The 72,089-nt window shown below is 36.7% G+C and overlaps 2 protein-coding genes and 1 pseudogene across 3 annotated transcripts; 2 read left to right on the plus strand and 1 right to left on the minus strand.

Moving 5' to 3' along the window:
* Positions 1-6,684: 6,684 nt before the first annotated feature.
* Positions 6,685-7,328, minus strand: LOC114096307 (high mobility group protein B3 pseudogene; annotated as a pseudogene).
* Positions 7,329-11,570: 4,242 nt separating this feature from the next.
* Positions 11,571-16,226, plus strand: Dspp (dentin sialophosphoprotein). Its single transcript, XM_027939735.2, has 4 exons — positions 11,571-11,624; positions 12,875-12,961; positions 13,111-14,076; positions 14,493-16,226. The coding sequence occupies exons 1-4, from the start codon at positions 11,574-11,576 to the stop codon at positions 16,224-16,226; spliced, it is 2,838 nt and encodes a 945-aa protein (XP_027795536.2). The 5' UTR covers positions 11,571-11,573.
* Positions 16,227-52,045: 35,819 nt separating this feature from the next.
* Positions 52,046-59,007, plus strand: Dmp1 (dentin matrix acidic phosphoprotein 1). Of its 2 annotated transcripts, XM_027939866.2 has the most exons (5): positions 52,046-52,103; positions 52,684-52,727; positions 55,429-55,461; positions 55,636-55,683; positions 57,652-59,007. In XM_027939866.2, the coding sequence occupies exons 1-5, from the start codon at positions 52,046-52,048 to the stop codon at positions 59,005-59,007; spliced, it is 1,539 nt and encodes a 512-aa protein (XP_027795667.2). The 2 variants fall into 2 exon arrangements, with proteins under 2 accessions (XP_027795667.2, XP_027795669.2); XM_027939868.2 differs by lacking the exon at positions 55,636-55,683.
* The last annotated feature ends 13,082 nt before the right edge of the window (positions 59,008-72,089 follow it).

Raw genomic sequence — 72,089 nt, forward strand, 5'->3', positions numbered from 1 at the left:
GGAATAAGAGCTATTAAACTTCTGTTTTTTACTGAAGATTAGTAATTTACTTATCATATTGATATCACTTTGCTGGTACTCATAAGAAAATTTATGACAAATGAAAGACTTGGACTTGTTGAATATATTCGTCTGGGTTCTCAAGAGAAACAGAACCAATAGGGTGTGTGTGTGTTTGCATGTGCATATGTACAGAGAGGTTTTTTTAACGGATTGCCTCACAAGTCCAAAACCCGTGGGTGAATGGGTAGGCTGGTAAGCAGGAAAGAGCTGATGCTCTGGTTCAAGTTCAAGGCTTTCTGTTGGAGAAATTCCCATGACCTGGAGAGCTCAGTCTTTTGTTTTATTCAGGCCTTTTGGCAGGTTGGGTTAGGCCAACACAGGTTATGGAGAGCAGTCTGCTTTATTCAAAAGCCACCCATTTAAATGGTAATCTTATTCCCCAAATTAATGTCATATCTATTTTATAAACTGCACTGGCATTAATACAAAATGGGGCAATTGAATTGAAGTTTTTTTTTCCTTAAATTTCTACCAATCAAAAATGACTGGCAAGGATGTTGTAAATCTGCCTATGCAGAGAAAGGCTACTCAAATTTCTTCTGCTGGTTGGTAAACAAGTATTATGCTAACTTCAAATAATTTGAGTTGGACCTTCTCTCTGTGGCTATGCTGTTATTGCTATTCTTGCCTTAGTTTTGACATTTGGCTCAGCTACTGTTTACCCAAATTTAAGAAAACAAGAAGGCAGAGAGTTTAAAGTTATGGCAATAGAATATTCGTTGTGTTCAAGTGAACAAATTTTCTTTAAAAATAGAGTAACACTCCTAATTAAGGGTTTTTATACAACTAATGCAGTTACTAAATTGATGTAGATTTCTGAATCCCTATCTAAGTCTTCAGTAATTGTTTGGTTTCCACAATAAATTGGGGTTTATGTTTCTCTTCAGAAATCCTTTATTAAAGCCTTAGGTTTTACTTACCAACTTATTAGGATTAGAAATGAGCCTGGCAAAAACAGGCTAATTCCTTTTTTTTAATAACAGTTTTATTGAGATATAATCTAACACAACAAATTGCATACATTTAAAGTGTGTAGTTTGCTATGTTTGACATATGTGTATAGCCATAAAACCATCAACACAATCAGGACTCTGAAAAATAGCCATCCAACTTTTCTTATGGCTCCTTATAATTCCTTTCTACTACCCATCCCCTTTGACCCCAGGCAACCACTGATCTATTTTATGTTAATATAGATTAATTAGTGTAATAGGTAGAATTTTAAGAAGACCTCCAGTAACTCTCACCTTTATACAGTCCCTTCTGTTTTCAACATGAGTGGCACCTGTAAACAGGAAGAAATATTTCCTTGAGTTTTGTTCCATTATATAACAAAGGGGATTTGATAGATGTAAGTAAGTTACTGATTACTTACTTTAAAGGATTAACTGGGTGAGCTTAATTTAACCAAATGAACTGTTTTTTTTTCTTTTAAAAAATTACCTTCACTATTCTAATTCCTTAGCTATTCTGTATGAATTTTGGAACCAATTTCTAAATTTCTTCATGGATTTTTAACTGGCACTGTATAAACCTATAGATAAATTATGGTAGACTTGACATCTTAACAATATTGAGTTTTCAACCCATTATCATGGTATATATATCTCCATTTATTTGGGAAGTATTTAATTTCCTCAGCAACATTCGTAGTTTTTTTTTCAATGTTTAGTTCTTGAAATTTGTCACTACATATTTAACTTGTTGCAATTACACATATATTTCTTTTGCATATTTATATATTTTTAAATCAGAAATGGTTGTTGGATTTTTTTCAAATGCTTTATCTGTGCTTGTAGAGGTCATTTGGTTTTCTGTTTTAGTTTGTTAATATGATGAATTATGTTGATTGATTTTTAAATGTTAAACTCATCTTTCACACAGAATAAATCACTAGTTCATCATGAATTACCTTTTTTTATGTGTTATTTTATGTGATTCACTAAAATTTTACTTTAAATTTTTGCATTGCTATTTATGATAGCTATTGATATAGCAGTATTCTCTTGTAATTGGATTTGGTTGGAAGTCTTTTGATTGCTTCTTCTATTTCATCTATTGATATTGGTCTGTTTAAGTTGTGAGTATCCTCCTGACTCAGTCTGGGCAAATCATATGACTTAAGGAATTTATCGATGTCTTCACTATCTTCTATTTTATTGGAATATAGGTTTTCAAAATAATTTCTAATTGTCTTCTGTATTTCTGTAGCGTCTGTTGTGATATTGCCTTTTTCATCCCGTATGTTAGTAATTTGAGTTCTCTCTCTTCTTCTCTTCATTAGCATGGCTAAGGGTTTGTCGATCTTATTTATTTTTTCAAAGAACCAACTTTTAGTTTTGTTAATTTTTTCTTTTTCTTTTTTTTTTAATTTTTTATTGTGGGTTGTTCAAAACATTACAAATTTCTTGACATATCATATTCCACACTTTGATTCAAGTGGGTTATGAACTCCCACCTTCACCCCATACACAGATTGCAGAATCACATCAGTTACACATCCATTGATTTACATATTGCCATACTAGTGTCTGTTGTGCTCCGCTGCCTTTCCCATCCTCCCCCCTCCCCCCTCCCCACCTCTCCCCTCCCCTCCCCTCCTGTCTCTCTACCCCCTCCACTGTATAACCCAGAGGGTCTCCTTCCATTACCATGCAATTTCCCTTCTCTCTCCCTTTCCCTCCCACCTCTCATCCCTGTTAAATGTTAATCTTCTTCTCCTGCTCTTCGTCCCTACTCTGATCTTAGTTACTCTCCTTATATCAAAGAAGACATTTGGCATTTGTTTTTTAGGGATTGGCTAGCTTCACTTAGCATAATCTGCTCTAATGCCATCCATTTCCCTGTAAATTCTATGATTTTGTCATTTTTTAATGCAGAGTAATACTCCATTGTGTATAAATGCCACATTTTTTTTTATCCATTCGTCTATTGAAGGGCATCTAGGTAGGTTCCACAGTCTTGCTATTGTGAACTGTGCTGCTATGAACATCGATGTAGCAGTGTCCCTGTAGCATGCTCTTTTTAGGTCTTTAGGGAATAGACCAAGAAGGGGAATAGCTGGGTCAAATGGTGGCTCCATTCCCAGCTTTCCAAGAAATCTCCATACTGCTTTCCAAATTGGCTGCACCAATCTGCAGTCCCACCAGCAATGTACAAGTGTACCCTTTTCCCCACATCCTCACCAGCACTTGTTGTTTGACTTCATAATGGCTGCCAATCTTACTGGAGTGAGATGGTATCTTAGGGTGGTTTTGATTTGCATTTCTCTGACAGCTAGAGATGGTGAGCATTTTTTCATGTACTTGTTGACTGACTGTATGTCCTCCTCTGAGAAGTGTCTGTTCAGGTCCTTGGCCCATTTGTTGATTGGGTTGTTTGTTATCTTATTGTCTAATTTTTTGAGTTCTTTGTATACTCTGGATATTAGGGCTCTATCTGAAGTGTGAGGAGTAAAGATTTGTTCCCAGGGTGTAGGCTCCCTATTTACCTCTCTTATTGTTTCTTTTGATGAGAAAAAACTTTTTAGTTTGAGTAAGTCCCATTTGTTGATTCTAGTTATTAACTTTTGTGCTATGGGTGTCCTATTGAGGAATTTGGAGCCCGACTCCACCGAATGTAGATCGTAGCCAACTTTTTCTTCTATCAGACGGCACGTCTCTGATTTGATATCAAGCTCCTTGATCCATTTTGAATTCACTTTTGTGCATGGCGAGAGAAAGGGATTCAGTTTCATTTTGTTGCATATGGATTTCCAGTTTTCCCAGCACCATTTGTTGAAGATGCTATCCTTCCTCCATTGCATGCTTTTAGCCCCTTTATCAAATATAAGATAGTTGTAGTTTTGTGGATTGGTTTCTGTGTCCTCTAGTCTGTACCATTGGTCCACCCGCCTGTTTTGGTACCAGTACCATGCTGTTTTTGTTACTATTGCTCTGTAGTATAGTTTGAAGTCTGGTATCGCTATACCGCCTGATTCACACTTCCTGCTTAGCATTGTTTTTGCTATTCTGGGTCTTTTATTTTTCCATATGAATTTCATGATTGCTTTCTCTATTTCTACAAGAAATGCCGTTGGGATTTTGATTGGCATTGCATTAAACCTATAGAGAACTTTTGGTAATATCGCCATTTTGATGATGTTAGTTCTGCCTATCTATGAACAGGGTATATTTTTCTTTTGTTTCAATTTTGTTGATTTCCGCTCTGATTTTAATTATTTCTTGCCTTCTGCTACATTTGCTGTTGTTTTGATCTTCCTTTTCTAGGGCTTTGAGATGAAGTGTGAGCTCATTTATTTGTTGGTTTTTCCTTTTTTTGAGGAATGACCTCCAGGCGATGAATTTCCCTCTTAAAACCGCTTTCATTGTGTCCCATAGATTCCAATATGTTGTGTCTGTATTTTCATTTATCTCTAAGAATTTTTTGATTTCCTCCTTTATGTCTTCTGTAACCCATTGATCATTCAGTAACATATTTATTATTTGGTGCATAAATATTGATAATTGTTATGTCTTGTTGGTGAATGGTTCCTTTTAACAGTATATAATGTCCTTCCTTATCCCTTTTGATTAACTTATCAGAGTAATGTTGTCATCATAGAAAGATGGTGAAGTATTTTCTCCCTTTCCATTTTATGAAAGAGTTTGTGTAGGACATAATATCGTCCTGAAATGTGTCATGGATTTGCCAGAGAAACCATTTGAACTGAAAGTTTTCTTGGTGGGAAGGTTTCTAATTATGCATTTAATTTCTTTAATAGGTATGGACAATGCAGACTATCTATTTTTCTTGAGGGAGTTTTGGTGTTTTGAGGTATCTATCCATCTCATTTTAGTTGTTAATTTATTAGCGTAAAGTTGCTCACAGTATTCCCTTATGGTAGTTTATAGACTCTTGATAGAATGTCCACAGAATCTGATGTGTTGTCATCACTCTCATTCCTGATATTGCTAATTTGTGTCTTCCTTTTATTTCCCTGATTAATCTGGATAGTCTTCTCAATTTTATTGAACTTTTAAAGAATCAGCTTTTGGCTTCATGGATTTCTCTTCTGTTGCTATATTTTCTACTTAATTAATTTCAGTTCTAAGCTTTTTAACTTCCTTTCTTCTACTTTCTTTTAAGTTTTTCTTTTTTTTTCTAGTTTCCTAGGGTGGAAGCTGAAGCCCCTTTCTTTTCACATATAGTTATTTACTGCTCTAAGTATTGCTTTAGTGACATCACACAAATTTTGAGATGCTATTTTAAATCCATGCAGTGTATTTTGAATTTCCCTTTAGGATTCTCTACTTACTGCTATTTAGAAGTATGCTATTTATCTTCCAAATACTTGGGGCTTTCTAGAATTCTTTTTGTTACTGATTTCTAACTGAATTAGATTCTGGTTGGTCAATATACTTTGTATTACTTAATTCCTTTTATATTTATTGAGATTTATTTTAAAGCCTAGAATATGGCATATTTTGATAAATATCCCATCAATATTCTTGCAAAGAATGTTAATTTTGCCATTGTTGGTATTCTGTACATGTTAATTATATCAAGTTGGTTAATACTTCTGTTTAAATCTTGTATGTTACACTGATTTTCTGTTTATCAGTTTTTAAGACAGAGCTATTGAAATCTCTGATTATAACTTTTGTTAATTTAAATCAAGGAAAAGAAAGGCTGGTTCAGTTCACCAATCTCTACCAATATTTGCATGTGGGTGACAGTGTTGCTTTCATGAGTAATTCGAGTCTTCTTAAAATTTGGTTCCCTTTCAACCTTTCTTCACCCATATATATATATATATATATATATATATATATATATATATATAATTTTTAATGTAATACTATTTATTTAACTTTAAAAACATTTCAGCATTCTAAACATACAAAAAATAACTTTGCAAACTGTATTTAAGTACAGAAGGTTCTTGAACTTTCACTGATGCAGTGGCTCTTTGCTTTGCTGACAATGAAGAGTTCTACAGTTTGTTTGAAAACAAAATTTAAAATTGTACTAAAAAAAATTCAAATACTTCTCATACCAGCTGATTCCCTTTTCCCCACAACAAAGAAAGGCAGCAGAATGCTGTATCACTATATACCAAAATAATACAACCTGAAGCTAAATGGATGCCTACCACAGTGTCAACAGGTCCAGCCTCACAGTGCACGCCCTAAGCTATAGCCCCTTCAAAAGGCATCTTCCCCCACAGTCTCAATACCAAGCAAGGAGCATCAAGAGTTTGTCTTGGTTGGTTTGTTCTTTTTTACAGACTATAGATATGTACAGTTGAAAACTGAGGATTTCTATCCAATAACCATATAGTTAATAGCACCTTACAAATTAAAAAAGAAATGCCAGAACATCTTCAAATGCCTTGTCACACCAACAGCAAAGAGCACAGAGTGAGGAGAACGTGAGAGTGCTTTTTGATCTTAAAAATGTTTGCAAATATGTACAACTTTGATATAGTGTCAGGGTGCTCTGGACACCCAGGCCAATTCATGTAAACCACTGACAATTTCTAGAGCACTTAGAGAGATTACAATAGGATCATGACCAAATTCTATAACTGAAACTAACACAGACACATCTCAAACAAGATGTGTCAATCGTGGTATTGTCCTACTCTAAGGTATTCACCAGAAGATGGAGATAAACACTTTTTAATTCATCCTCCTTCTCCTCCTCTTCTTCCACTTCCTCTTCTTCTTCTTCCTCTTCTACCTTTTTCTGGGCAACTTTTGCTGGACACTTTGTGCCATCAAACTTTCTTTTGGACTTACAGTTAGCAACATCCTTCTCATATTTTTCTCCTTCAGCTTTGAGCCTTAGGGAAGTATGGCTGCTTTTTGCTGTCACTTAAGTTATTCCACAACTTATCCAGCTTTTTTTTTGCCACATCTCCAACAGAGGAGATACCAGGATTTGTGGACTTGATCACTGGGCAGAATTCTAAACAGAACAGGAAGAATCCAGACAGTGGTCTTTTGGGAGCTTTAGGGTCCTCTTTTTTCTTGCCTCCTTTAGCTGGTCCATAATCCTTCATTTCTCAATCATAGCATACTTTATCTACCTTTGCCATTTCATCAAATTTAGATTTCTCTTTCCCAGACATTGTCTTCCATTTCTCAGAGCACTTCTTGGAAAATCTTGCAAAACTGAAAGGACTTCTGGATTTTTCTTCTTATGTTCTTCTCTGCCAGTCTGCACAAAGAAGCAGACATCTTGGCCTTTTGTTTCTTGGGGTCACCTTCAGCCATCCTGACTGTATTATTCAGGAGTCTGGGCAGTGTAGGGCATGATACGCGGCTCAGGTCTCCCCAGCCTTGTGCTAGCTGCCTCCACCTAAATTTATTTATAATATTACATATGTATGTGTGGATTTATTCCCATGTAAAATTCCATGTAAAATTCTGGAGATAACACTATTGGGTAGTGGTATAGTATTGGTGGTCAAGCTTCAATTCCATAACAATGCATTCCTGAAAATACTGAACAAATACACAGAGAGACATAGATGGTTAAATTTTGAAATCATAAACTGGAGACATGATTTAGGAATCACCTGCATTATAATGTACACCCAGGATCCAAGAGAATGGTAAGTTCAGGTACCAACATTTTTTGATAAAATACATTCTTGTTTTCTGCTTTGTACTGCACAGCTGACAGATAACTAAGAAATGACTGAAAGGTGAATCTGTTGTTTGTATGCACATTTGTACTTCAAGATCTAAATAAAATACAAAATATGGCTGGGGATGTGGCTTAGTGGTTGAGTGCCCCTGAGTTCAATCTTCAGTACACCCCCCAAAAATACATCTAAGTTTTAATCTTTAGAATATCTATTTTAAAAATTTAGTTTGAATACTAAATTGATAGACTTTAAACTTCATGCGTCTGTTTAAATCAGATCAGAGAGGTTTCATGAGTGTTACTGTTTATAGATTGTTAAAGATCCCTTGGGCAAAGTCAAGGCTGTTGCATGTGGACAGTTTTTTGAATTATAGCGCAGAAGTTTTAATGCATACCTCAGGAATGATAGGGGTCTTAAATAGGCAGTCATATTTACTAAAGAAACCTGGAGTTTTCTTAGATTGCCAACCTTAGCAAGACAAGAAATGTCAGGGTGACAGAGTTTAAGTGGCTCTTTTCAGATATATCACGCTGATTCTCTATATTTAAGAAGCGAAACAGCCTTCCAGGAGCTATTTAATTAAGTGAAAGTAAGTCTAGTCCCCATTGGAAGTGAATGGTTCAGTGAACAAATACATATCAGCCATGAGGAAGTAGGGAGTTATTATGTGCTTCATAGACACAGTGACACTTTATAACCCCATATCAGGGATCCTAAACAGTGATTGGTTGAGAAAATTATCAAACTGAGTTTAAATTTCGGCAGGTACAAAATTGTCATGCAAAACTCCAGGACAGCGTGCCACTCTCAGTCTTCAAAGAGAACGATAAGAAAACCTGGATTTTCAAAGTCCCTTTGAAGGCTCATAAGGTAAGACAGAACGCCCTCTTTACTCAGAACCAACTACATAAGTAAAAAGTTCTTTTTTTTTTCTAGAAAGAACTATGAATTTCAGTGAAGACAACTAGATTGTAAGAAGTGAAAATCCTTTTTTGATTAGATTTTCCTTCCATTTTTTACATGTCATATTGAGTATATATTAAAAGACAATAGAAAATTTTGTGGTAAGGGATGTTAATTCCATCCAATAAGATATCACATCACTGAAAAATAGGACTTTTTTCTGTACAGTCAGTATGTTGTTAAAATATAAGTTGCTTATCAGAAAAAGTGAACATCAGGTGCAATACATGTTTAAAGCCCAAAATACTAAAACAAAGTGATTAGAATGTTTTGTGCATATTTCACTAAGTTTCCATTACTGTTATTTTTATCCAAAAAAAGAATCAATTTCAAGAATCTAAGTCTAGTCAGTCATTTTTCATTCTCCGTAATGCAATGTAAGATGTAATGGGATTTCATGAAAAAAGGAACGTCGCAATCTCTGCTTCTTTTAAAACACTAACAATAGTAACATTAATACACTGACTTTTACAAAGAAATAAACATGTACTGGGGAATTTGATTTAATACATTATGCTACATGTATTTCAGTCTGGCTGAGCCACACATGAAGGGCTCATCCAGAGCTCAGTATCTGTCCTGTATTGGGTCTTCAGAAGTTTGTTGTCCGACTACATAAGTAAACCCCAGTTTACCTTTAATATCTTGCCCCTGTAAAATTGAATTTTGGCCTGGGAAATTATTATTATTATTTTTTAAAAATTTGATGTTTGAAAAGCAAGATTGAAGCACTTTGACTTAGGATATCTAGAGATTTGACTTCTGTCACACACATTTTCTATTTCAAGAATTTCTACAGGTTGAGAAAAAAAAAGATGTTACTGAAAAATTGGCAAAAACTGAGGTGGAAATTTGATAATTATTGGGTCATTTGATTGGTTTTAATAAAATATCAGATAACTCAAGTTTTAGAAATCTTCACTAGGCTTTAATACATTATTTTCTTATTTACTTGACCAAATTAATTGGCTAATTGCTAAATCTCATTTCACATGTAACAATAAACTCAATAATTTGAAGGGAGGCTTCATAGTGCTGAAACCTCAGCTTCAGGCAGATGATACTTAGGATATTTTTATAGCAGACTTTGAAGTCATTTACCTGCTTTGGCAAATAGTGACAAGCATCACTGTGTTATCCTCTGGAGCAGAGCTCAAAGAGAGTTTACGTGGTAGAATTGCTGGATTGCAGTTTAGAAAGGAGGTACGTACAACACCCGCCTTTGTCACAAGTACCTTTCCGGGACACAGTGGCTCCTCCAAGTCCTGGTGTAGACTGGTCTTCTGCAGAGTCTGTGTAATAATTAGGTTTGGGATGCAAAGGACAGCATAACCCTTGCCAACTAAACAGCTAGCTTCCAATATTTCCACCCTACAACCCTGTATTTCACTTGTCCTGGGGTCACGTCAGCCTCAGTCCATAGCATTTCTGAAGGAGGTTTAGCTATTCTTGACTCTTTGATGAACAGCTGTAAGATTGAAGCATGTGTTCTGTCAGTAGGTCTAAAACTTTGTCTTTTCTCCTGTGAGGAAATTACAATAATTCTTCTTAACATATTTGTTGAAGTTTAATTATATTTCCACTACTACCACTAAATTACATTATTTGTTTTTATAACATATAACATTACAATCTTTAAAGCCAGTGAGAGTTCATGAAACAGAAGGAAAAATAAATCCTTTCCTTTTAATAAACATAGTATCATGATATCAAGAAATCCAACTTTTCATAAATAGAAACTTACATTTTTGATTCACATGGATTATACAATGTCTGTTTCAATGTATAAAAATTTGTGTTAGTCCATTTCTGAATTTGAATTCTGACTTCTTTTAGAAGTCCCATGTAATAATTCCTATCTTTTATTAGGAGGTTGCAAAATGCCTGGAACAGTGCTAAGTATTGTTAACACTAAGTATTTATTCATTAGCAACACTGATAAGATGCCTTCCAGTGTACTTTGCATCGGAAGACAACCATCACCAAGACACTCCTTGACCTTAGGAGCTTATAGTAGCATAGAGGAAAATAGAAATAACCTGGCAATTTTAGAATTGTGCAGTGTGTTGTGGGTGAGGTATACAGAAACCACTGGGTATAAAAAGTAACACAATTTCTCTTTGAAATGGAGTCAGAGAAGTCTTCTCAGAGACAATCCTTTGCTAACCCGGTTATACTCCTGAGGTGTAGTATTATCACTATCCCAGACAGAGGAACTGAAGACTTAATAAAGCTTCTTAACTGCCTCAAGCTCACACAGCCACTAGTAGAGGTAAAATTTGAACTAGGTCTCAGAATTCAAACTCCATGTTCTTTTCATTAACTGAGCTCCCTCAAGTCAATCATTTCTTTCTCCTGTCGTCTGGTATAACACAATTCTAGAGATTTAGGGTGGGGATTACAAATGCTTCCTTTTTAAAGCACAATCTTAGCAGAGTTAGTTAACACTTGATTAAATCTATTCAGAACAGAGAGTAAGAGAGAGACAGAGAGAGAGAGAGGGAGGGAGGGAGGGAGAGAGAGAGAGAATGAGAGAGAGAGAGAGAGAGAGAGAGAGAGAGAATGAGAGAGAGTGCATGCTCGCTACCATTAAGAACAGTGGAAGGGCAAAATTATGGCTATGCCCTCTCTCTATCCACGGATGTTGTCCTTTATTGGCACAGGCAGAAAAAGCCTCAGAAGCTACATCAGTGCTGAGCTTGATGACACCTGACATAGCTCCATAAACATACCAAGTATATCTGCAATATCATAAATCTCATGTTGGATATGTACTCCTTTCCCAGGGAAAAGGGCAAATGTTGCAGATCAAAATAATATATTACTGTAGCTATTATCTTTTGCCTTATAAGTGATTTTGTGCTGTTCTTTTTTTTTTTTTAACAGCCATTGATTATTATTCCTAAGGACAATGAAGATAATTATATTTATTTGCATTTGGGCAGCAGCATGGGCCATTCCAGTAAGTTTTTCTTCCTTGGAAAACTTCCTTGCTTTGCTAAATCTTTTAGTCCAACAAAACACACCTAAAGTTTTGCAGATAAATGGAGTTCAAACATTGAGATTTGCATTACACATGGAGTTTTACTCAGCTATAAAGAACAACAAAATCATGCATTTGCTGGTAAATGGATGGAAATGGAGATCATGAAAGTGAACTAAGTTAGACTCAGAAAGTCAGGGCTGTATGTTTTCTCTCACATACAAAAGCTACAGCAAAATAAGGGTGGGAATATGGGGGAAGGAAGGATCCCATGAAAATAGAAGGGAGATCAGTGGAGTGGAGGAAGATGATTGAGGGGAAGGGATGGGAGATGGAAAAGAGAACTGAGGAATGAAATTGACCAAAATATGCTATGTAGATGCAAGAATATATACCACAGTGAATTCCGTCTTTATGTATATTCACAAAGCACCAATTAAAACAAATAAAAGGAAGGAAAACCAATAGAATAGGGAAATGGGAATAGGGTAAAAGAGAAAGAGAGGGAAAATGGAATTACTGGGAATTGAAATGAAACAAATTCTATCCCATAAATGTATGAATATGTAAAAATGAACCCTACTACTATGTACAACTAAAATACCCTAATAAAAATTAAGAACTGTTTTTCTTAGGGTACATTTTATGTTATATATAAAATAAAGCATTTATTAATTTTTTTAAAAAAAGACTTTATATGATAACCCATTTGTAATTGTATTAACCAGATTTCAGGCTTAACATTTTCATATGCTCTCATGAGACCAAGCATTTTTTGGTATTTCTGTAGTTGAGAATTCCCCCAAGTGTTTTAAGTATATTCTTGAAGAGCCCAGAAGTATCAGTTACTTGATTTTGGTGCAGCACTGACTCTGACCACACCCATTATTCTCTTAGGAGATTTGCCCAGGATTATACTTGGGGTGGGTTCTGTGCTACTGCAAGAGGCTTGTTCAGAAACAAAAGGGTCTACCTCCTTGTTTTTCTACAGTCAAGATAAGTAGTCTGGCTAATAATTCAACAAAATTGGTAATACCATAATGAAAAATATCTACATGCCAAATTAAAAATTGTACGTAAGCCCAGCAACAAGCTACTTCTTTTTCTTAGATCACTTATTTACCTTTGTATTATATTTTCACTCTTTTCACTGAGGGAAAAATGTTCGTGTGTGAGGTGCTATACATAAAATAAGATTCTTTAAATATCCCATGTTTTCACTTTGGCAGCTTCCTCAAACCAAACCATTGGAGAGACACACTGTTGAAAAATCTGTGAATTTACATCTTCTAGCAAAACAAAAAGTGCCAGTACAGGTATGGGATATGAAATGTGTTTCCCATTATTTCTATTTCTAAGATATTTTTGAATTTCATTAACTTCCTACAATTTTTCACCCTTCTTTTCAGCTGCTTTGCTTCAAGATGAGACCTATAATTTATTTTGAATTTTTTCTCATTTTCAGAATGAGTTAAGTGCCAATGACACCACTAAAGAAAGTGGTGAATCCCTTCATGCAAATGAGTTAGGAAGGCAACAGTACACCAAGGATGGTTATGAAGGAAAAGGGAATGGTTCTGAGTGGAAAGAAGTAGGAGGGAAGAGTTCTACACAGTCTGTTTTAGCCAGCCAAGAGGGGAATATTGAGGAAGAAAATGGAGTCACAGGAAAACCAGAAACATATGGTCATGATGCGATTCATGGAGAAGAAGATAACAGTACAGCAAATGGCATCAGGGGACAAGTAGGCATCACCGACAATGCTGAAGCAGGAAATGAGAGTGATATTAATGGCAGTGCTAATCAGAATACAACAAATGAGGATGATGGAGACACAAGCCAAAATGAGGGTGTTACTGTTTTCCAAGAAAATGGACCTCAAGTAGTTGGAAGCAATAATAATACAGACCATGACAATAAAATAAATGGGAATGAGGGTGATACAAGTGCAGTAACACCCCAAAGAGAAGGTGAGGGAAATGGGGATAAGGAGGTTGAGGTAACACCAGGCAATGAAGAAGATGCTGGCTTGGATAATTCTGATGGGAGTCCTAGTGGAGATGGTACAGATGAGGATGATGACATGGGTTCTGGTGACAATGATGGTGGAGAACCAGGGAATGGAAACAAGGGCAGTGATAACAGCAAGGACCATACGGGTCAGTCTCATGGCAAAGGAGATGACAGTAGCATAGGTCAGAATTCAACTAGTGGTGAAGATGATGACTCTGAAGACAAAGAGGATTCCCACAATGGAACTGGTGGAGACAACACCTCCAATAGTGAAGAAGACTCTGATGGTATTCCAGAAGGCAATGGTAGCCAAGGAATAGAGGACACCCAGAAACCCAGCCACAGAGAAAGCAAAGGTGTGGAAAATGGAATTACCAGACAACCAGAACAAAGTGCTATTGGGAAGAGCCAACTTAAGGTTAGTTTTTAATCCAATTTCTTTTGATGTAAGTTTCATTTTTCCCTGGCACCTTCTGAGGGTAGCACAAAAATCATAAGTATCCAGGTAATTTTCACCTACATTATTTGACTAAGAAGAAAGCTGGAGTTCTTATCGGACTATGATATAGAAAATTTTAAGAGTCAGACTTTCTAGAAAGTTCCTTTTAGGTAAGAATAAAAGAGTATAAATGTGGATGGGTTGCTAAGCAATCTGAACACAAGAGTACTTTCAAGTACAAAATAAAGTATGTTTTCACAAATAACTGTTTGGGAATAACTGAAAGTTGGAATCCTATTCCTGTGGTCACTTTTCTCATACAGTCCTCCTCCGACCAATGCAACTTTGCAGTAAATATTCACTAATCAATCATTCTTTTCTTCATTGTTCCACAGGGAATAGAAACCAACAGAACTAATATTACCAAAGAAGCTGGGAAAATCAATGAAAGTAAAGATAGTAAAGGACAACATGGAATGAATGTGAGCTCAGGAAATGCCAAAACACAAGGAGAGGTTGACAACATACAAGGACCTGGCCAGAAATCAGAACCTGGAAATAAAGCCAGGCACAGTAAAACAGGTAGTGGTAGCAATAGTGATGGATATGACAGTTATGATTTTGATGATAAATCCATGCAAGGAGACGACCCCAACAGCAGTGATGAGTCTAATGGAAGCGAGGATGCTAATTCAGATGGCAACAATGACAGAAGTAATGGAGGAGATGCTTCTTATAACTCTGATGAATCAAGTGATAATGCCAATGGCAGTGACTCAAATGGAGAAGACAATGATGAGGGCAGTGATGGTGCATCAGATACTGATGATAGTGACAGTCACGGTGATGATAGTAACAATGAGAGTGAAGACAATGATGAATCAGAAAGCAGTGAAGATAAATCAGAAAGCAGTGAAGATAAATCAGAAAGCAAGGACAGTGGTGACAGCAAATCAGAGAGCAGTGACAACAGTGATAGCAGTGACAGCAGTGATAGTAGTGATAGCAGTGACAGCAGTGACAGTAGTGACAACAGTGACAGTAGTGATAGCAGTGACAGCAGTGATAGCAGTGACAGTAGTGATAGCAGTGATAGTAGTGACAGTAGTGACAGCAGTGATAGTAGTGACAGCAGTGACAGCAGTGACAGCAGTGACAGCAGTGATAGTAGTGACAGCAGTGACAATAGCGACAGCAGTGATAGCAGTGATAGTAGTGATAGCAGTGATGATAGCAGCGATAGTAGTGACAGCAGTGACAGCAGTGACAGTAGCGATAGCAGTGATAGTAGTGATAGCAGTGACAGCAGTGATAGCAGTGATAGTAGTGACAGCAGCGATAGCAGTGATAGTAGTGACAGCAGTGATAGCAGTGACAGCAGTGATAGTAGTGATAGCAGTGACAGCAGCGATAGCAGTGAGAGTAGTGACAGCAGCAATAGCAGTGACAGTAGTGACAGCAGTGATAGTGACAGCAGCAATAGCAGTGACAGCAGTGACAGCAGCGATAGCAGCGACAGCAGTGATAGTAGTGACAGTGACAGCAAATCAGACAGCAGTGACAGCAGTGATAGTGACAGCAAATCAGATAGTAGTGACAGCAGTGATAGCAAATCAAACAGTCATAGTAGTGACAGTAGTGACAGTAGTAACAGCAGTGATAGCAGTGATAGCAGTGACAGTAGTGATAGCAGTGACAGCAGTGATAGTAGTGACAGTAGTGACAGTAGCGACAGCAGCGACAGCAGTGACAGTAGTGACAGCAGCGACAGCAGCGACAGCAGTGACAGCAGCGATAGCAGTGATGGCAGTGATAGTAGCGACGGCAGTGACAGCAGCAATAGCAGCGATAGCAGTGACAGCAGCGAGAGCAGTGATAGCAGTGACAGCAATGACAGTAGTGATAGCAGTGATAGCAGTGACAGCAGTGACAGTAGTGATAGCAGTGACAGCAGTGACAGTAGTGACAGCAGTGATAGTGACAGCAGTGACAGTGGGGATAGCAAATCTGACAGCAGTGATGAGAGTGACAGCCAGAGCAAGTCTGGTAATGGCAATAATGGAAGTGACAGTGACAGTGACAGTGACAGTGAAGGCAGTGATAGTAACCACTCAACCAGTGATGATTAGAACAAAGAAAATCCAATGAGTTTTTCTTTGTGTGTGAAAATTTGATAAGTAATCAATAGGAAATATATTCCCAATAAAATAAAATAGATAAATAAACAATGCATGTAAACATCCATAGAAACAACTAGGGGAATCAAGTCAAATTGTTGGATTTGGAATTCAGTCCCAATTCCCTTAGAGAGAGAATCTGAATGTATGACCTTGGGTACATGCATGTTAAAAGATATTCATGTTCTGAAAATATTTTGTTAAAAGTGTAAATGTAAACATTCAGGAATAATTAAAATGTTCTTTAATATTTTGCACAGACACCTCAAGCAATCACTTAGACATGATATCTTCAATTATAATGCCAGCTGCTTTAGAGGATGTAGTAAGTAAACTCTTCTTACACATAATCTGTGGCACTACCTTAATCCTGTAGCAGTCATGGAGAGTCTGCTTACTGTGGAGTAAAAAAAATGCTGTTCTGTGACATCCTATGCAAATACTGATTGATTTGCTTGTTCTATGGAAGATATACATTTGCAACCTGAAGAAAATATCATAGCAACTCTTTAATCTTTCCAGGATTTGGGAACAAACTTTCAATTGTCTTCACATCAGTCTCACCAAGTGAAACCTGGCTCACATTTCCCTTTTAAATGTCAACATTCCAAAACTTCCAGACTAGACCCTGAGACTGCCTTTCCACTGTGAATCTCTTTAATAAAGTTGCTGGTGGGCAATATTTTGGAAAACTTCTCTTTCTTATTTGAGAGAGTCTCATATGCAGTTAAGACCTGAGCTTAGGTCATTCAGCTTTTCCAAGTATAAGGATAATTAGTTTTGAGATGAAGCCCAAACCCTAGAAAACAAGGATCATAAAGATGAATGAAAATAGAGAGTAATCTTTAACAGGGTAGAGATGTAATTATCATCCATACTTAGAGTACTTTTGAAAATGAAAAGGGTGCTTTGAATAATTACATGGGGACAGGAAGTGTAAATGCGGATTGTCCTAGGGAAACTAAAGAACACTATGACTTGAGGGTATTTTTCGAGAATTGGTAATGATGCTTTGTAATTTATCTTTTTTCTCCACTTAGGCCATTATTTTAGATTTGTTCTAATTTAAAGGTAAAACTATATTGTGAAGTTATGGTTGCAATTTCTCTAACAGTAATTTTTAAACCCGTCTTTAGTTGACAATTTATGTTCTAATGTTAGGCACATTTTACACAAACAGTTTCAGAGTGTTTCTTTTTCCTGCCTCATTCCTCCTTTATGCAAGAGTTTTTAAGAGTTAAAAATTGTAAGGAATATTGCTAAAAGCTTAAAAAATGCTGCTATTTGTAAACTACTTTGTGACTCTTAATATTGTAAAATGTCAGATTTCTGTTATATCACAGCCATGTAATGACTCCAAACCTTTTACCTTAAAATATGCTCTAGGTTTTTCATTCTGTTAAACTATAGAATTTTTTGTTTGCTTGTTTTGTTTTTATTTGTAAAGTTCTGCTTCTAGTACCTGTCACACTTATTTCAAATGGTTGTCATGAGCCCTAAATCAACAATGGATGTGGAACTCTTTGTAAACTGTACAAGATATGTAAATGAAAGAGATAATTTCAGTGTTATAATAAACATCTATTTATTCAATTGCTCATAAGGAAAACTCTTTTCACCCTAATGAATTTGCAAATATTTGGCGTCCACATCACAAAATCTGTTTTATAATATCACACTTTTTAAATAGTTATCTACTTTTGGTTGGAAAAGTAACACATGTATATATACAAAATAACAATTTTTAATACTATGTAAAATATAAAAATTTGATCTTGATCATTTTAGACTTCTAGTCCTCTATTTCTCTTCCCTAGTGTCAATTTCTGTTACTAATATATTGTAGAACTTTCCACAAATATTGCATTCACATAAAAGCACATATATTTCCCTTTTAAAAACATATGGAAGTCTACTACATACAAAGTCCTCATCTCACTCTTTTTAGCTGAGCAACCTACCCTGAATATTGGTTCAAAGTACACAGGTCAACCTCATTTTTCTTCACAGCTATGTTTTATTTCATTTTATGAAATGTCCTAAGATATTTAATTTGTGTTTACTGTTCCATCATTTCCTAAGCCACTTCTGGCCCCAAGAGAGTCTGTGGATATCACCTGAGATAAGAGTCTGAGAACAAATTTCTAACCAGTTCCTGTAAAGAATTCACCTTTAGAAGTATTTCCAAGGAGTAGATGTTCAGGATTTAGGGCTGATGTCAGAAATCATGAAGGAGCACTATGATCCTGATTCTCTCATATAATTACATCTGCAATTGACTTCTGGACCTTTGAGACCGGGGAGGAGCAAACACTTTCCATAGGAATGTCTCAAAAGTAGATTCTCTAAGCCTAAGAGGTCTGCTATTAGGAAAAATTATTCTTGAGTTATTTTCTGGAATAAAGACTAATAGGCCTTCTCCTAATATCACTCATGACAGCAGAATTTTTTAAACTGCTGGTTGCCAATCCGTTAGTAGCTCATTATACCAACTTAGTGAGTTATGACATTTTAAAAAAGGAAAAAACAAAAGAAAATCAGTGCATCATAGGTAGTATGCTATGAAATTTGATGATTTCTATCTCTTTATACATATACAAATATGTCAGAGTATGCAGATACTGGGACATGATGTAAAATGTCTTCCTTGCTTTTGGTTGTAGTTAAATGAGTTTGAAAGCCATTGGTTTAGGAAAGCATTATTGCTAGCAGTCATTTCATGTTTACTTTCCCCATTCATGTTTGTCCTTAAAAATCTATAAGTTTCTTTTTACCTTTGAAGAGATTTAGGAAGGAAGGAAGGAAGGAAATAAGTAAGGAAAGAAAAAAGGGAGAGAAGGATAAAGGAAGGGAGGAAGTGTTTTATATGCGTAGAGGGCAGGGAAGAATGGTGGTGGGATGGGATCCTGGATTTAATTTGGGCGGTAGTAAAACAGCCAAAGTCACATTGCACTCTTGAGCAAAAGGCCCTTGTGATTGTCCTGGTGGACTGTTGGGAATTCAAGCTTGTTTTCTGACTCCATGTATGACTAAAGGTGCCAGATCTTACAACTGGCTCTCAGAGGTTGTCCCTGGGAAGTTCTTTTGCACCTGATCAGACCACAAATCAAGAAACATAATAAGAGGGTTTTGTTCTTGTTGTTGCTGTTGTTATTTTAAAATTTATTTCTGATATAGAAAGATAACCTTTAGGAAGACATACCTCACCATATTAATACATTTTGAATTATTAACTAGAGTGGCATTTCCCAGAAGTCAAACTTGCTTTATGATTTGTAATGGAAGTTTTGAAAAGCTGTAGACAAAAATAACCAAGAACAATTTTCCTGTCCCTAAAAGGAGCAGGAACAGAATAGTATTTTATTCAGTCATGGATGAAAATATCATTGTGTTCTCACAGTGATACATTCACGGCTGCTTGGAAGCAAATCCTCTAGAGAATGAAGCAAGTCAACCACACAATGTTCTCAACCTCTATTCTAAACAGGGATCTTGGATTCAAATGCTAAAAAGAGGGTGGGGGATGTGATGAGGGAAATCAATTCCTATGGGACAATCATGTAATTCAGAAAAAATGGTATAAGTCTAAAGATCACTGATACCTTAGACTCGATGTTTTCCTTTAGTTTGCACAGACTCAGCTCCAGCAAGAAACAGGATTGACATCTTTGGCATGGGACACCTCTCTTGTTTCCAAGGGAATTTGGGGCTTTGCTATTGGATCTTCCCCTCTTTCCTTCATTTTCTCCCTAGTCTTTTTCCTTTTAAAGAGTTGAATAAATCTCTCTAGCAGACCAGAATTCCCAGCATCTCTCTATGTATGAACCCAGACACACTCTCCTCTGGGAAAAATATGCTTGGGCTTATATTCCTAGTCCTTCTGCATGCTCTTGGATTTTAGTCTCCACCAACTAGTTCTCAGCTCCCACCTTAATGGTACTTTCCTCACTGAATCATTTTTTTTTGACCTCCCAGCTCTATCTCCACATCTTAAGAACACTCTCAATTAAAAGCAAGAGATACTTAGGCTGTGCCAGACTCACATTCAAGGTGCACCAAAGCAAAAAATCTCCTGGGTTTATCCTAACATCCTGATTATGACAAGTGAGTTCTTATCTTGTCCCCAGGTGAAAATTCCCTTTGAGTGAATTTCTGAGCTTCTGCCCTACTTCATCATTCTGTTCTAGCAAGTATCTTAGAATTTTCCTAACCCAGCACACCTGGGAATGCCAGGAGCAAATCTAGTGTCTGACACAAGTGGGCTTATTACCTAATGCAATGAAGGAGATTGTTCAACAGAGTGGGTCATCTCAGCAAAAGAAAAGACAAAGGATTGGAGGAGAGGGTAGAAATTAGATGATAATTAAACAAAACAGTATTCAAGAGGGTCAAAGCAAAGCAGGGATGCAGGTAAAGACAGCAACATTGGATATGGACTGTAAGTTGACCCAGGCTCCCATTTCTTTGGAAAGTGCAAAGTTAGGATGAATGTGGACTGTTGAGTCCAGTTACCACTTACCTGAACTTCTTCACCTGGATTTTGAATTGAGGCTGTTTTTCTGTGTCAAAGTGACTTAGAGCCTCCAGGCAAGAGTGGAGGGCTTTATTCTTGCTGACATAATCTTCAACAGCAAAATCCCCAATAATATTTGATTTTAGAGAATGAAGTGTCTCAGTGATTAATAAAACAAGAATTACTCAAAGATGGGACTTATTATGACAATTCCAGCTTCAGCATCCTTGAGAGATATGTTGTTTCCTATGAAAATGGCATCTGGCTCAATCTATGACTATTTTTCCAGTCTGATGAACGGTGGGCAGATTCTTACTCACTTGGTCTCAGCTGGTTCTACGGAGGTATGTATCTGCTAAAACCAAGACTGCTTATCTTGCTAGTCTTTTTCCCAGATTCAAGCAGAACTCCCAGATGCCTGCCTGTTCTTTTAATATCACCCCTTCTAGATCACTACCTGTAGGACTTTGCATCACTCCCATTATTTCTGTTTCTCTTTTGCTGAATACTGTCTGTGCCCTAATCACATATTGCCACTTTGTCTACATCCTGTGTTTTGCGCACAGATTGCCCTGGTTAAAATTTGCAGCATGGAATAAGTTCTCTACTTTCCTCCCTCACCTGCTTCCTGTAGACAGGGAGATCATATTTTATGCCCCTTCTCTCTATCCTGTACATTCACCATAATTGGTCAAGTTCTGAGATTTAATAATTCTCATCCTTATACCAAACTCCAGTCCTTTACTACAACTCAGGTACTTGTGTACCAACTTGGTAGGTATTTTCTCAGGAGTGTCTATGATTCTGGTTTTTGGAGTTCAATTCTTAATTTTGACCTACTTCACTTTACCTTTTTGATTTATCGAAAAAGGATAGTTGAAAGAGTCTGAGGTTTGACATGTAGACCAACAAAAGACACAGAGACAAACCCCACATAAATACAGCTATCTCATACTAGATAAAGGTGCCAAAAACATTTACTGGAGAAAAGATAGCCTCTTCAACAAATGGTGCTGGGAAAAATGAAAATTCATATGCAGCAAAACGAAATTAAACCTCTATCTCTCACCCTACACAAAAATCAACTCAAAGTGGATCAAAGAATTAGGCACTAGAACAGAGACCCTGTGCCTAATAATAACCCAATCAAAAAATGGGCTAAGGAATTGAACAGATACTTCACAGAAGAAGAAATATAAAATTGGTCTCAAGCATTTTGGATAAGGAATATTCAACCTGTACCTACATTGGTGCTAATTAACAAGTCCAGAAGAAGAGAAATAGTGTTTCTAACTTTTATAGCGACTTGACATTGCTATGGAATCCAAGTGTGATCATTTTTCTAGTAACTCTTTTTCATTGTATTTTAGAAAAGTATCAATCCATGATAGATTTTAAATAAGAAAGATACATCTGTTTTTTTCACCATAGGTTATTTGACAGTCTTCTAGCTATCAGATAAGTGTCAACAGTCATTTAAATTATCTTCAAATATGTTGGTAGAAGGAATAAAATCTCAAGTATGTATCAGAGCCATCTAAATGAGGAGCTAAAATAGATTCATATCCCATGTGCCAGAAATCTTAGACATTGTTCCCCGTTGAGACTCATGTGACCAACTCACCTGACATCTGCTAAAATGAGATCACTGTGCTGCTGGTGGGAAATGAGATGAATGAAAACCTTAAAAATTAGGGATAGCTTTTTTGAAATCCAGACTCATAACGAATAATTGCAGTCTCCTTTCAAGAAAGAATTAACTAGCAGAGTGTTTTCTACCAAGCCCATGCAGCCAATTCTTGGGCAGGAGAAGGGAGGAGACACAGTCATTAGTCTTTTTTTCTCTCTCTCTCTTTTTGATTTATTGGTATATTGACCTACAGCTAATTTGTCCTGCTCTCAAGTGTGACTAGGCTGACTTCTACCAGTAGAAATAAAGGAAAATAAAAATTACCTTGTGTATTTTTAGAACTTGACTTCTACCAGTAGAAATAAAGGAAAATAAAAATTACCCTGTGTATTTTTAGAACTGCTGACATTGTGAAGGTAGAGAGTTTAGTGGGAAGTTTTCACTAAGGAGACTAGTTAAATACTACTGATAATCTATACTGAGCACTACTGATGATAGTCTCAGTGGGGCACTCTTAAAAGTCCCCTTCACAAGTGCCAAAGCAATTAAGCATGATAACCTAAAAAGCTAAGTGGGAATTTGCACTCACCTCGGGAATTCCAGTTAGATATACTGTGCTGTGCTCTTACCTGCCTGTCATTCATCACCTCCTGGAATTTCTCCTCTTTTTGAACTTTTGCATCCTTTTATGTTGGAGGACTCTGTTTTGGATCGTTGACCCTGGATTTCATCTTGGACACACTTTGAGACACAGTTTCTAGCATTTGATTTCTCTGGTAAGAGGTTTTTTGTGTCTAGTCAATGCAGCTCTGCCCCTCTCTTCCCACCATCCTCAGTGACTCATAGGACCTTCCTCACTGGTCCCCATTTCACTGGGAGGGGAACTGAACAACTATTACTAGAGATAATTTGATCAGAATGGGTAAGTTTAACCATAAATTTGTGTATGCAGAGAAATCATTTTAGAAATTGTGATGATTCATTTTATGTGTCAATGTGGCTCAACTATGTTGTCCCATAAGATATTTGATCAAACATATTCTACATGATTTTGTGAAGATTTTTTTAAAAGATTGATATTAAAATCAGTAAACTTTGAATAAAACAGAATGCCATTTACAATGTAGGTGGGTCTTATCCAATCTGTTGATGGCTTTAGTAGAGAAAAGACTGTTCTCCCTGGAGGAAGGAGAGATTGAAGCTCAAAAATGCAGCTCTGCCTTAGGTCTCTAGACTGTTGGTCTACCTTGGACTTGTTGGTCTCTACAACTGAGTGAACCAATTTCTTAAAATAAATCTCTCTCTCCTTTTATATATACATCATAACACACCCTCTTGGTTGTGTTTCTCTGGAGATGTTGAACTAATACTCTAATTGTTATTGTTTGTATATAAAATGTTCCCTGAAAAACTCATGTAATGGAAACATGCTAGCCAAAGTAGCAATATTTAGAGGTGAAATGATTAGATAATGAGAGCTATAACCTCATCAGCAAATTAATAATATAATTGATAGATTAATAATTAGAATGAACTACTGGATGGTAGCTGTAGGCAAGTGGAACATGGCTGGAGGGAGCAGATCACTAGGAACATGACTTTGGGGATTATATTTTTCCCATGGCTCCTCTATGTTTCTCTCTCTTCTGCTTCCTGGCTGACATAAGGTGAGATTTTCCTCCACCATGCCCTTCCACTATGATCTTCTACCTTACCTTAGACCTAGAGCAGAAGAGTCAGATGACAATAGACAGAAACTCAGAAATATGATCCCCAAATAAATACCTACTTTAAGTTGTTCTTGTCATGCATATGGGTCACAGCAATAAAAAAAATGACGACCATTCCCATCAAGATACATGTAGCTTCAACCCATGGAAGTATAAGAGATAATAAAAATCAACATTTTAAACTACTAAGATGTGATAGTCAAGCCAAAGTGACTTCATTTTGTTTTGTGACTCCATTTTGTAAAACAACCACACCAAGTAGAAGGGTCATGACTGGGGCAAGTTGTTCTTTTCCTTTTGCTATAGAAACCCTTAATTACGCGGAGCTACCTAATGGGGCATTGTTTCTGTAACTAGGGTAACAGGGCTCTGTTTCTGTAACTGGGGTGACTGGGCTAATTGTGATTGGCTAAGCACCTGACTGCGCTCTTCCATTTCTGTAACCTGGCTTGTTTTCATTGGCTAGACCCTCAAACATCACTTTTGCAGTTTTCAGGCTTATAAGGAGCGCCCTTGCAATTGTTGGGGGCTGATCAGGGGAACAGCTTTATGTTCTGGTCAGTCGCCACCAGCTTGATTTGATATACATGAGTGGTCTGGAAGTCAATTTATGAAACACAGGGATGATGCTTTAACTATAACAGGATATTCAGTTTTATTGGGTTCAATAAAACTAACCAAACTATCCAATGGAAATGTGTGTATATAACAGACTGAATTTCACTTTTATATATATCTATAGTGCACTGTTTAAAAAAATTTAAATAAATAGAAAAAAGACTGGTAGAATACAGGAAAAGAAACAGAGGGGAAGGAAAGGGGAAGTAGTAAGGACTGAATTGGAACAAATTATATTCCATGTTTGTGTATTTATGTTAAAATGAACACCAATATTAATCATAATTATAATTCACTAACAAAAAACTATATGTAGGTTATTAATAGATGGCAAAGACAGCATTTTGAGTAAGTTGAACTTTTGCTTAGAGGCAGAATATATTGAGGGGTAGAATTACTAGATTAATATGCCTGGCATATAAAATTCATAGAGAAATTATGAAAAAGAAGATGAGATAGGGAGATAAAAAGGAAATAAAGTAGTTACAATACTTTCCAACTGTTTTATTTTTAGCCTAAAAAATCTGCAGTTGCAAATGTTTGATCTAAAGTAATAATAAATATGATCTTGGACATATCTATTCATTCCTTTAAAAATTTCAAGGAAAGTATTTTTTTTACAAAGTGCCAACAAGAAGTCTGTCTGCTCCTGAAGATATTAATAGGAACCTAGAAAGAGGAGACAAAGAGGCCGGAGGGTAAAAGAATAAAATGAAAAATTCTGAATAGTTAAAAGCATTCAGTGAGAAGTAGCATTAGATTAGAGTATTGGAAACAGGATTAGGAAATACATTAAAATGAGTACATAGATTACAATTAAAATTTATACATGTAATTTTATGTTTACAGAAAAGGAAACTAGTAGACAGTAAGAAGGAAGAAATTAGTAAAAAGGAAGGAATTCTGTTTTGGTCTACAATAAATGGGAATATTTAAAGTTTTGAAAAAGATTAGCAGTTTACTTCTAATTTGGTTCTTGTGGATCCTTATACAAAAAGATCAAACTAAGGACTAAGCACATGATAGTCTCTGTGAAACCTAATGTGTATCAAAGTGAAATGTGTACCTGTCTGTGTAATACTACTGTCCATTATGTCAGAGATTATTATGCTTCTGTTCATCAAATTCAAATACTATAGAAAGGCAAAATACACAGTTGATTTAACTGCTGGACAAGTCAAAAATCCATTTTATCAGCACTTTTCTTTTTTTTTTTTTATTGGTTGTTCAAAACATTACAAAGCTCTTGACATATCATATTTCATGCATTAGATTCAAGTTGGTTATGAACTCCCAATTTTACCCCAAATACAGATTGCAGAATCACATCAGTTACACATCCACATTTTTACATAATGCCCTATTAGTAACTGTTGTATTCTGCTACCTTTCCTATCCTCAACTATCCCCCCCTCCCTTACCCTCCCATCTTCTCTCTCTACCCCATCTACTATAATTCATTTCTCTCCTTGTTTATTTTCCCATTCCCCTCACAACCTCTTATATGTAATTTTGTATAACAATGAGGGTCTCCCTCCATTACCATGCAATTTCCCTTTTCTCTCCCTTTCCCTCCCACCTCATGTCTCTGTTTAATGTTAATCTTTTCTTCCTGCTCTTCCTCCCTGCTCTGTTCTTAGTTGCTCTCATTATATCAAAGAAGACATTTGGTATTTGTTTTTTAGGGATTGGCTAGCTTCACTAAGCATAATCTGCTCTAGTGCCATCCATTTCCCTGCAAATTCCATGATTTTGTCATTTTTTAGTGCTTATCAGCACTTTTCTTAAAATCCTCTGACATGTCGATGGTACATTCGATGACTATTTTGTACATATGTATATTAGATTTAAGGAAATATAATACATGCTGAATCTGTTTTGCCAAAATTACATACTTTATCAGCAAAGTGAGTATCCTAATTGGTTAAAAAAAGCCACAAGTAAAAGTAAGAATAAAGCATTTGGGAGAAAATATATCCCACCAGGTTTGTGGTGGGTCAATGATTATTTGCCTGGTATTTCATGGAATCTGAGATGCTCCCATGCCATCTCTTTCTATTTTTTTGCACAGTATTGATGGAAGGTTTCACCCATCTCTGTTGTGATTGGACTGTTTTGTCACTGGCAGAAGACTGTTAGGTTTCAATGGAGTTACTCTTTTCTAGGCCAATGCTTTTCCTTTTGTAGAGTAGAGTTGGCTTCTGGAATTCTTTCATTGACTCATGGAGGGTTGAAGGGAGGAAGTTTCACATAAGAAGTTGGAGAACTGATACTGTAATCTAGTATAAGCATTATTTAAGGTTGGCAAAGGAAAAAGCAGGACATAGTGTACTTAGTCTTATCCATTTTTATTCCACTAGCAATTTTCTCCAAGATCAGAACATTCTGAGGTCTCCAGATTGGAAAAGAATCAATTTTTTTTTTGTAGCAGATTGAAATCAACCTTTTTCAAATAACCAAGTTGTGGCATTGTAAATTCAAATATAGTCTCCAAATAGCTGCAATTTCCAAATGTTTTACAAATAATAAAATTGAAAATGCATTATTTTCACTTACTCTCAAGCCTCAAAACAAGGAATTAATTCAACTCTACCATTACGGAGAAGAGAGAAACAAAAATCTGGAAAATGTTAAAATAAACGTAACAACTGGAAGCCATCCATGAGCCATCCATGAACTGTGCATGAACTAAAAAAATGTGGAAGCCATTAGGCAGGAAAATCTGGTATCTGGAGCTCCCAGCAGCAATCCTGCTGGTTTGAAAATGTCCAATTCATGTGACTTCCTACCTAGCACTGTCACAAGTTCAGCACAGCATCAGAGATTGGGAGACCCACAAGAGCCATATAGCCTTTCTGAGATGGTGTGGCTTGCCAAAACTGCAATCAATCCCTTTACTGCAAGACCCCTGCCACACGAAGAAGCAAGACTTCTCAGGCAGAAACCTTATCTCTGCTTTAAATAAAGAATTGGAACAATTTTTCACTTGTTGGGTTCCAGTTCCTATCAGGACTTGAACACCTATCAGGCGCTCTGCTTTTTTTAAAATCTAGTTTCTAGCTCTGTCTCTATTTCTTATTAATTATTTCAGACTTTCTATTTCATAGGAGGCTTACACCTCCAGAGCAGGAACCTATCCTGGCACTATAGTTACAAATATTGTTTACTCAAAATTAGAAAGATGAACTGAAAGTGGTGCCATAAATATGGTGAAATTACATCAGGAGGTCATACAAGAACTGTTCTTAATGATCATATGCAATATTGATTTTTAGAAATTATATACAACAGAAATTTATTTTTCACAGTTATGGAGTTGGAGAGTCCAAAATTAAGGTTTGCTGTCTGGTGAGGGCCTGAGTTCTGGTTCATAGATTGTCCTTTCTAGTTGTGTGGTAGAAAGGGAAACTGGGTTTCTCTGACTTCTTATAAAAGAACTGATCCCACCTAATGACCTAATCGCCTCCAAAAGGTCTACCTCCTAATATCATCACCTCGAGGGTTAGAATTTGAAATGTAGGAGAAGAGGGCACAATTATTCAGACAATAGTAGTGTGTCAGCTGAGACATCTTTGAAGATTCACAGCATCTTTATAAAAGAAAAATAGATTTTTGATAATTAGTGAGAAATATGCATCTTCTCACTTTGTTACCAATGAGGATACAAATAACATGTTGAAATTCCTATATGTCAATCTGCACTGAACTTTCATCATATTAAAATAATTGCAGAAATAGTTTTGATTTTGCATAAAGTCAATTTTATGCATCATCATTTTCATAACAAAACATAACTGAGTGGTGAGAAGCAGAGATCTGAGGGGGTTTTTGTCATTTGAAATATTAAAAAATTTTAATTGACATATAATTATACAATTATAGATATGGTGATATTTTCATATATCTACACAATGTTTAATGATCATATCAGGATAACTGGCATATCCATCACCTAAGTTATCATTTCTTTGTGTTAGGAACATTTGAAATCTTCTCCACTAGCTATTTCAAAATATATAATTAATAGTGTCAACCATAGTTTCCTAATATTAATTTTCAAAAAAGGAGAATATTTATGTTTAATAATATGAAATAAGTTTTATAAATAAATAAAACTTTAATGCACTTTAAAGGCAAATGCAGTGTAGCCACCTTCTAAGTTAAGAAAAAGAATCCTATAACTCTACAGAAGTCACTCCATGACCCTCTCCCAAAGACAACATTCAGCCTGACTGTAGGAACCACTTCTGTGCTTACTTACTTTTACCACTACATGTGTATTCTAACTTATTGTTTTAGTTTTTCTAGTTTTTGAATCTTATATAAATGATATTATTCACTATAGATTCTTTTGATTTTTGATTTTAGTTTTGAGAAACATTTAGTTTTGAGAAACATGCTTATCACTATGACTGATGTACACTTTCTGTTACACAAAATGTTATGACAATCTGCTTGTCCATCCCACTATTGATGGACATTTTGGTTGTTTTTGCTTTGGGCTTTCATGAACAATATGGCCATGAATATTTTGTACGTGTCATCTGAAGCCTCGAAGTGAAATTTCTCAAGGGTGTTCATTTAGGAAGGAAATAGCTGGGATTCAAATATCTTTTGATGTTGTTGTTGGGAGGGCTCTTTTGGATCTTTGTCTTTCTATACCTGAGCTTAGCTAAATGACTCACCTCTGTACTCCCAAGCCACCCTGTGCATACCTATATTACTTCTTTTATTACAGACAATTGAAGAATTGCCAGATCACTCTAAATTTATGCTGTGCAATTTGGTAGCCACTAGGCATGTGGACACTTAAATTCAAATTCAATTAAGTATTCAGTTCTACAGTTTAAGTGACCACATTTTAAGATTCAATAGCTACCAATGGCTACTAACTCCCACATGGAACCAACTAGATATAGAATCTTTCTCTCAGAAAGTTCTATTGGACATGTGATTCTAGGATGCTGGTTTCTCCAGGGCCCAGGCTATAACTTTTTCGTCTCATATCTCCATGTCTTCCACAATGCCTGACACTGTAGGATCTTGATAAATATCTATTGGGTTAGTCTTCCTGCAAGGAGGTTTATAGCACAATGATGAAAATAAAAGAAAAATAACAAAAACCAATATATTATACAAGGTTCTAAAGGCTGAGAATACTACAAGGGGGGTGGAGTGCAACACAATAGATCACAAATATCCTGAGGATGTGAGAGGGCAGCCCATTTATGCAAGGCAGACCTATAGACTGAAATGGGATTAGTGATCATTCATCTCCCGCTTATAAAGGGTGGTAGTAGGGATATGGAGGAGAGGAAAAGTGAATTCTTTGGAGAGAGGTGCAATGTGTTTGCATTACCTCAATTTCCACCCACAATGTAATGGGAAGGGGAGAGAGTTGCTCTCACTATCATAAACACAGTAAGAATGATATTAAGATGCACACTTGAAGAGCTTTTATATATCCTTCAGAGCTTGGGGATTTCAAAAATACAGTTTTGGAAGTCCTTGCAGGCATTTCTGGCTATGTAACTTTGGGCAAGCTGTATTAACCATTGGCATTTCAGTTTCCTCCTTTTTAATTTGGATAATGATAATACCTATTTAATAGGGCTAATGCAAGAGTTAAACAAGAAAATCCATTCAAGGCACAAATAATAACAAATTACTGAACTTCATTTGAGCTGGATCTGCTGGTTAGCAAATTCCTTTTGCTATAAATCTTTGAACATGTTCTTAAGCTCAGCAGCCTTTAGCAGCCAAGCAGAAAATCTGGCTTTCTACCAAACATATGTGCTCTTTAGTCTATGGCATGCAGTTGTCTCTGGGAGGCCCCCTGCCCAGCTTGGGGCTACATCCCTCCCCCTGCATTCAGATATGCCCATGTTGCAATTACCATCAATGGAATGTGAATAGAAGTGATTTCTAACACGTCTAGGCAGGGTGTTTCCCACCCCCCCACCTTCCTCCACCATCCAACCTTAGCTGCTACCATTCTGCCTTAAGTAGAAGATGGAGTTTTTAAGTATCTTCAGTTTTTTTTTTTTTTTGCCGGTGGTGGTGGGAGTTAAATTTAATTTTATTTATTATGATTTTTATATATGACAGAAGAATGTGATTCAATTCATATTACACATATATAGCACACTTTTTCATGTCTCTGTCTACACAAAGTAGAGTCACACCATTCGTGTTGTCATACATATAATTAAGGTAATGATGTCTAACTCATTCCACCATCATTCCTACCCTCATGCCCCCTCCCTGCCCTTTACCCTATATAAAGTTTGTCTATACCTCCTATGCTCCCCCTCTATTCCCATTATGAATCATCATCCTCATATCAGAGAAAACATTCAGCATTTTGTTTTTTGGGACTGACTTACTTTACTTAGCATTATATTCTCTAACTCCATCCATTTACCTGCAAATGCCATGATTTTATTCTCTTTTAATGCTGAGTAATATTCCATTGTGTATGTATACCACATTTCCTTTATTCATTCATCTACTGAAGAGCATCTAGTTGGTTCCACAGTTTAGCTATTGTGAATTGTGCTGCTATAAACATTGATGTGGCTGTTTCCCTGTAGTATGCTGTTTACCATGCACAAAACTCAACTCAAAGTGGATCAAGGACCTAGGAATTAAAACAGTGACCCTGTGCCTAATAGAAGGAAAATGGGCCCAAATTTCTATCATGTTGGGTTAGGCCCTGACTTCCTTAATAAGACTCATATAGCACAAAAATTAAAATCAAGAATCAATGAATGGGATGGATTCAAACTAAAAAAGCTTCTTCTCAGTAAAAGAAACAATCAGTGAGGTGAATAGAGAGCCTACAGAATGGGAGAAAATTTTTACCACATGCACATGAGATACAGCACCAATCTCTAGGATATTTAAAGAACTCAAAAATCTTAACACCAAAAAAAAAAAAAAAAAAAAAAACCCCAAAACAAATAATCCAATCAATAAATGGGCCAAGGAACTGAACAGACACTTCTCAGAATATGATATACAATTAATCAACAAATATATGAGAAAATGTTCAACATCTCTAGCAAGTAGACAAATGCCAATCAAAACTACTCTAAGATATCATCTCACTCCAGTTAGAATGGCAGCTATTATGTCCAAACAGTAATAAGTGTTGGTGAGGATGTGGGGGAAAAGGCACACTCATACCCTGCTGGTGGGACTGCAAATTGGTGCAGCCAATATGGAAAGCAGTATGGAGATTACTTGGAAAAGTGGGAATGGAACCACCATTTGACCCAGCTATCCCACTCCTCAGTTTATACCCAAAGGACTTAAAAACAGCATATCTTCAGTTTTTAATATGCTATCATTTTTTTCTTTTTAGCTTCAAGCCCCACATTCTTTCTATTATTCTCTATATCCTATAGGCAGCTGAACTCTGATATTTTGTTAAGTCTTTAGATTCATGTTGTGTATGTTAGAAAACTCTATTATGCTGTTTGGGGTGTGTGTTTTAAATTTACACAAATGATACGGTGCCATAGATCTTATCAAACTGCATATATATAGATGAAGTCATACATTATCTATCATCTCCAATTCTTTTTTAAAGATATGAGGTTACATTATACTAATACTCTTCATATGTTTATGTATTGGTAGAATGTGAATCTACCAATGTGTTTGAAAATGAGATTGTGACATTAATTTAGAAGAATATTGCCTAGTGAAGACACTACAGTTCGAGGTGTCCTATTTTGCCCACTTATATTATCAGTGCCATTAATCCTTAACTCCTTTTTGTATGTTCTTAGCAAATGCTTATGTTGTGTATTGAGGGTTGCATTTAATGAATATAGTTTATATATAATCACAATGATTATTCCATCTGCATTTCATGTGCTCTAAATTGTTTATACTGTAGCTTCTTAAATATTGTTTCTAATGTTCATAATCTTAGGATGTTTTATTTTGATTTTATGAAATAAATAAATACATTCCCTAAACAACGTAACATTTGATAATCTCATGGTACTAAAGGCCTGATTAAGTATCCGACCAAATACTTTTTCTAACATTTTATTATGAAGAATTAAAAGTAGACAAAATTAGGGAAAATAGCTTAACAGTATAATAAATCATTATCATCCAAACCCAGCTTAAGCAATGATTAATTAATGACAAACTGGTCTTATTTTTTTTCCGACCTACTTACAGTTTCTAATATTTTGAAACAAATTCCAGATAACATAGCATTTCAGTTTCTTAGATTTAAGGACTCAATTACATTCCATAGGATCATTATTATGCTAAAATAGTAATAACACTTTCTTAAAATATTAAAATTTCAAGTTAGTGTTCACATTTCCAATTTTTTATGACTTAAAGTTTTCAGTCTGTTTTTTCTTTTTCTTTGGAATCAGGTTACAAAAGTAATTAACTTCTAATAATTGATTGGTATATCTCTCAGGTCTATTTTAATCTATAGGTTTTAATTTCTTGCTTGATCTCTCTCTCCAATTTAATTGTTGAAGAAACTAAGTTTGCCTTACAGATTTTTCTAGCCTAGATTTATGAATAGAATTTGCAGTATGATTTGAGTTTGCAAAATTTCAAATTGTATAATTTTTCTTCATTTATGTCTATAAAAAGGAAATTCTCATCTATTATCTAATAGTTTAGTTCACAAAGAAAAGGCAAGATAAATGCATAATTATTTTCCTTTATGTAAAGTTTTGGAATGATGAATTTGCTTCTTCACACCTTAGCAACTACCATTGCTGAGAAATTATTTGTGTGGTGTGGCTTTGGTTTTGGTATCATTATGAATGCATAAATAAATGAATTTAAACACATTTAATGTATGACAATTTTTAAAAACATATATTTAAAACTTTCCTTATAAACTAACTGCAGATAGAGAAATCCTCACAAAATGAATCTATAGCTTAATAAATTATTATAAGATGAACACACTTGTAGCCCTGTCCAGGGTAAGAAATAGAATTCCAGTTCCTCAAGAGTACTGCATGGGCTCCATCTCAACTAAACACATTCACATCCCCAAAAGTAACAATTTTCTTGAATTTTACAGAAATCACTTCCTTGATTTTCTGTATAGTTTTTTATACAAGTGTTTTATGCAAATATCTTTTTTCTTGACACCATAATTTTGTCTTGTCAATTTAAAGAAAGATAGTCATAACTACCAAGAACCTAAAGAGAGAGACTATACAGTGGGAAAAAATCTTTGCCACCTGCACCTCAGATAGAGCATTAATCTCTAGGACATACAAATAACTAAAAACAAACAAACAAACAAACAAACACAAAAAACTCAACAACAAAAAAACCCCCACAAATAACCCAATGAATAAATGGACTAAGGAACTGAGCAGACACTTCACAGAACAAATATGAATGGTCAACAAGTACATGAAAAAATGTTCAACAACACTATCAATTAGAGAAATGCAAATTAAAACTACACTGATATTTCATCTCACTCCAGTCAGAATGGCAGTTATCAAGAACACAAGTAATTAGGTGAGGATGTTGGGGGAAAGGCACACTCATACCTTGCTGGTGGGACTGCAAATTGGTGCAACCACCAAGCAGTCTGGAGGTTGCTCAGAAAACTTGGAATGGAACCACCATTTGACTCAGTTATCCCACTCCTTGGCATATACCCAAAGGACTTAAAATCAGCATACTATGGTGACACAGCCACATCAATGTTTATAGCAGCTCACTTCACAATAGCTAAGCTATGACATCAACCTAGGTGCCCTTCAATAGATGAATGAATAAAGAAAATGTGGTATATATACAAAATGAAATATTACTCAGACTTAAAGAAGAATAAAATTATGACTTTTGCTGGTATATGGATAGAACTAGAGACTATAATGCTAAGTGAACTAAGCCTATCACCCCAAACCAAAGGCTGAATGTTCTGTCATTAATTCATAATGGGCGGGGAGGAGGGTGGAGGTGAAGTTCACTGGATTTGGCAGAGTGGGAGGAAAGAAGGGGGGATGGGAATGGTAAAGACAAAACAAATTGGACATAACTTTTCTATGTTCATATATGAATACATGACCACTGTAACTCCACATCATGTACAACCACAAGAACGGAGAGGTATACTCCATGTATGTGTAATATGTCAAAATACATTCTATTGTCATGTATATTGTCATGTATAAAGAACAAATGAAAAATTAAAAATTAAAAGATTATCATATTTATTTCCACTCTCAAAATATTTATTATGCTTCCTTTTTCTTTTCTTTAGTTTATCTATTAATAAGCAGATGAACCTGGGATGCTTGGATTATGTAGTTTCCTATAGTCTAAATTTTGCTATGTATATTGTACAGTTCTAAATATTCCCATTATTTGTGTTTTCTACAACCGGCAGGTGGATCCAGAATTTTGATCATGTTGGGTGTGACTTTTAATAAGCTAAGGTGATGCTCTGTTTTTTCATCAAGAGGCACATCTCTGATTATATCTTTTTATATACTAAATAGCCATTGATACGCAGTGACTGGATTAGGCCTTGGAAGTGGTGAATGGTGAATCATGTCATTTCATTTCAATTATTAATTGGAATGTTTTCATAAAATAGCTTCCTTTCACCTCTAATTTGGTTTCATTTGAATAGAGCTGGAAGAATGCCCCATTCTTTCTATTTATTTTTGTTTTCAAGACAATGAACTGGCTCTCTGTCATCATCTCAAGATGACCTCTAAGTGTTCTATTTCATTTTTTTTGGACATTATTTACCAATCTCTTTATTTGGTAGACAGTTTTATTTTACTGTACCACATATTGAGATAGAACCAGGGTGTACTGATCATCTCCTCAAAAATTTGTAAGTACTATGACAATCCTGTGGTCATAACACAAAAGGGGTTAGGTTGTGTGGTCTTCTTGCTACTCTTGGAAATATGTTAAAATTATGCTTTAGGGGAAAAGTTTTTTTTTCTTTAAAAAAAAATCATTACTTATTTGTAGGGTTCTTTATATATTCTGGATATAAGTCCTTTTTCAGATATATGTATGGTGAATACTTTTTCCCAGTCTGTCATTTGCCTTATGGTCTGAACATTCTTTTTTTTAAAAAATATTTATCTATTTGTAGATGAACATACAGTATCTTTATTAATTTTTATGTAGTGCTGAGGATCAAACCCAGTGCCTCACACATTCAAGGCAAGTACTTTACCACTGAGCTACAGCCCCAGTCCCTTGAACATTCTTTTTGATGACCAGACATTTTAAATTTTGATGAAAACCAGTATTTCTTTTTTTGTGTGTTGTTTATAGTTATTCTTTTTTTTGCCTACCCCAAGATTACAAAGAATCTTTCATATGTTTTTCTTTTGGCTTCATGGAGATATATATATTTAAATTTTTATATGACAGTAGAATGCATTACAATTCTGAATACACATAGAGAGCACAATTTTTCATATCTCTGGTTGTATGAAAAGTATATTCTCATCAATTCATGTTTTCATACATGTACTTACCATATTTTTTGCCCCCATGCTCCCTCCCTTCCCCTCCCACCCCTTTGCCCTATCAGAGTTCATCTAATCCTCCCATGATCCTCGCCCCCCCCCAGCCCTACTATGAATAAGCCTCCTTATATCAGAGAAAACACTTGTCATTTGTTTTTTGGGGATTGGCTAACTGCACTTAGCATTATCTTTTCCAATGCCATCCACTTACCTGCAAATGCCATGATTTTATTCTCTTTTATTGCTGAATAATATTCCATTGTGTATATATGCCACTTTTTTTATCCACTCATCTATTGAAGGGTTGGTTCCACAGTTTAGCTATTGTGAATTGTGCTGCTATAAACATTGATGTGGCTGTGTCCCTGTAGTATGCTGTTTTTTAAGTCCTTTGGGTATAGATCAAGGAGAGGGATAGCTGGGTCAAATGGTGGTTCCATTCCAAGATGTCCAAGGAATCTCCATACTGTTTTCCATATTGGCTGCACCAGTTTGCAGTCCCACCAGCAGTGTATGAGTATACCTTTTCCCCATATCCTCGCCAACAGTTATTTTGTTTGTCTTCATAATAGCTGCCATTCTGACTGGAGTGAGATGAAATCTTAGAGTGGCTTTGATTTGCATTTCTCTAATTGCTATCGATGATGAACATTTTTTTAATGTATTTGTTGATTGATTGTTTATCATCTTCTGAGAAATGTCTCTTCAGGTCCTTGGCCCATTTATTGATTGGGTTATTTGTTTATTTATGGTGGTTTCCTTTTTGAATTTTTATATACCTTAGAGATTAGTGCTCTATCTGATGTGTGAGGGAGAAATATTTGCTCCCAAGAAGTAGGCTCTCTATTCACCTCACAGATTGTTTCTTTTGCTGAAAAGAAACTTTTTAGTTTGAGTCCATCCAATTTATTCATTTTTTTTATTTTAATTCTTGAGCCAAAGGAGTCTTATTAAGAACGTTGGGACCTAATCACACATGATGGAGATTAGGGCCTACTTTTTCTTCTATTAGATGCAGGGTCTCTGGTTTTATTTCTAAGTCCTTGATCCATTTTGAGTTGAGTTTTGTGCATGGTGAGAAACAGGGGTGTAATTTCATTTTGTTGCATGTGGATTTTCAGTTTTCCCAGCACCATTTGTTGAAGAGGCTATCTTTTCTCCAATGCATTTTTTGGTGCCTTTGTCTAATATAAGATAATTGTAATTTTGTGGGTTAGTCTCTTTGCCTCTATTCTGTACCATTGGTTTACCAGTGTGTTTTGGTGCCAATACCATGCTGTTTTGTTACTATTGCTCTGTAGTATAGTTTAAGGTCTGTTATAGTGATGCCACCTGCTTCACTCTTCCTGCTAAGGATTGCTTCAGCTATTTTGGTTTTCTTATGTTTCCAGATGAATTTCATGATTGCTTTTTTCTATTTCTATGAGGAATGTCATTGGGATTTTGATTGGAATTGCATTAAATCTGTATAGTAGTCATTTTGATAATATTAATTCTGCCTATCTAAGAGCAAGGTAGATCTTTCCATCTTCTAAGGTTTTCTTTGACTTCTTTCTTTAGGGTTCTGTAATTTTCACTTTATAGTTCTTTTACCTCTTTCATTAAGTTGATTCCCAAGTATTTTTTTTGAGGCTATTGTAAATGGGGTAGTTTTCCTTATTTCCCTTTCTGAGGATTTGTCACTGATGTACAGAAATGTATTTGATTTATTGGTGTTGATTTTATATCCTGCTACTTTACTGAATTTACTTACTAGTTCTAGAAGTTCTCTGGTGGAACTTTTAGGGTCTTCTAGGTATAGAATCATATCATCAGTAAATAGTGCCAATTTGAGTTCTTCTTTTCCTATGTGAATCCCTTTAGCTTCTTTCATCTGTCTAATTGCTCTGGCCAGTGTTTCAAGAACTATGTTAAATAGAAGTAGTGAAAGAGGGATTTTAGAGGGAATGCCTTCAATTTTCCTCCATTTAGAATGATGTTGGCCTTGGGCTTAGCATAGATAGCCTTTATGATGTTGAGATAAGTTCCTGTTATCCCAAATTTTTCTAGTGTTTTGAACATAAAGGGGTGCTGTATTTTGTCAAATACTTTTTCTGCATCTATTGAGATGGTCATATAATTCTTATCTTTAAGTCTATTGATGTGATGAATTACATTTATTGATTTCTGTATGTTGAACCAACCTTGCATCCCTGGGATATATCCCACTTGATTGTGGTGCACGATCTTTTGGTATGTTTTTGTATTCGATTTTCCAGAATTTTATTGAGAATTTTTGCATCTATGTTCATTAGAGATATTGGTCTGAAGTTTTCTTTTTTTTGATGTGTCTTTGTCTGGTTTTGGAATCAGGGTGATATTGGACTCATAGAATGAGTTTGAAAGTGCTCTCTCCTTTTCTATTTCCTGAAATAAATTGAAGAGTATTCATACTAGTTCTTTTTTAAAGGTCTTGTAGAACATGGCTGTGTATCCATCTGGTTCTGGGCTTTTCTTGGTTGGTAGACTTCTGATCGTGTCTTCTGTTTCGTCACTTGTAATTGATCTGTTTAAATTGTGTATATCATCCTGATTCAATTTGGGAAAATTATTTAACCCTAGAAATTTGTTGATGCCTTTGATAAATTCTATTTTGTTGGAGTACAAGTTTTCAAAATAATTTCTAATTATCTTCTGTATTTCTGTAGTGTCTATTGTGATATTTCCTTTTTCATCATGTATGTTAGTAATTTGAGTTTTCTCTCTCCTTTTCTTCATTTGCATGGCTAAGGGTCTGTCAATTTTATTTATTTTTTCCAAGAACCAGCTTTTTATTCTGTCAATTTTTTCAATTGTTTCTTTTGTTTCAATTTCATTGATTTCAGTTCTGATTTTAATTATTTCCTGCTTCTACCATTTTTGTGTCCCAGAGATTTTGATATGTTGTATCTGTGTTCTCATTCACCTGTAAAAATTTTAAAATCTCCTCCTTGTTGTCTTCTGCAACCCATTGTTCATTCAGTAGCATATTATTTAGTCTCCAGGTGTTGGAGTGGATTTTATTTCTTATTTTATCATTGATTTCTAATTTCCTTCCATTATGATCTGATAGAATGCAGGATAGTATCTCTACCTTTTTATATTTGCTAAGAGTTGCTGTGTGGCATAGTATATGGTCTATTTTAGAGAAGGATCCATGTGCTGCTGAGAAGAAAGTGTATTCTCTCATTGAAGGATGAAATATTCTATAAATGTCAGTTAAGTCTACGTTATTGGTTGTATTATTGAGTTCTATAGTTTATTTGTTCAGCTTTTGTTTGGAAGACATATCAAGTGGTAAAAGAGGTGTTGTTAAAGTCACCCAAAATTATTGTGTTATGGTCTATTTGACTCTTGAACTTGAGAAAAGTTTATTTGATGAACATAGCTGCTCCATTGTTTGGGGCATATATATTTATAATTGTTAAGTCTTGTTGGTGTATGGTTCCCTTGAGCAGTGTGTAGTGTCCTTCTTTATCCTTTTTGAATGACTTTAGTTTGAAGACTACTTTATTTGATATGAGAATGGAAACCCCTGCTTGCTTCCACAGTCCATGATATGATTTTTCCCAACCCTTCACCTTCAGTCTGTGGATGTCTTTTTCTATGAGATAAGTCTCTTGAAGGCAGCATATTTTTTTTTTATCCAATATGATAGTCTATGTCTTTTGATTGGTGAGTTTAGGCTATTAACATTTAGAGTTATTATTGAGACATGATTTGTATTCCCAGATATTTTTGTTTATTTTTGGTATTCAACATGACTTGGTTTCTCCTCTAATTAGATTTTCCTTTAGTGTAATACCTCCCTATGCTGATTTTCATCATTGTTTTTCATTTTCTCTTCTTGGAATATTTTGCTGAGGATGTTCTGTAGTGCAGGCTTTATAGTTGTAAATTCTCTTAACTTTTGTTTATCATGAAAGGTTTTAATTTCATCATCAAAATTATAAAGCTTAATTTTGCTGGATATAGGATTCTTTGTTGGCATCCATTTTCTTTCAGAACTTGGTATATGTTGTTCCACAGTCTCCTGGCTTTGATGGTCTGGGTTGAAAAATCTGCTGAGATACAAATTGGTCTCCCCCTATACGCGTGATCTGATTCTTCTGTCTTGCGGCTTTTAAGATTCTGTCCTCATTCTGTATGCTAGGCATTTTCATTATAATGTGCCTTGGTATAGATCTGTTGTAATTTTGTACATTTGGCATCCTGTAAGCCTCTTTTATTTGGCTTTCCAATTCATTCTTCATGCTTGAGAAATTTTCTGATATTATCTCATTGAAGAGATTGTGCATTCCTTTGGTTTGAAACTCTGTGCCTTTTTCTATCCCAATAACTCTTAGATTTGGTCTTTTTATGCTGTCCCATAATTCTTGGATGTTCTGTTCATGGTTTCTTACTATCTTCACTGTTATCCAATTTATTTTCCAGATTGTATATTTTGTCTTCATTATCTGATGTTCTTCTCTTTCAAGTGATCTAGTCTGTTGATAATGCTTTCTCTTGAGTTTTTTATTTGATTTATTTTATTCTTTATTTCAAGGATTTCTGGCTGTTTTTTTTTTCAGAGTCTCTATCTCTCTCTTGAAGTAATCTTTTGCTACTTGTATTTGCTCTCTTATCTCTTTGTTGGAGTGGTCAATTTTTGCTCATTTAGGTCATTCTTTAATTCATAGATCATTTTAATTATGAACTTTCTGAACTCGTTTTCTGACATTTAATTAACTTTGCTGTCCATGGGTTCTGTTATTATAGTGTCCTGGTTTGTTTGGGGCACTTTCCTCCCTTGTTTTTTCATGTAGTTTATGTGTCTTCCTTTCTTTCAGTGTGGATCTGAGATATTACAGTTTCTTCCCTATATTCTGGTAGTACCAGTTCAGATTGTCTGTACCTCACCTTGATGTTGGGCTTCCAGATTCTGCTCATACATCAATGTATGCTACTGCATCTAAAGTTGGTGGCGGCAATAGCAGAGGTAACTCAAGATAATTGTTCAGGTGCCCCAAGATGGAAGCAATGTCTTACAGAGATGGAGCTGAAAGAGTGGATCTCACACTCTCTTTGGGTTGCTTGCTCTGAGATGAAGCTGCTTCTAGGCTCTGCCTATTGTCAAAAAGTTAGGGGCTACTGTGTGGGGAAGGCTATGGTGATGATCGCAGTGTTCCAAGATGGAAGTGGGTTAGGCTTAGGTTCTCAGGTGTGCAGGGCCAGGGGGTGAACTTGGACCTACCCTGGACCTGGGTCCTGTGCAAGTCAGTGTGAACAGATCTGGGCTGGGCCTGGCTCCTGCAGTAGTCTGCTGGTCGGAAGAGTTGGTCCTGTGCCGGAGACTGGGCTCTGGCAGGTGTCTGCCAGTGGAGGGGTGGACCCGGGCCTACTGTGAACCTGGGTCCTGTGCAGGCTGGTGTGGGTTGTCCTCTATTTCATTTTTGTAATGTTATTATAAACTCATATATTTAAATTATTTACAGATGCCACTATGCTACAATTATCTTTTATGTTAAACATTATATCATTTTGTTTTTGGTCAGTGAAGTCCTATCTGGAGTTCCTTTGACAGAATTCTAGTAGTCTTACATAACTTTCCTGCAATTTGAGATGACAAGGTATTCCAGACTTGGCTTGTACATTTCCTGCAAGAGACCTGGAATGAGCCAATTCCCCATGAAGCTGTGATTACCAGGCTACAATCTGGGTGCTAGGAATGCCAGCTACTACTACATTTACCATTATTTTTAGGTCTGTACAGGGATAGAGCTAAGGGTTGTGTGTGTGTGTTAATTTCTGAGAAAATTCCAAAATTCCAACTTTTTAATTTAAATTCAAGATCACAAAAATTTGTTTTTTTTTTTTTTTTAAAAAACTTCTGTATCAAACCTGTGTCTTCTTCTTCCATATTGAGAATCCTGATTTTCAAGGACACACTGTCAAAAGAAATAGAATAATTCAAATTTATTATTTACTTTATTGTATGTATTACATACATCATTCTCAGAAAAAGTAAAACCATCACTAGTATAAATTATTTAAAAAGTTAAAATTATTTTTGTGTGTTTTTTATTTCCCCCGTGTTTTAAAGATTTCCTATATCTATACCAAGTACTATATAGTACATGTTGTATTCTTTTTCTTTCAGTTTCATTTAATTTTGTTTCTACAAGTAACTATATACTTAATACTTACCACCTATTCTCATGACAATGCCTTTCTGGTTATTTTGGTTGTCCTAAGCTCATTCTCTAATAGTATCCCTAATAAAATTTGTCAGAAATGATATTTTTTGAGTGTCAGCATGTTGATAATGGTTTCTTTCAGCTCAGGATACTTGAAAGTTGGTTTTATTGACTATGAAATTCTTGGACACATTTTCTTATCTCGAATGTCTTAAATATATTATCCCATTTTCTCTGGGAAAAAGCATACCTGTCAAAAAGCAAAATGATAACCTAATTTCCTTTTCCTTATGAATTACATGCTGTCTTTGCATAGGAGCAGAGAACATCTTTCTTTCTCTTAAAAATCCAGTAATTTTGTTTGATTATATATTTGCAGGGGCATGGAATGATCATGAAATGTGAGTTTTAGATCTCTTTAATTCAGGGAAGCTTCCCTGAATTAGATTTGTATTTTGTTTTTAGTATTCCTGCTATTCCTTTACTTTGAGAAAAACCTTCTTAGAATTTCTATTATCTGAATGTGCTCCTCCTTTGCCCAGGCTCAATTTATGTCATTTTCTCCTGAATATTTTATTTCTTCATTTCTTTTAAATTTAGAATGTTTTCCTTAGTTTTTTGACATCTATTTCTCTTTAGAATTTATTTGTTGTGTTCATTCCCTTTTGCATTCTTTCTGGAATAGTTTTTATTTCTAGAATATTTTTCTTTTATTTTGTTCCTGATTTTATTTTGTTCCTGATTTTATAGTTGTTTCCTGATTTCTTACACTTCATTTCTGAGTTATTCTTCCATTTATGGTGATTTTTTCATGCATTGTGTCATTTTCTTTTGCTGTTTTAAAAATAAAAGGTATGGCTTTAATTTATACTTTCATTGTGTCTTTTTATCATACTATACTTTGGTTGTTTATCAGACTGTTTATCTTCTATAGGATTTAAACATCAGATTTTATTTTCTTTTGTTTTATATGAAGGTTCCTATAATTTCAGAAGGAAATGTGGTTTAGGGTAGCTTTTTGGCTTTACACAGCTTCTTCTGTTGTTTTCATGTTGTGTTTAAATAAATAGCAGTTTTATTTTGAAAGCATCCTGGGTCCATTCCTCTTGGCCACACTTGCCTGTGCTTTCTCTGCTGTCTATATTCTGAGCACTTCTTATTCTACTTCCAGAAATTTCTCCTCTACCTGGGTCTGTCCTGGAGGGTAGGCCTGTGCTGGATTAATTTTGTAAATTCTAGGAGGCTAGTCTGCACCGGATCAGATGCTGTCGTGAGTCCCTGACATACTAGCGATATTTATTGGCTATTTTGGGGTTCCCTTTCTTCACAGCCATTAGATATCCTGTTGCTTCACTCTGCTTGTTCCTGTGTTGGCATTGCATTGGTGGGTTGTTTCCAGCCACCTTGCTGGGAGTTTGTGGGTATAGCTTGACATATAGGAGGGTTCCTAACTACAAGAATGGCCTCAACGATTCCTCAGCTTCCTATAATGCATTCCGATCCTCATATAAAGAGGTAGAGACTTTTTTTTCTTTCTGAATCTCTGATGGCCTTGTGACTGATTTGACCAATAGAATGTACAGAAAGTGACATTCTGGACAACTCTTGGGTCTCAGCCACAATTTTTTTTTTTTTTTTTGTTTTTTTTGTGTGTGCTCATTTTATTTTATTTTATTTTTTTTTTATTGTTGGCTGTTCAAAACATTACATAGTTCTTGATATATCATATTTCACAATTTGATTCAAGTGGGTTATGAGCTCCCATTTTTACCCCATATACAGATTGCAGAATCACATCAGTTACACATCCATTGATTTACATATTGCCATACTAGTGTCTGTTGTATTCTGCTGCCTTTCCTATCCTCTACTATCACCCCTCCCCTCCCCTCCCCTCCCCTCTTCTCTCTCTGCCCCCTCTACTGACATTCGTTTGTCCCCCTTGTATTATTTTTCCCCTTCCCCTCACTTCCTCTTGTATGTACTTTTGTATAACTCTGAGGGTCTCCTTCCGTTTCCATGCATTTTCCCTTCTCTCTCCCTTTCCCTCCCACCTCTCATCCCTGTTTAATGTTAATCTTCTTCTCATGCTCTTCGACCCTACTCTGTTCTTAGTTACTCTCCTTATATCAAAGAAGACATTTGGCATTTGTTTTTTAGGGATTGGCTAGCTTCACTTAGCATAATCTGCTCTAATGCCATCCATTTCCCTGTAAATTCTATGATTTTGTCATTTTTTAATGCAGAGTAATACTCCATTGTGTATAAATGCCACATTTTTTTTATCCATTCATCCATTGAAGGGCATCTAGGTTGGTTCCACAGTCTAGCTATTGTGAATTGTGCTGCTATGAACATCGATGTAGCAGTGTCCCTGTAGCATGCTCTTTTTAGGTCTTTAGGGAATAGACCGAGAAGGGGAATAGCTGGGTCATGTAGGAGGGTTCAGCTGTAAGGACAGGGCATGTAAAGAATGGAAGCGCTTGGAATAGCAGCTCCCAGACAACAACTCCGTGAGGGAATAATGTTGAATGTGCTAACCTGGTTGAGCCCCTAGCTGATTGTCAACATATTTGTGAGAGATAAGATGCTGGTTGTTATGATATAAAGTAGTGGAATGGCTCTTAATATAGCAATAGGTAACAGAATGTACCTAATTTTGTTATAAAAGTTGCCCAACAGTTTTAGTTTTGTTATCTAATTGCTCCTCTGTTTTTATATGGGGATTTGGACAGAGTCTGAAACAATGTCCTGTTACACCCTCCGCCCAAATCTTTCCAGAATCCATTCTGACATAAGATTATAAGGTTCTTCTAGGATAGACCTCAGTCAAGACCCATAAAACCACCAGGGAGTATAATTCAGAACCAGAACAGAACACAGGGAATTTATAGCTTCCCCATATGAACTTTGGCCTTCTAATCAACCCTATATGAAAATAGATTCCTCTCATTTTCGGACTCCTCACTCTATGAGGGGTGCAGTACATACTGAATAAGTTCACAATCCAGATATTTGGTGTTAGTTCCATGGATAAAGTTGGGCACCCCAGTTTTCTTGGTTCATATTGCTAGGAGCATCAATTAAAAATTTTAATAATCATAAAAACAACAAAAAAATGAGTGAATCATGTGCACTGCAGGCAAGCTAATAACATAACTAATTTTGAAACCAATCCATTCGGTCACTCAAAAAGTACTGATTGAGTGCATGTTATGATCTAGAGACTATCCTAGGTATTAGGATACCAGGTCTATATAGACCCTAAACAGAGCAGACATCCCTACCCTGAGGAATGAAAGTCCATTGGTTTATATTCTTTAAACATCTGATCAGTGATCATCCTATTGTTACTTAAGCATGCTCTTGGAGGCTGGTGCCAAACCCACTTTCAGAACCCTGTGACAATCTTCAGTATTCTCCCTGGTAAATATCACTGCTTTCATTTCATTACATTTCTGGTGATGGCATAGAGTCCCTTGAAAATTAGTTTACTTGGATGCTATCCACCTAGTATTTCCCTTAATCCAATTCTGATTTCAAAGTGTTACCAAAACATGGCAAGTAATTTAGAAGAAAATTTAAAGTAATAAAAAGATTTAAATTCTTTTTTTGTTGTTGTAGTTTTTGGTTGTTGTTAAAAACAAAAGCTAATTAGGCAAGGTACTTTAACACTTCCAATTACTATAAAATTATGTACTTCCTTACATTACTGGGGTCTTTGTGCCCCGGTGGAGGAAAAGGAGAGAACAGTGGTTGTTAAAAGAGGAAAAAAAGAAGAAACAAAAACACATATTCTCAACACCCACAATTTAAGAAAATCTAGTATTTTAGTAACTTCCCTCATGTACTACCTGGAAATTTACATTAACAGGAAACTTTGCATCCGCCTCTGACTCTCCTTTTCCCATCCTTGGGTCTACTGGGATCTGTTAGTGGGCGGAAGACATTGTCATTGTTTACAATGTTCATAATCCTGCATGGATGTGAATGACATATATTTAGAAATCAAAATAAAGCTTTAGGAAGATCTTCAATTTAATGGAAACTAGTCTAGTCATTTGGGAACCACAAGAGCTTTTTAGGGAAAACCTGCCTCTTCCAGCTAGAGGAAGTGTGGGTGTATGGGGTCCCCATGACACCTGTGATGTCAGTTACCCCTGCCTGAGGCTGATTGGCTCTGAAGAGCTGCAGCAGAGTTTAAATTCCTGCACCATCAGAGAAGGGTTCAGAATAGCAACACAAGAGTGGCTTCATTGAGATTTCCTCTGTGAGAACTTCAACCGGTTTTTTGAGACTTTTTGGAAAAGACTTTGTGAACTCAAGAGGGTAAGGCTCTTTCATCATTTGATTTTAAAAGTAACTTTTGCTGTGTGTTAAATGACTTTTGTGTGTTAAATGTGTAAGTATTTTGAGGGGCATTATGCTTTACAGAGAAAGGTAGGGGAAAGCTAAAGTTTGGGTAAAAACATTTCCCACTTTTATACCTTGTTAATGCCACAGTAAGAAATATTTAAATGATGGATTGGGTTAATAAAGTCAGATGCTTTTTATTTTTTGGAAATGCTCTAATTAGATCTGTTCATAGTATTTAGGCAAGGGAAAGTTTACTGAACAGGAGGCTGATGGAAGTTCATTTCAAAGTTTAGCTTTAATTAGCAAAACAAACTTTTACATGTAGGCTTCCTAGAGATGAAGGTGTGAAAGAATCTAAATCAGGCTGACAGGACTTCCAAAATATAGGCTTTTAAATAAAAACCATTTAATATTGTTCATCTAGAGAGCATCCAGCAATGTTCATTATAAACTAGATAAGTAATTGAAAGTATGTGCTAAGATTGCTGAAACGATGCAAGGGTGTGAAATTACAACGTGTTTCTGTTGGTTGGCTGGGTCTTCATGTTAGCATAATGCCTTGCATATAGTCAGAATTCTATAAATGTTGGATATGATTGTCTCTAATAACATTTTCTGGTTTAGAAGATGTAAGTATTAACTATGCACGTTATTTTTACTTGCTGCATTTATTTCACTTCTGCACTGATAGCACGAGTATCTGTCCTCCACATCAGAGAGGGGAGAGGTGATGAGGCCATGCATTCTGCATGACACCTAGAAGATCCCATGCGTAGTTTCAATGTTTCAAGCAAGCTGTCCTCTTCAGGAGCAATAATTTCTGGTTAGCTAAAGTCTTAGTTCAACTAAGGTCACATAGATTATCTTCCTGTTGATTAAAAACATGTGGACAAGCATTTTCTAAAGAGCATTATTATCATCCTCCAAATGGTTATGTGAGGCCAGTGTGCCTCAGATGCTTAGTATCCTTCACACTACATTTGGGACACCCCTGAGTTATTTCACTGCAATTGAAGGCACGTAACATTAAATTCTCAACTGCAAAAGAATTACAATATGAAAGAATGTAATTTTTTATTGATTTATTTGTTTGTTTTTCTGAATTCCTGATAGAGTTCATGTCTTGACCAAATTTCATTTTATTTCAAAAGTAAAAATATAAAAAAAATCTAGCAGGTTCTGGTTAGTTGGATTATGAGAAAATTTACTTCTGTGAGACCAGTTTATTATTATTATTATTATTATTATTATTATTATTCATTGCTGTACACTCAGCACCTAGAACAGCACCCGGCAGATTAAGCTGTTCTCAACAAATAAATACAATGTTCACTAATATTCTTTTTCCTCCCATTATTCTTGAGGATAACACTGCTCATACAAGAGGAAATGAGGGGAAAGGGAAAAATAATACAAGGGGGAGAAATGAAGGTCAGTAGAGGGGGTAGAGAGAGAAGAGGGGAGGGGAGGGGAGGGGAGGGGAGAGGGGATAGTAGAGGATAGGAAAGGTAGCAGAACACGACAGTCACTAGTATGGCAATATGTAAATCAATGGATGTGTAATTGATGTGATTCTGCAATCTGTATATGGGCTAAAAATGGGAGTTCATAACCCACTTGAAGCAAAGTGTGAAAGATGATATATCAAGAACTATGTAATGTTTTGAACAACCAACAATAAAAAAAAAATAAAAAAGAAAAAACAAACGATTTAATGTAATTGTTTTTCAAGGGGGGAAATCAAATTTTTATTTTCTTTATTTGCTCTATTTCTTTCATTCCAATTTATAGAAAAGATCTGTACTTTACATGTGAGTCTTAACTCTGAGGAAATTTCAGAACAGAATGGGTTTCCTTACTTAAGAACCTCAGCTTGGAACCCAAGCCACAATTGCCTCCTCCAGATTCCAGCTGTTTGGGTCTTTTCAACTCTGGGAAAACTTAACTTCAGAGAGGCTAAGAGTTCCACAAAGGGGAACTCAGGTCAAGGACATTGGTTTCCTTTTGTTACATGCTCTTGCTGTAGATTGACAGCATGCAGAATGTGAAAGAGAGACCAACCAATCAAAAAGAGCTTGGGATTCTGGATGCATAATTTTCAGGCTTGCAGCTATTTGTTAATTTATTTTTCAGAAGGTGGCTATGGCATATATGCTTCTACTAGCTTCTATACTAGCTGCAAAGTATAGAAGTTTGGTGCTCTCATTTGGAACTATACCTCACAAAAAGACCATTATTCTTATAAAAATACTATTTGTAAACCTAACATAGGATTTAAAATATGACTTTCTTTAATGCTTAAGAGTGGGCCTTATTCTTTGGCAGGCAACATCAGCTTTTTCAGGACTGTAGAGTGTCTTTTATTTTACTTAACCAAGCTTCTACTGGGGAAATTATTGCTTTAGTTCATGGTGCTACATGGTATTTCTGGAAGCCTGAGCAAGTTAGTGCATTTTCCTTATGTTTCACAATACTCTGTTCCTGAGAAACTTGAACATTGGAAGCATGCACTTCCTTGGTAAAAAACCCTCAACATTCACTGGTTTAGAAGAGATGCAAAGTGACATCTCCTTATTTTTCAATTACTTGATACTAGGGAAGCTAAAGAGAACTTGTAGGGAAGCTACAAAAGAACTTAGTGGTTGTTCACCTTACCAAGGCTGGAATATGTGCTAGTGCTCAGAGCATATGAGGGTGTCATTCTGTTTAAATTTCACTTGGAAAATTAAAATGATGAGTTGACTAACTTTCATTTGACATGTGAAGCTGAAACCATTTGCCTGTAGTTATTCTGAGAAAATCATATTTAGAAAATTTTAATTTCTTGAAGAATGAATCTTAAAAAAACCTCTTAAAAATGTTGTTATCGTGGGAACTAAAGGGAAATGATAGCTCTTAAGCTATGTGAGGACAAGTGCATGGAGTATTGCATACGTGGCATACATGTAGGGCCTCTGAGTGGCAAACAACACCCCCACCCAGGCATGTGAGCAACAAACCGCTTACCCCATAGGCATAGCCCGAGGTGTGAGGCCGCGTGTTGCAGTCCCTCTGCTTGCTCCATGGCCTGCTCCTCAATTGGTTGCTGCAAGGACAGTTGGCCAGAAATTGTATTGGTGACTGCCTGTAATCTGCTGAACTGCTGCTTGAGTACATATACATTGGTAACTGCGCAATAAAATCAGACCTGCTTCCTGCTTGGTCTTCGAGGTCTTGATTCACAACTCCACAGCCACACTCTCCTCTACCCTGTTCTGTGGACCTCCTCACTGGACCAGAGAGAGCCCATGCAGAGCTACACTTGTTTTTGGTGCAGTTGGTCATTTTTATGTATTCTTTTTAGTTGACCATAGGCAAAGGATTTAAGAAGATATAAAAATAATACCAAAACATAGAAACTAACATGTAACTTTTACTGAATTAGAAAAAAGAAAATAATACAAATTAAGAATAATTTTCTGAATGGGGATAATGCTCATAATATAAAATAAGAGGCTCTGTTTGACCATTTGAATATGAAAGTATCCCTTCTCCTTAAGATTTCTATTATTTTCTTAAATGAAAATAAGTAGATTAGATGATTTCTTGAGCTTAATGTGTCAGGCATGGTTCAGCATATTCAGATATTGAGCAGAAAATTCTTATTTTTGAGATCAAGCGTTAAAATCAAACATATTCCTCTGCTCACTGGACTGATTTTTTTATTCTGGAATTTGTGCATTCATATTTTTAAAAAGATTTACTAGGTGATACTAATATACAGCTAGGATGAGAATATTTGATGACTCTTTTGTTACTAGTTTAGTATACATTAAATGTTTCAAGAAAAATAATCAGCCAATATGAAATCTGAAATCAACTTGCAGGATTTAAAAAGTATACCTATGGAAGTGCATTGGACAAGTATTTTAGATCAGCTTTTAGGGCTTTCTAGTACAGGGCAAATGATTTTCCTTTAAATCTTTTCAATAACTTTTCACATTAGCATCCGGTAGGTCTACTTTTAGATACAGAACAAATTGTTTTTGGAATCACCAGTTCTTGAAGTGTGAAATGAAGCCACCTCTCAGAAAAATTCAGTTTGATTTGGCATGTCTCTTTCAGCATGATTCACAAGTGGATCCCAACCCTCTAATCTTCCCTAGATCTTTCAGTGCTGAGAATGACGCCTAAGAGAATTTAGCAGAGTCATGTATAATGTATGACTAACTGTATCACAGTAGATATTATGAGCTTTCTGGAGCTGTAAAAATATGAAGCCCGCCATAGTACATCTTTTGCAGATCAAGAAGAAAGTAGAAAAACAATTTATTTTGTCTAGACATCATTATGTGTTATACATGTGACTTAGAAGCCTGTGTGTGTGTGTGTGTGTGTGTGTGTGTGTGTGTATGTGTGTGTACACAAATACCCACCACCTATCAATGATGTCAACAAAAGAGAGTTTAGGGGGATTAGCTAGATTGCTGTGCCTACCAAGCTGCAGAAGTATAGTGAAAGTGAACGGCTAGACATTTCTCTGTTCCTTTTCCTTTATTTTTTCCCATTTATCACATTTTTATGTGTTAGTGAAGAAGTGTTTTTAGACTTTCTCATTGAAAGTTTTCAGTTTGTCTCTTAGGGGTGAAGTCTTAGTTTATTTTTTTTTAAGAGCTCTATGGAGATATAATTTGCAAACTGCATACTTTGCCTACTTGAAGGATATGGTTTCCTGGGTTGGGTGCATAGATGGGTGCAGTACCTCTACCTGTAATGAAGGACACAGAAGTTTTATACCAGGCTAAAGAAATCAAGGAGCTTCAACTTTTTGCCACGATCACTTTTAGAAGATTTACATTACCTGTGAAAGACATTCTGCACCCCCTATCCATCACTCCTCAACCCACCTTCCCAAGCCTGAGCAACACTAATCTAGTCTCTAGACATTTCCTATAAAAGGCATCATACAAATGCGGTCTTTTATGTCTGGCTTATTTCACTTGCATAATGTTTTCAAGGTTCCTCTACCTTGTAGGATCTATCACTGCTTTATTTTATGGCTGAATAATATTCTGTTGTATGGATATAATGCACTTATTTATTAATTTATAAGTTGATGGGTATTTTTATGATTTTTTTAAGTAGAAAGAAACTTAAAAAGTTGAAGTTCCTTGATTTCTTTAGTCTGGCCTAAAACTTCTGTGTCCTTCATTACAGGTAGAGGCATCTCACCCAACTATGAAGACCAGCATCCTGCTTGTGTGCTTTTGGGGGTTATCCTGTGCTCTCCCAGTAAGTGTCAGGATGGGGCATATGTACATATATGCCTTTAAATCTAAAATTCCACTATTTTCATTGGCCATGAGCCCAAGTAACTGAGTATATTCCAGTCAGATGATAATAGTAATTTCTTAGAAAACTTTGTAATATCCAAGAAATTTCTTATTCTGTTTAGTTAATCCAATAGATACTAATTACCAATAACTAATTTCCCACAATGAGCAGTGGTTCTTAAATTGTCACCCATACCTAAAAGGTCAGGATCTATTAGCACTTAATTTGTCTATTAGCAAATTTTGAGGTCCTACTTTTTACCTACTAATTTAGACATAATAGGAATGGGACTCAGCCATCTGTCTTTTAACAAGACACCTAGGTGATCTGATGCAGGGTAAAATTTGACTACCACTGCTCCTAAGTATATAGAGTGTTAACTGCTGCCTTTGAAGTTTCTCACTGTTTATTTTTTTGGTGCAGGGGATTGAACCCAGGGTCTTATACAAAGTAGGCAAGTGTTTGGCTATTGAGTGATACTCTCGGCCCTCTTGGAAGTTTCTCTATGGTTTAACCATTAATCTTATTTTTTTTCTAGGTAGCCAGATATCAAAATACTGAAACTGAGAGCTCTGAAGAATGGAAGGTGAGTATAGATATTAGTTTTTAAAATATTTCAATTTAAATATATGATTAGAATGACCCGATGAGTTCATTGCAGATGCTGAAATTGCTAGTGTATTATGACCCTTTTAATAACCTAAGATATAGGCAGTAAGATATGCAATTTTTAGTTCATATGAGAAAATAATACTTCAGTTCCAACTTAATAGTGTAATTTGGTGAGGAACATCTTTTTCTTTTAGTTTTTATCTTATAGTAGATGTGTGGAGTAGTGCAAGGGGGTGAATAAACAGTGAAACAAGATAGTCCGTGAGAGATTAGGATTTGAAATCTGTTTAAATAGGAGATGTCTAGTAGACAGGAAGTCAAGTCCAGTGAGGTAAGAAAGGAAGAAAGAATGAGAGGACACTAGAGTGTTTGGAATGAAGGTGATGCTTACTGATGTTGAACTCTTCATAACCCAGTAATTGGTAACACAAGAATCATTGCCAGGCATGTTTCTGAGGATTTTATATGTTTTGAACTTCTTACCTTTCCAACAAGCCAATGGATTAGACATCATATTTTATTTCCATTTTACAGATGAGACAACTGAGGCACAGAGAGTAATATAGTCAGTCTATGTTATGTGGCTAATAAGTATCAGAGCCATACTGAATTTATGTCACTTGGCTCCAGAATCAATTCTTAACCAGGGTGACATGTCGCTTTTAGGAAGTGGGTCAGATAGACCTAGGATATCTCTAAATTCTCAAGACTGACACTGGAACTAAGAGTTAAAATCTTATGCTAACACAGAGCATTTTATTCACGACTTTGTTTCTTACTGGCTTTTGCTTATGATACAACTTGGGCCAGTGCTTTTGGTGATGGCCAAATAACGTCAGAGTCCTGATGTGGGGTCCTGCCCCTGCCTTGGGCTAGTATAGACATTGCAGGGTATATTATGAACTTCCATGGGAGAAGTCAATAGGCTAGTTAATTTATAAGCATTTATCATTTAACCAGAGACTCACAAGCATGCCTAATTCTCAAGTCTAGCCTTGGCATGAGAAAAATATCCATGTCTTGTTTTCTTCCACCCATTAATTCTAAATGATAACTGACTGGCGTGGAGTTCGCCATTGTGCCAGCCTGCAGTATCACATAGAAAAGGCAAATGATTACAGCTTCTTTCTCTGAGACATCCCCAGCCTGGCACTGCTGAGAGGCATGTTGAAGACACACAATAGCAACACCCCCTTGCTCTACTTGGTGCCTTGGGTTGCCACTCAGAACCTTGTCCGGCTCAAGGGAAAGGAGAAAGGGGAAAGGGGGTATGGGGGGCTGGGAGTGGGACAGAAGTTGCTCAGGCATTCTTTTTTAATATTTATTTTTTAGTTTTAGGTGAACACAATATCTTTACTTTACATTTATGTGGTGCTGAGGATGGAACCCAGTGCCTTATGCATGCTAGGGGAGCACTCTACCACTGAGCCACAACCCCAGCCCTCAGACATTCTTTTTTAATGTTATTTTTTTGTTAGAGCTTTATAGTTATACACTAGAATTGTGTTCATCCTGACAAACTCATTCATGTATGGAATTTGACTGATTCACCCTTTTCTCTCCTGTCCTTCCCCTCTCTCATTCTCCTCCTCCTCTCTATTAGATTTCCTTTCATTCATCTATTTTTTTTGTATTTTGGATATTTTTACTTGTGCATAAAGGTGAAATTCCCTGTGATATGTTTATATAAACACATAATATGATTTTTAAGAATTCATTCTTCATTGCTTCCCTTACCCATCCCTTCTCTCTGCCTCTTGGTCTCCTTCTACTCTGCTGATCTTTCCCTTTATCTTTGTGTTATACTATTGCTCAGACATTCTTATAGTTCTCACAAGACTAAGGAAAGTGAAATAAATTGCAACTATGAATACATATTTGGCATTCAATTTTAATATCAGTGCTCTTCAGTGACTCAAGAAAGATATAATGGTTTTATCAGTTCAATTTTGTGTATTGAATTTGATAAGGTGGATGTTCTCAAAATGTATTATTTCTTTACATTACATTGACTTGTCCTCAAGATGCTTCTGAAGGCATTAGCCAATCCCATCCTCACACTGGCCTTATAGGTGAAGCACAGAGGGTGTTAATTTTCTTAATTTATGAATAAGAAACTGATAGGTATATTGAATTGCCCACCTTCACACGGAGTAACAGACCACTCCAGCTTATGTGGGTCTTACGGGTCTCCTAGAATATATGACTTTCAGTGCTAACACCAGGATGATTGGCTGGAGAATAGAAACTCAAACCAATGAGTTCACTGAGACTAAAAATTTGGATTCTGGGCTACAACATTATTATCCTAGTTTTATTACCTCTAAGTTGTATGAACTTCAAAGCAAGTATACATATATATGTATATCTATCTATATCTATCTATATATATATAATATACATGTGTATTATTTATACACACACATATACATATATGCATACATACCTTTCTATATATTTGTAAGCAAAGTATCAGATATACAAAAAATATTCTAGGTTTTTTAGTACTTTTCATTTTACCTTTATTTTCCCATAAAACTTCATTATTACTTATGTAAGTTGCAAAATATGTACCAGAAAACGTAAAAAATCACCTAAAATTATTCCAAATATTTGCAGTGATGTAATACACTTATGAAAGAGTAATTTGTATTCCTTTCTTTTTTTTCCCCCAGGGTCATTTGGCTCAGTCACCAACACCACCCACGGTAACTCTTTATTTTTGTCATAAACATGTCATGAAGTAACTTTAACACTCTTTTCATTGCCTTTTACCATTTTGAAAGTAGTAAATACAAACTTGAAGCAATTGATGTGGATCATATTTTTTCCTTTCCTGAGGAATTACTAAAAGGAAAATAAATGTTTATTTTCCCTTTCAGGAGAACAGTGAGTCATCAGAAGAAAGTAAAGTTAGCTCAGAGGAACAGGTAATTAAGAAGGCCTTGCTTAACTTTTCTAGCTACTTAGGAATTGAAGGAAATGATGGTAGATTAAGTTACCTGGCAACAGTTCTAAATATAATATTTCCTAACCATTGGACTATGCTGGCTAAATAGTCCCATAAAATAAGAAGGGAAAAATGAGTGGGGAGAATTCAGGTGTGGACATGCTGTTCATTCCATTTTTACCATCTGAGACATTGTGGCCCTAAATGTCCCTCCTAGTTAAAAAAATAACCACGTACCTGTGAGCACATGCCAATGGTTATTACGTCTGCTAGACAGCACGGGCTCACTCAGTAATCTGAAATATTGCAAAAATAGAGCAGTTCAGGAAAGGAAAGGAAAACTATTCTGGCTAAAATGAGGTGCCCACTGGCCTGGAGCACTCTGTCATGTCAAGAGCACAGTTGAGGAGAGCAGGGGGGAGTAGAGGAAAGCTGTGGGGCAGGAGCTTGAAAAGAGCTGTTTTGGCAGTGACTTTGATAGTCTCATCTTTGGTCCTGGGGATAAGAAAAGCAGTCTTAGCTTATATGTCTTTATTAAGAAATCTACTTCTTAAATTTTATTTTTTTCTGAGACTAAATGTTATTACTTTTTAAGCTGTTCTATCTTTTTACTTATTCATATATTTATTTTTGTATTGCTAGGGGTTTAGCCCAGGGCTGCACATATGCTAGGCAAGTGCTCAGCCACTGAGCTACACCCCCAAACCTGTCCTATCACCATGACCAAACTCAACCCTGTAGGGAGGTCCAGAGATTCCAGCAATGTTTTTTCTCTGTGAAACTTTTCACCCACGTTGCATTCTACACTCAGCCAGTGTTAAAAGATGAATTATCAGACTGTTTAACCCTAATTACTAATGGCTTGTCAGAAGAACATTCTAGAAGTTAAAAGCATAGAGTTGGGGAAATGCTTTTCCCTGAAGATTTTGTGATTTATCACCTTAAAATTCTCAAGCAAGAGTGACAACTCCTGCTTGAGAAGGGCATGATGATGCTTAAGGAGGTAGGGTGGGCTCAACCCGCACATTTCCACCATACCAGTGCAGAATTCTTGTGCTGGGAAGAGACGGTAACATCATGTACTCCAGATGGGAACCCAGACACTGATCAGTGGGAACATGTGGTGAAAGAAAGAAAGGAAGGAAGGAAGGAAAACAATTTTGGCAAGTATGCTTTGTTGTAATGAGAGCCAGATTTTTCCAGGGCATAATGTATGAAGACCCACTGTGCTCTCTTATTTGTGCAGAGCATGTAGTTGCTTTTTTAAATGTGACAATCTCTCTGACCTCACACTTAGAATCCAGCTGCCTTGAGAGCCACACTAGTTAGTTTTGCCTTCTGAGACTTCATAAGCAACTCTCTCTCTGTGCTCATGAAATAGGAACATGACTTGGGTGAGACATTTATACATCTCACTATGATATTTTATTTTTATTTGTACTTAAAGTTTCATCAGAAAGTAAATGGGTCATTTTAAGTTAACTGAATATTTTTAAAAATTCCACTTGAAACTACACAATTTGATGGGTATTATAAACTAACTCCTTGATGTACAAAAAGATTTCTGAGGGGCCTAAAGTGCAGCTGCAGAGCACTTGCCTAGCACAAACAAGACCCTGGGTTTGATTCTCAGCACTGCAAAAAAGAAAAAAAAATATCTGAGTTTTATTTAAGAAATCATATTTACAATATGATTTAAGTTCCATAAATGTGATTTCCAGAAAGATTTTTGAGAAAAAACTTTGCAGCATTGAGTAGGGGCCACCTGTACAAAATGGGAGAACTTGAGTTTCAATTCCTTTTCCTTCTTATTTGAGCTCTGTCGAGATGTTTAAATTGATCGTAGGTTAGAAGAGAAGGAAGGAAGCAGAAAAAGCCCAGATAAACACTAGATAACTCCCTCCTTATCAGGTCCTGGAGTGACCCTGTTTGTTAACTCCAAATCCAGGCAAATGTGGACCCCAGTGACAGTGCTGAGCTGGAGGATGACCTGGGCTCTGATGATCGTCAGTATGTTTATAGACCAGCTGGTGGCCTCTCTAGAAGTACAGGAAAAGAAGAGGATAAAGATGATGATGAAGATGATAGTGGAGATGACACCTTTGCTGATGAGGACAATGGCCCGTGGCCTGAGGAGAGAACAGGAGGTGGAATCTCCAGAGCTGATGGTGATGATTCTGCTGATGCCACACGATCCAGTGAAGATAGCACCTCACCAGAAGACAGTGCCCAGGACACCACCAGTGACAGCAGGGACCTTGACCACGAAGATGATGTAGGCAGCAGGGCTGAGGGACGTGACTTTACTCAGGAGAGTGAGAGTGAGGAGGACTGGGTGGGCGGTGGCAGTGAGGGGGAGAGTAGCCATGGGGATGGCTCTGAGTTTGACGATGAAGGAATGCAGAGTGATGACCCTGACAGCACTAGGAGAGATAGGGGCAACTCCAGAATGAGCAGTGCTGGTGTCAAATCAAAAGAATCAAAAAGGGACAATGAGCAGGTAAGCGTTCAGGATTCTGGTGAGAGTCAATTAGTGGAGTATTCCAGTAGGAAGTTTTTCAGAAAGTCCCGGATTTCTGAAGAAGATGGCGGAGGTGAGCTCAATGGTGGCTACACAATGGAAGAAGTCAAGAGTGACTCCAACTCTAAAGAAGCTGACCTCGGCCAATCCAGGGAAGATAGCAAGAGTGAGTCTCAAGAGGACAGCAAGGAGAGTCGGTCTCAGGAAGACAGTGAAAATGCACAGGACCCCAGCAGTGAGTCCAGCCAGGAGGTTGACTTGGCCTCTCAAGAAAGCAGTAGTGAGTCTGAGGAAGAGGTGGTGAGTGAGTCCAGGGGCGACAACCCAGATAATGTCAGTCGTGCAGGCGACCAGAAAGACAGTGACTCCAGCCAGGAGGACAGCCTGAATACCTTCTCCAGTTCAGAGAGCGAATCCAGAGAGGAGCAAGCTGACAGCGAGTCCAATGAGAGCCTGAAACTCTCAGAGGAAAGCCCAGAGTCCACCGAGGATGAGAACAGTTCCAGCCAGGAGGGCCTCCAGTCTCAGAGCACCTCAGCAGAGAGCCAGAGTGATGAGAGCCGGTCCGAGCAGGACAGCCAGTCTGAGGAGGCGCCTGACAGTGATTCTCAGGACAGCAGCAGATCAAAAGAAGACAGCAACTCCACTGAGAGCACCTCAAGCAGTGAGGAGGATGGCCAGCCCAAAAACATGGAGGTGGACAGCAGAAAGTTAACAGTTGATGCTTATCACAACAAACCCATCGGGGACCAAGACGACAATGACTGCCAAGATGGCTACTAGCATCCACTTTCCTAAGAAGTGGCTCTCACAGAAAGGACTTGAGGGGGCTTTAGACTAGGGAAGCCATTACAGCTGTAATTTATTGATATTTTGATCAGAAAGATAACCAGAGGCCATTTCTTTCTGAAAGGAATTGTTGGACATTACACTGGTTTCTAGGGTGTCACCATTCCATAGAAATTTAAATAAGTGGAATGATAGCAAAGTACACTCAATGAGATCAGAAGTAAGGAAAGATGTGCCTTATAACTCACAGTGAAATAATTCCCAACTCATTAACCAGACAGACAGTTATGGAGGTCCTGTTATGGCCCAGGCATTGTGCTAGGTGCTGGGGGTTGTAAGGAAGCTTCAGATTTGTTTCTTGCTCCTGAGGAGCTTATAGAGAGACACATAAAACTCAAGAGTTAGTGGGATAAAATATGGTTAGAAGAGGATAACAAGAATTGGAACAATGTACCTGGTAAATGTCCTAGCAGAGGTAGAAATAAGATTTATGGAGTGCAGAAGGGGAGACTAAGTTTGCCTCAGAAAATTAATGAGCTTTTCAGTGGAAAAGCCAGTGGAGTTGGAGGGTTGCATAGCATTTCTCTATTGAGGACAAAAGAATTCTATTTTGGGGTTAAACACTAATTCTTAAGCAATTAAATATTTACTTTGTGAAAGCACTTTGAAATGATGGCACAGTGGGGTGTTTTGGGAAACAGAACACTTTTTTTTTTCTGACTAAGGTTTCCTATGCAATGATTTTGTGGGGCTTCCATGACTGCCTTCAGGGTGATGGTGTGGAGGATTGGGCAGGAGAAAATGGGGAACGAAATCCATCTTTACATAGAGAATTTTAGCTTTATTTTTTCCCCTAAAATCAGTTTATGTGCAATGCTAAAAAAATTGTCTTCTGAGTTCTTTAAATGTGTTGTAAAATTCTGTGTATAGGATGCAATTGATTTTTTTTGTCAAATACCATTTGAAATGTTACCTCAACATAAAATATTTGTTTTATAATAAAGTTAATAATAACCAAAAGAAATATATGCATTTTTTGTTATAGTAGTGTCTGTTATCAGGATGTATTTATGGTAAAGAACTGTTTCTTTAAAACATAACATTGCAGAATAGTTTATCAGTTTTCTCTCTTAAAATGAAAGATTTTCTTAAATTCTTTGAAATGTTTTTTTGTAGCATTTTGATAAAATTACATGTTGCTTGTGATATTTCCATTAAATGTAGATGTTGTGTGGAAAAAAAATGAAGCAAGCTTTTGATTTTGTTGGAATCCGCACCAACAGCTCCTGATGTTTCACATTAGTTCTAGTTAGTCTCAGACTCTCATTTGTGTACACTCTGGAAGCTACAGGGAAACATATTTCTTATATTTTAATTCCTATGAAGGAAATGATTTACCTCATCCCTTCATTTCCAATGTGTCTTTACCCAAACACCAATGTGTGTGTGCTTCCACTGGAGCACCCCAGAATTCTCCTGCATGTCTGTTAAGGAAATCAACGACTTTCCACCTTCCTTCTGACCCTTCTATTCTTTTACACGGCTCCCTCACAAAGTCAAAGCTTCATTCCCTTGAGGAGATTTAAAAAATAAAAATGTGTGTATATATGTATATGTGTGTGTGTGTGTGTGTGTGTGTGTGTGTGTATCCTCCCCTTTTGAGATTTTAATTTAGTAGATATGAAGTGAGACCCAGAGTTCTGTATTTTTAAAAGGCTCCCAGGAGATTATGATGGAGCCTACCCAAGTACCTTACATTTGGGTTCAATGGCTCTTTATGTTAATTATCTAGCTTCATTAAACTACAGGTTCCTGCTGACCCACAACTCTTTCTGAGGAGAACTGCCACATGCTTGGATCCTGGAGGCATAGTTGACTAGGCCTTCTAACCATTCAAATGCCCCATGTCACCATAGCTAACTGGATGGGATAAGCACCTGACCCCAGGGAAACTGGTTAAGTGTGATCCCCAGCCTCCAAGGAGGATGTTGCTTCAACATGAATGATGATTGTTTGGGGTCTAATCTAACTTTTACTCTCTGTAGATTTGAATATTTAGGGACAGAGAGGTCAGAAAGTGGTCAGAAAAAAAAAGAAAGAAATACACAAAAAGGCAGATATAGATACCAGGCTATATCTTATTCATGTGAAGAACAAAATGAAAATTATTGAACTCCTGATGCTGAGGGGCAAACTGATAATCTTCTTACTTGTATGGTTGGATTATGACTCTCGTATTGCCTCCAGGCCTTCCCAGATTTCTATGATGTTCCTTTTCCTGGAGTGCCACCTGTGTCCTCTTAATATGCCCAGCTGTCTTGAGGCAACCTGAGTGAATCTTTGTTCTTTGCAACCAAAATGCCTAATGATCCCAGACTCATTAACTCATTCATTAAGTTAGCCAGGGTTCCTAGGTATGGTCCTGTAACTCCTTAACTAAGTCAACTCGCAGGACTTTTAAAAGGAAGAATAATAATGGGAGAGAATAAGAATGAAAGCCTATATGGTGAGCATAAATGAGAACAGAAGAAGTTCATGCATTATGTAATAGTATTGGACTTAAAAAAGTTGATGAGGCTCCATGAGAACTCCTACAGATGGAACTGGAAAACTGAAAGTCCTACTCCCTCTCCCCGAAGGTGCTCTCAAGTGCCACGATCAGCCAACTCTTACTCCAGTAGCATTATTTTCTAAATGTATTAGGGCTAATCTGCTCTTCTTTAAATGGCTCATTCTTTCTTTAAATAGGCATATAGTTAAGTTGGTTTCCATGAAATCCTGCTGGCCTGTGAGCCAGTTTGCTTTCTCCAGATGATTTTACATATCTATGTATATCTTAAAATTTGGTTTCAAGATGACAATATTAATTAATTTATTCCTCTTGATTCTCCAGTGAGATAGTAAAGTAAGCTCTTACTCTTATTTATTCAACCATTTCTGGAGCATGTCTTATGAGCCAGGAACTGGGCAAATACAGGGATGATGAGATATTATCTCTTCTCTTAAGAAAGTCATCATCTATAACAGAGACAAAAATGTACAAACTATGAAAGTTACGTGTGTTGATATACCCCTACTTAATGTTCTATAGGTTCTGCAAGAAAAAAAAGTAGTTAACTTTTTTTATGGAGTAGGAGAGGTGTTGGGATGACTGAGGTAGATCTCAGGGACTGAATAAGAAAACAGGGAGAAAAATTTTCTAAGCAGAGAGTACACAGAAGTGAGTGTACAGAATCATTTTTGGCATTATGATAAAAAATAAGAATTCACTGAAGCTTTGGGAGAATATTATAAGAGAAGCAATTACAAAGGTGCGTTGGGATCCAGTAGGAAGGCCTGTGAATTCCAGAAGAAGAAAAATAACCTTCATTTTTGTTTAGTGCTTTGTTGGTGCCAGGTTTTCAAAAGTAATATATCACACAAAGCACAAAGTGTTTTTGAGATAAATTTATAAACTCTCTACACTTTAAAAAAAATTTGTAAAAAATAAAGACAGGCAAATGAAACAGAAAAGTTCCATTAATGATACTAGTTCAAAGTATAAGAAATGGCAGCCTAAGTTTCCTTTCCGTTTGATGATAACCACTTAATATTTTAAGCACTGTAATTAACATTCATGAATAGGGCCTCATCTACTTCAAATATAGCTAAGGGAAATGGTATATTATCTGCTTGCTCTCAACACCTAAAAAGCCCAAGAACCTCTTAGTCACTTTCTTTTTTTTTTTTTTAATTTTTTATTGTTGGCTGTTCAAAACATTACATAGTTCTTGATATATCATATTTCACAATTTGATTCAAGTGGGTTATGAGCTCCCATTTTTACCCCATATACAGATTGCAGAATCACATCAGTTACACATCCATTGATTTACATATTGCCATACTAGTGTCTGTTGTATTCTGCTGCCTTTCCTATCCTCTACTATCCCCCCTCCCCTCCCCTCCCCTCCCCTCTTCTCTCTCTGCCCCCTCTACTGACATTCGTTTGTCCCCCTTGTATTATTTTTCCCCTTCCCCTCACTTCCTCTTGTATGTACTTTTGTATAACTCTGAGGGTCTCCTTCCATTTCCATACATTTTCCCTTCTCTCTCCCTTTCCCTCCCACCTCTCATCCCTGTTTAATGTTAATCTTCTTCTCCTGCTCTTCGTCCCTACTCTGATCTTAGTTACTCTCCTTATATCAAAGAAGACATTTGGCATTTGTTTTTTAGGGATTGGCTAGCTTCACTTAGCATAATCTGCTCTAATGCCATCCATTTCCCTGTAAATTCTATGATTTTGTCATTTTTTAATGCAGAGTAATACTCCATTGTGTATAAATGCCACATTTTTTTTATCCATTCATCCATTGAAGGGCATCTAGGTTGGTTCCACAGTCTAGCTATTGTGAATTGTGCTGCTATGAACATCGATGTAGCAGTGTTCCTGTAGCATGCTCTTTTTAGGTCTTTAGGGAATAGACCGAGAAGGGGAATAGCTGGGTCAAATGGTGGCTCCATTCCCAGCTTTCCAAGAAATCTCCATACTGCTTTCCAAATTGGCTGCACCAATTTGCAGTCCCAACAGCAATGTACAAGTGTACCCTTTTCCCCACATCCTCACCAGCACTTGTTGTTGTTTGACTTCATAATGGCTGCCAATCTAACTGGAGTGAGATGGTATCTTAGGGTGGTTTTGATTTGCATTTCTCTGACTGCTAGAGATGGTGAGCATTTTTTCATGTACTTGTTGATTGATTGTATGTCCTCCTCTGAGAAGTGTCTGTTCAGGTCCTCGGCCCATTTGTTGATTGGGTTGTTTGTTCTCTTATTGTCTAATTTTTTGAGTTCTTTGTATACTCTGGATATTAGGGCTCTATCTGAAGTGTGAGGAGTAAAGATTTGTTCCCAGGATGTAGGCTCTCTGTTTACCTCTCTTATTGTATCTTTTGCTGAGAAAAAACTTTTTAGTTTGAGTAAGTCCCATTTGTTGATTCTAGTTATTAACTTTTGTGCTATGGGTGTCCTATTGAGGAATTTGGAGCCCGACCCCACAGTATGTAGATCGTAGCCAACTTTTTCTTCTATCAGACGGCACGTCTCTGATTTGATATCAAGCTCCTTGATCCATTTTGAATTCACTTTTGTGCATGGCGAGAGAAAGGGATTCAGTTTCATTTTGTTGCATATGGATTTCCAGTTTTCCCAGCACCATTTGTTGAAGATGCTATCCTTCCTCCATTGCATGCTTTTAGACCCTTTATCAAATATAAGAAAGTTGTAGTTTTGTGGATTGGTTTCTGTGTCCTCTATTCTGTACCATTGGTCCACCCGCCTGTTTTGGTACCAGTACCATGCTGTTTTTGTTACTATTGCTCTGTAGTATAGTTTGAAGTCTGGTATCGCTATACCGCCTGATTCACACTTCCTGCTTAGCATTGTTTTTGCTATTCTGGGTCTTTTATTTTTCCATATGAATTTCATGATTGCTTTCGCTATTTCTACAAGAAATGCCATTGGGATTTTGATTGGCATTGCATTAAACCTATAGAGAACTTTTGGTAATATCGCCATTTTGATGATGTTAGTTCTGCCTATCCATGAACAGGGTATATTTTTCCATCTTCTAAGATCTTCTTCTATTTCTCTCTTTAGGGTTCTGTAGTTTTCATTGTATAAGTCTTTCACCTCTTTTGTTAGGTTGATTCCTAAGTATTTTATTTTTTTTTGAAGATATTGTGAATGGAGTGGTTGTCCTCATTTCCATTTCAGAGGATTTGTCGCTGATATACAGGAATGCCTTTGATTTATGCGTGTTGATTTTATATCCTGCCACTTTGCTGAATTCATTTATTAGCTCTAATAGTTTCTTTGTAGACCCTTTTGGGTCTGCTAGGTATAGAATCATGTCATCTGCAAATAGTGATAATTTAAGTTCTTCTTTTCCTATTTTTATGCCTTTAATTTCTTTCGTCTGTCTAATTGCTCTGGCCAGTGTTTCGAGAACTATGTTGAACAGAAGTGGTGAGAGAGGGCATCCCTGTCTTGTTCCAGATTTTAGAGGGAATGCCTTCAGTTTTTCTCCATTCAGAATGATGCTAGCCTGAGGCTTAGCATAGATTGCTTTTACAATATTGAGGTATGTTCCTGTTATCCCTAGTTTTTCTAGAGTTTTGAACATAAAGGGATGCTGTACTTTGTCGAATGCTTTTTCCGCATCTATCGAGATGATCATATGGTTCTTATTTTTAAGTCTATTGATGTGGTGAATAACATTTATTGATTTCCGTATATTGAACCAGCCTTGCATCCCAGGGATGAATCCTACTTGATCATGGTGCACAATTTTTTTGATATGTTTTTGTATCCGAGTGGCCAGAATTTTATTGAGGATTTTTGCATCTAGGTTCATTAGAGATATTGGTCTGTAGTTTTCTTTCTTTGAAGTGTCTTTGTCTGGTTTAGGTATCAAGGTGATGTTGGCCTCGTAGAATGAATTTGGAAGTTCTCCCTCTTTTTCTATTTCCCGAGTAGCTTGAAAAGTATTGGTATTAGTTCCTCTTTAAAGGTTTTGTAAAACTCTGCTGTATACCCATCCGGTCCTGGGCTTTTCTTTGTTGGTAGTCTTTTGATGGTTTCTTCTATTTCCTCAATTGATATTGGTCTGTTTAGGTTGTCTATATCCTCCTGACTCAATCTGGGCAGATCATATGACTTAAGAAATTTATCTATGCCTTCACTATCTTCTAATTTATTGGAGTATAAGGATTCAAAATAATTTTTGATTATCTTCTGTATTTCTGAAGTGTCTGTTGTGATATTGCCTCTTTCATCCCGTATGTTAGTGATTTGAGTTCTCTCTCTTCTTCTCTTCGCTAGCATGGCTAAGGGTCTGTCGATTTTGTTTATTTTTTCAAAGAACCAACTTTTAGTTTTGTCAATTTTTTCAATTGTTTCTTTTGTTTCGATTTCATTAATTTCAGCTCTGATTTTAATTATTTCTTGCCTTCTACTTCTTTTGCTGTTGTTTTGCTCTTCTTTTTCTAGGATTTTGAGATGAAGTATGAGATCATTTATTTGTTGGTTTTTTCTTTTTTTAAGGAATGAACTCCAAGCAATGAATTTTCCTCTTAGAACTGCTTTCAATGTGTCCCATAGATTCCGATATGTTGTGTCTGTGTTTTCATTTATCTCTAAGAATTTTTTAATTTCCTCCTTGATGTCTTCTATAACCCATTGATCATTCAGTAACCTATTGTTCATTCTCCAAGTGATGTATTCTTTTTCCTTCCTTCTTTTATCGTTGATTTTCAGTTCCATTACATTATGATCAGATAGGATGCATGGTATTATCTCTACTCCTTTATATTGTCTAAGAGTTTCCCTGTGACATAATATATGATCTATTTTTAAGAAGGATCCATGTGCTGCTGAGAAAAAAGTGTAACTGCTTGATGTTGGGTGGTATATTCTATATATGTCAATTAAGTCTAGGTTATTAATTGTGTTATTGAGTTCTATAGTTTCCTTATTCAACTTTTGTTTGGAAGATCTGTCCAGTGGTGATAGAGGTGTGTTGAAGTCTCCCATGATTATTGTATGGTGGTCTATTAGACTCTTGAACTTGAGAAGAGTTTGTTTGATGAACATAGCTGCACCATTGTTTGGGGCATATATATTTATGAATGTTATGTCTTGTTGGTGTATGGTTCCCTTGAGCAGTATGTAGTGTCCCTCTTTATCCCTTTTGATTAACTTTGGCTTGAAATCTATTTTATTTGATATGAGTATGGATACACCTGCTTGTTTCCGAAGTCCATATGAGTGATATGATTTTTCCCAACCTTTCACCTTCAGCCTATGTATGTCTTTTCCTATCAAATGCGTCTCCTGTAGGCAGCATATTGTTGGGTCTTGTTTTGTGATCCATTCTACTAGCCTGTGTCTCTTGATTGGTGAGTTTAAGCCATTAACATTTAGGGTTATTATTGAGATATGGGTTGTTCTTCCAGCCATATTTGTTTATTTATGTTACTAAACATGGTTTGTTTTCCACTTTGATTATTTTCCCCCCCTTTAGTGTCCTACCTCCCACTGTTGGTTTTCATTGTTATTTTCCATTTCCTCTTCCTGTAATGTTTTGCCAAGGATGTTTTGAAGAAATGGTTTTCTAGCTGCAAATTCTTTTAACTTTTGTTTATCGTGGAAGGTTTTAATTTCATCTTCCATCCTGAAGCTTAATTTCGCTGGAAACACAATTCTTGGTTGGAACCCATTTTCTTTCAGTGTTTGAAATATGTTATTCCAGGATCTTCTAGCTTTCAGAGTCTGTGTTGAAAGATCAGCTGTTATCCTGATTGGCTTACCCCTAAATGAGATCTGCTTCCTTTCTCTTGTAGCTTTTAAAATTCTCTCCTTGTTCTGTATGTTGGGCATCTTCATTATAATGTGTCTAGGTGTGGGTCTCTTATGATTTTGCACATTCGGCGTCCTGTAGGCTTCTAGGATTTGGGGTTCTGTCTCATTCTTCAAGTCTGGGAAGTTTTCTCGAATTATTTCATTGAATAGATTGCTCATTCCTTTGGTTTGAAACTCTGTTCCTTCCTGTATCCCAATGACTCTTAAATTTGGTCTCTTGATGTTATCCCATATTTCTTGGATGTTCTGCTCATGGTTTCTTAACAGTCTTGCTGAGCTGTCTATGTTCTTTTCAAGTTGAAATACTTTATCTTCATTGTCTGATGTTCTGTCTTCTAAGTGTTCTACTCTGCTGGTAGTATTCTCAATTGAGTTTTTAAGTTGGCTTATTGCTTCCTGCATTTCTAGGATTTCTGTTTGTTTGTTTTTTATAACCTCTATTTCCCTGTATAGTTGATCTTTTGCTTCTTGGATTTGTTTATGTAATTCATTGTTGAAGTGATCTTTCATTGTCTGATTTTGCTGTCTGATGTCTTCCTTGAGACTCCAGATCATCTGAAGCATGTATATCCTGAATTCTTTATCTGACATTCCATCTGCTGCAGCTATTACCTCTTCTAACGTTGAGTTGACCTGCAATGCTTGTGGTCCTTTCTTTCCTTGTCTCTTCATACTGTTCGCGTTCCTTTCTACTTGGTGAAACTGTTGTGCTATTGAATTTTCCCCCTATATATTTATATTGGTCTTGTATAGTTGCAAAGTCTCCCTCGCAGGCGCGGGCGGCGGCTCTGCCCCTCCTCCAATTGGGGCAATGTGCCTACCACGCCGGCAGGCCGCTGGGCCTGCTCTGCTGGTCGGTAGCAGGTCCGCCGACCGTGCAGGCGCGGGCGGCGGCTCTGTCCCTCTGCGGGCCGCTAGGCTTGTTCTGTCGGTGGTCGCAGTTCTGCCTACTTTGCAGGCGTAGGCAGCGGCACTGCCCCTCTGCAGGCCTCTGGGGCTGTACTGCCAGTGGGTCGCAAGTCCGCCTACCTTGCAGGCGCGGGGGGGGGGGGCGGCTCTACCCTTCCTCAGGCCACTGGGCCTGTTCTGTCTCTCGGTTGCAGGTCTGACCTGTTCTGTTGGTGGTCACAGTTCCGTCTACCTTGCAGGCGCGGGGGGGAGGGGGAGGCTCTGCCTCTCAGCAGGCCGCTGCTCCTCTTCTGCCGGTGGGTCGCAGGCCCGCCTACCTTGCAGGAGTGATTGGAAGCTCTGTCCCGCCGCGGGCCACTGGGCCTTTTCTGTCGGTGGTCACCGTTCCCCTACCTGGCAGGCGCGGGGGGTGGGGGTCGGCTCTGCCCCTCAGCAGGCTGCTGGGCCTGCTCTGTGTTTGGTCACAGTTCCCTCTACCTGGCAGGCGCGGGGGGTGGGGGGCGGCTCTGCCCCTCAGCAGGCCGCTGGGCCTGCTCTGTGTTTGGTCACAGTTCCCTCTACCTTGCCGGCGCAGGGGGAGGGGGCGGCTCAGCCTCTCAGCAGGCCGCTGCTCCTCTTCTGCCGGTGGGTCGCAGGCCCGCCTACCTTGCAGGAGTGATTGGAAGCTCTGTCCCGCCGCGGGCCACTGGGCCTTTTCTGTCGGTGGTCACAGTTCCCCTACCTGGCAGGCGCGGGGGGTGGGGGTCGGCTCTGCCCCTCAGCAGGCCGCTGGGCCTGCTCTGTGTTTGGTCACAGTTCCCTCTACTATCTTAGTCACTTTCTAATAGCTTGTTTTTCTAGTCTGGTTATTTTGAGTTAATGGAGAAATTCATTCTTACTTTTTTTAATCTACAAAGACATATTAGAATGATAAAACTGTTATTGAATATTTTTAAAAAATGCCATTGCAATGTTGAAGAAATTCTAAGAAAAGTAAGCTTATGCTGAAGAAATCAGTAAACCTGGTAAACATGTGTGGCAGACCTCATTCAGACCAGAAGACATTGATACTCCACGAAGTACTAGACACCGTGGCTTACTGATGATCCCATTGTTATTCTAGATTCTATCAGTAATACCACTCCTGCTGATTTCCCTAGACACCTCACTGCCCCATTGTTACGGCTGCCGAGACCCTTCTCCATAGACCTTGCTTTATTGTATTACCTGTTCTCAAGTCCCAGTTCAAAGCAGAGCCTATGCTAAGTGCCCAGTCATTAGTTACAAAGGAATCTAGGAAGAAAGTGTCTTCATATTCAGAATATCATGTCAAAAGGAGGAGCAGCATTAATGCCACAGCCAAGTCAGCTTCCATGGTGGAGGGTTTGATGTATGTTGATGAGGACAAAAGCATCACACGAATACCAAGAGATTCTGACAGGGAACAGAGGGGCCTTGAAATAACAGGAAACTAACATGTATCGCACAGTGGTCCTGTGCTTGCTGTTTTACTTTAGGCCAGAATTCCAATGATGGGTCCTGGAGACAAAGATGGATGATTGAATCTATCTACTCCCAGGTTGCTGCGCAGATGGGGGAAATACTCTACATAGAGCTAAGGTCTTTTAAAATTGTGCCTCATGGGAGAAGGTATCACACAGCTCCTAAAATTATTCACAAGACTGTTGATATATAAGGAGTAGAGAAAACATGATTTTCATTTGATTCTCAAAAAAGCCCATTGGGAATCTGCTGGGATCCATTCAATCAAATAAAAGAATAACATTGACAATCATATGATCTTTCTGGACTTTGTGTTGAATTATTGTGTTCAGGGAAGACCCAAGTCAATGCTGAAAGACAGAGTTGAGAGTACAGCATGAAAATCTATCACTTGCTCTTACTAGCAGATAAAAGTATATATGGGAGCTGAGGTTGTGGCTCAGCAGTAGAGCACTCACCTATTACATGTAAGGTGCTGGATTTGATCCTCAGCACCACATAAAAATAAATAAATAAATAAAATAAAGGTATTGTGTCCAACTACAACTAAAAATAAAATATATATGAAGGAAGATAATATTTTTGATCAAATAAATACAGATTTTAAACTTCTGAAGAGTTAAAAGATGCATAATGAAAATAAATATTCTCAAAATCAAAATTTGAACAACATAGTTTGTATTCCAGGTATCTTTAGATTCCAGGGTGGATGCAAATGCTACAGCAACTGATAATTGTCCCCTATCCATTCTTCTCTTCTTTGTATTAGTAATAGAAGCCTTTGGTTTCAGTAGAACATGTGCTGAGATGGAGGTTCCATTTCCCATGTTTTCTTGTAGCTGGGTAAGTCCTGGAAGATGGAATGAGTAGAAGTGACATACTCTGCCTCTTTCCTTTCTCTCTTCCTATTAAATGGAAATTGGTAACTATTGAAATAACCTCCCTGTACCAAAAGGTACTCTTATGCTTGTTTCATGAAAGAGAAATCAATTGTGATCTTAAAGCACTATGTTTTGGGATCTCCTTATACAGCGGTTTAATCTATATCCTCACTAATATATGTATATATTCAGAGAGTATCTCAAAAATAATTTTAATTGCATAGTTTTTTTAGGTTTCTCTACTTAAATATGGAGGAATCTATCCTTTATTTAATAATTGAAGAAAAACATGCTCTTCATTTGTGGCCTCATAATATCTTTAGGTATATTAAGTAGAATTTAGTATTATTTAGATAAAACTAATTTTTAGACGGTGAATTACCAACTTGACATAGAAAAAGACATAAGAAGATTCAGTTACAATGAATGAAATAGTAGCCTTTGCAGATATGGGTAATGAAGAGAGACTTGTCCAAACATAAAAGGGGTTCTATAGGAATAAATGAGGTTATACTATTTCATGAACATACTAGATACTATCTGGTAAATCACTACATCACGAACTAAGATTACTGGGCAGAATTTCAAGTTGAAACACTGATTATTCAAGTACAGCTTGTAAATCTTGCTGTTATGAATGAATATAATGAAAATGAGATGAAGATGGTGTTTTTCAATAGAAGAGGGTTAAAAAAGCACATGTGATTTTGTGATTCTCCATTCAGACTGTATGGAAGAATATATTTAAATTTAAAGGCATCTAGCCAGAGGAAAAGATTTTTCATTGCTAGTCCTGGTAATGTATGCTCTTTTCTTTAATTAATTTAGAACAGATAATCTAAAGTTAATAAGTAAAAAAATGATATTTGCATAAAGCTGTTCATCACTTCCTTACTAATAGGAATAGGAAAAAAGAAAAAAAATGTGTTACAAGTAATTTAGATAATTTATGATAAATTGAAAACTCTAAAACACTAAAAATATGTAAGTTGAACGAGAAAATTCAAATCACTCTGAATGCATATGGAAAAATACTCAAGGTTACATAGTAGGGTGAGGAGGTCAAATTGTGTATTATCTAATGAAATGCTTCATGTGAAATCATATTAGGATAAATTTCTGGGGCATGATGAGCATTTGCATTTTTGGTACCCTTAGTAATCCCCTAGTTCCTGGAAAGTCAGGAGGGCACAGTCCACTCCAAGGTAGAAAGTCTTGCTCCCTCATGAATGAAAAGCACAAATTTTGAGAAGAGTGAAAACTGTTCATTACTTTGCTCCTTGAGACAGTTATCAACCCACAACAAATCCAGTTCTCAGGGAACAAGGGAGTCTCCGCTCTGGCATCCCTTTTCTGTCTCCCTCTGTGTCTCTATTCTTCTTTCATCTCTCCATTATTTTACTC

The sequence above is a fragment of the Marmota flaviventris genome, chromosome 7 (assembly GCF_047511675.1).
Source record: "Marmota flaviventris isolate mMarFla1 chromosome 7, mMarFla1.hap1, whole genome shotgun sequence".
Classification (NCBI taxonomy): domain Eukaryota; kingdom Metazoa; phylum Chordata; class Mammalia; order Rodentia; family Sciuridae; genus Marmota; species Marmota flaviventris.

Excerpts from the sequence above, each read along its gene's own strand:
- Dmp1 (XM_027939866.2), top strand. The coding sequence starts at position 52,046 with ATGAAGACCAGCATCCTGCTTGTGTGCTTTTGGGGGTTATCCTGTGCT. Across the intron at positions 52,104-52,683 it reads ATCCTGTGCTCTCCCAGTAA|CCAGATATCAAAATACTGAA; the intron begins GTGTCAGGATGG and ends TTTTCTAGGTAG. Across the intron at positions 52,728-55,428 it reads AGAGCTCTGAAGAATGGAAG|GGTCATTTGGCTCAGTCACC; the intron begins GTGAGTATAGAT and ends TTTTTCCCCCAG.
- Dspp (XM_027939735.2), top strand. The coding sequence starts at position 11,574 with ATGAAGATAATTATATTTATTTGCATTTGGGCAGCAGCATGGGCCATT. Across the intron at positions 12,962-13,110 it reads AACAAAAAGTGCCAGTACAG|AATGAGTTAAGTGCCAATGA; the intron begins GTATGGGATATG and ends TCTCATTTTCAG. Across the intron at positions 14,077-14,492 it reads TTGGGAAGAGCCAACTTAAG|GGAATAGAAACCAACAGAAC; the intron begins GTTAGTTTTTAA and ends ATTGTTCCACAG.